Consider the following 67,443-nt stretch of genomic DNA (forward strand, 5'->3'; position numbering starts at 1 on the left):
GGTAGTGCTAAGTTCGTAGGACATTTTAGATGTTGTAGTTAATGTATTACACTTTAGTGTTACGTTTGGGTCTTTTTGGTGTGGAACTGTTTTACGTTTACAAATACTCTAAGAAGCGATGTTTGGCGACACTAAGATAAGGCTTAACCCGACTTTAGAATCAGTTTTTAAACAGGTATGCCCATATTACCAAGTCACGACAACCATAGTTACAGTGTGCCCAGATTACCAAGTCACGACAACAATAGTTACAGTACCCTGAAACACATCAGACTTGTGTCATGCAACTTTGTTGTCAGCAAAGATAGTTTTGTTAATGGAACACACTCAGGTATTTAAGAACGTCGCCTCATTTTATGTCTTGCTTATCAGACATACTTTATCCCCACAAATTACACGCACTATGCATTCTGCGGGACACTTTCATGAACAATATCACGATAACAGCCGCCGTTCCATTTCCACACGTCCAAGATTAATCTCTGCTGTGATTCTATAGAAACAGCTTTACAGTTTCCCTACATCAAAGAGCATTCGCAAAATCAGCATAATGGTCTGATTTCCTTGTCCTCGTATCAAAGAGATATGATTCCATTATAATTTTGTTTAAGTATATTGAAGTACGTAATGTTGAAAAGCATCCACAAACATGCCTCTGTGATAGGCAGGAGTATTAAAACAAAGCCATGTTACTGTGCATGACAATTGAAAGTGTCCTTGGAACTGCCGCTCTCAGAAACGTCTCCTGAACGAAATACAAATGCAGAATTTGAACAAGGTTTGGGAAGGACACCGATGCGGTTATCAGTTTAAGCCGGCAGAAATCGTTTCAGTTTATATTTATTCATTATGGAAATTTGACGTGGGTAATCAAACGAATAATCGTGATCTGATTAATGTGCAATTTAATTATACAGTTGAGGCATGTGCATAAAAAGCACTCATTGCAGGATTGATCATCGACCATTACGCTGCTTTTTCAATGTAAATCGACCAAAGCCCTGCTCTGTTTAAACAGAATGTTTTTTTATGCTGTGAAATAATAACACATTTAGAAATTACCTTTTGCCAGTTGAGCGTGAGGATTTTTTTTTTTGCAGAGACAACAATTTATTATTTTATAAACTCTCCAGGTCAATTTCTCTTAGAAAGGTCATCGCAAACACTGGAGCTGAAAAATTACCAACAGTTACAACATATTTTAATATCGTGTATGGGCAGAGCAATATTCTTCCTAACACAATGACATTGCATATGTTTTTGAGTCTCTTTGGCAGTGTAAGGACGTTGAAAGAAGTTATCATATAGGCTTTGCTTCGACTGAAGTCTTCCCTTTTTGATGTGCGATATGTGCATAACTTCATACATGGATGACATTACGTATTTCTCCTCTGTATTGTGTAACAGCAGTAGACGGGTAAAAGGGCACTGTCTGAGATGCTTTTGAACAAACTGCATATTAATGAACCAATGAATTGCTCCACTGACTACCACAGACACACATCATGGATCTTTCGGGCCGAATAACAGTCGTGGAAATGATCGATATGTTTGGAATGCAAAGGTCATAAAGAACCGCAAATACACCCCAACGCGGCTACTTTTCGTTTATTAGACTCAGACACTTTGTTCGTCTGACCATAATTTAAAGTTCTGATGCTTATTAAGTCATGTGTTACGATGTTAAGCCAACCCGGTTTCCTATGAAGGAACTTTATCATGAGGATTTACCACCTCACGTATGCAAAAGATATCGGCTATACATGATAAATCTTTTCTACCAAGTAGATCGACTGCGTTTAAGGTGTTTGATGCCGTGACTGTGGGATATTAAGAATAATCATTGACATCGATTGAGATATATCATAAGCCGTAGAGACCAACTTGTTAAAGAATGAAATGTTTAGAATAAACGAATTAAGTGATTGCTCATTATTTCCTCAGATCGACAGCTTTATCATCGGTATGTATGCTTTAACACCGTAGTGTGTAGAGAGATTTTTAATAACATTTAGAAGTACATCCATGTTAAAATATGACGTAAACATTTTACATGCGCATCTGTAAAAAGCGTAATTTTCGCAATTTGCCTGTGTCTCCGTGACAATCGCTTGGTGTGATGTGTATTCTATGCAATTTCACCTGATGATAAACTGTTAGTTTTGGCGTACAACGAAGGCAGGTTTGACGCAGTGATGAAGTTTCTTGTTTTGTATCTGTTGATGATATCCTACATACACGGGATTAGATAGTGACACTTCTATCTGCAGTGTTCACTTTGAATGTGACGCTTACGGTTACGGTCCTCAGCATATTCCTTTATTGTCTCCAGTATCTTATTGATGAGGTGTCCCTGACGCCGTTCCTCTAAGTGGCCACAGCGTTAAGGTGTCTGTAGCGCCAGTAACTGGCGACAGTCGTAACGGTGCGATGGTTTTAGGTGTCAGTAGCTTCAATAACTCGTAACGGTGCGATGGTTTTAGGTGTCAGTAGCTTAAAGAACTCGTAACGCTACGATGGTTTTAGGTGTCAGTAGCTTCAAGAACTCGTAACGCTGCGGTGGTTTTAGGTGTCAGTAGCTTCAATAACTCGTAACGCTGCGATGGTTTTATGGAACATGATACCTGACCTAAAAGGTTACCATACAATATGGTATGATATTCACACGTGCATATTGTATAAGAGGGCAATACAAAGATATTCTATATTAAATTGTAGAACAGGTTAAAAGTGGAATATAGCACTTGAGTAAGGAAGTTGGATCCTTCGATGTGAATGCTGATAACTCTGACATTACCATGTGATTCTTTCGCATGACAAGTTCTCCACAAAGTATTTTTACGCCTTAATCTCAGATCAGATTTTCTGTTGGATTATTTTCAAAGCATCTGGCATAATCGCCTTGCGTCCTCTCAAGAACGGGATTAGTTTTGACATTTCACACAGAAAGTTAAGTTGTGTCCCACAGCAAGTTATATCTGAAAGAATTCTTACTAGCGGTTGTTTTGCCTTGAATATTGCAGATGACATCCTGAGGTCGGAAACAATTGGACTTCTTCGTTTGAGAGGATATGGAGAGATCACCTTTGAATTGCTCAAGTCATGTTTTTGTAGGTATTCCGACGGGGTGAAACTAGCTGTAGCGTAGTCCGCTAGATGTAAATTTGAGCATCAAATTCTACTCTGAGAATGTACGTAAGTCCCAAAACATTTGATGTAAATTTAAGTTTTCCAGGTTTTTAATCGCAGTATATTTTTTATTCTAATGTATGGCTAATTCTCTGCATAAAAGCCAATGGCCGAGGGGATGGTGTATATCCAGCTAGGGTCCATGCATGTAGCAAAGATACTGTAAGTCCCCATGGTCCCTAGTATGGTGATCTACCTTCAGTTGTTGGCAATCTATAGCCTGATTTTATATTGTATTGTCCGAATAGTGATATAAGTTTTAACTTTCCACACTAGTTTTAATCATATTTGTGATATTCTAGTTGTTTTACTGTCCCTCGTTGACAGGTTTTTATAGTATCCATATATTTCACTTCAGTATTAAACGTTCTCGTCACGATATGGCTGAGATATTGCCGATGTGACGTTAAATATTAACTCACTCACTCCATGCATGTAGCAAAAGTAATATAAGTCCCCATGGTCACTAGTATGGTGATCTGCCTTCAGATGTTGGCAATCTATGGCCCATTTTCATATTGTATTGTCCTCTATAGTTAAACTGTTTTAGATGTAATCACTAGTTTTACATTCTTCTCTGTGATATTCTACTTAGTTTTACTGTCCTTCGCTCACATTTTTGTTTCAATGTGCCATTCATTAATATGTATATTTGTAATTAATCAATATTAATTGTCGCGATTTGGCTGAAACATTGCCGATGTGACGGCAAATTTTAACTCACTCAAATTCTACTCTTTCACCAGCAGTGGCTTAATCTTTTGTGGAGGAATATATACATAAGGTAAAATATTCATGAACTTGGCACTGGTATGAGCTGTGAAATGTTTAGTTAGCTGCAACGCTAATTCTGTGGATGTTAATGAATGATGTGACAAATGATCCCATGAAAAGTGCAGAAGCAATACAAAGAGTTCCACAGAGGGTTTACCCTCTTTCATTGTAAAGCATGTGCATGTTTTATCTGCTGTATTAATATAACATCATATTCTACAACGATGTTTTGCCTTGATGGAAGACTAACCCTGTTCATGGGTCATGTCTTGGGAAGCAAGCCTGTTGTACACGTTTTCTTGTCGTAGCACGATATAGTATTCCCAGAAATTATTGAGAATCATGTTGCGTCATGTAACTCATTACGTTTATTAACTTCTGGCGTTTTACTTACATAAACATGTTAAAAATCATCCTTTTACAGTCTCAGTCTTGTTTTAGTACTTTGTTAGACCTCCTCGCTCAGCAATGCATGCCTGAATACGCCTAGGCACACTACCCATCAAAGTTTGTAGGTAATCGTGTGACAGGGTATCCCAATATTGGACCACCTCGGCCTTCATATCTTCAATATTTCTCAGTCCCCTTTGGTTTATTCTGTCATTCATGACTCCCCACACATTCTCAATTAGGTTTAAGTCTGGGCTGTAACTGGGCCAGTCTAAAACTTGAACATTTTCGCCCGACAACCACTGTTTTGCGCAGCGCGCAGTGTGTTTTGGGTCATTATCATGCTGGAAAATCCAATCATCTTCATACAATGTTTGTGCTGTCGGAAGAAGGTGACCATCTAGAATGTCAACGTATCTTTCTTTTGTCAAGTTTCCCGTGAAAACACACAATGGCGTCACTCCGCGAGCCGATATGCCACCCCACATGTGAAACTTCGGGCTATGTTTTGGTCGCGATAGGTTTGACAGTATCTTTGGTCCAAATTTTCACACAATTAGGGAAAAGCCAAACAGAACTTTCATCCGAAAAGAAAACATTATCCCAATCTTGATTTTCATGAGCCCGACACCAGTTTAAACGTTTTTCCTTTTGTGCATCTTTCATCAACGGCGAGGGAATTCCACGTTTTTTCATCCAATTAAGTCTCTGTAATTCCTCTGCTAATCATTTCATTTCTGATGTTCTCAACACTTTTCAATTTGCCCCTACTCACAATCTGCCCAAGTCTTCGGCGATCCACAACACTGAATTTCCTAGGCCGACCTGCCCCTGCTTTGTGCTCTATCCCGGTTCCTGTTTGAATATTCTTCTAAGTTCTGTATACTGTAGACAGAGGAATACCACGTCTGCAAGCTAACACTTTAGCATCAGCCTCACCCCTTTCAAAATCATCTAGAATGAGCTTTCTTTTCTCTCTTGCTGTAAATTCTGCCATGTCAACACAGGAAGCCGTCTGCTCAGACAAGGGAGATAACTCTTGACGTAATGAGCTGCCTTCTAAGCCTTCAAGAGTTGTCTCCCTTATTTAGTATGCTTAGTGCATAGTGAAAGCCCTTTTTCCAATCTTAGCATCATTAGAGAAAAAACAAAGATTTTCTCAAAAAATTCTGGGAACACTGTACATTGGCATTTTCTAAATGACTCTAACCTACGTAATTCACGTATATTGCATAAAAAACAAGGCAAAGTGTCACTAGAACTGTACCTCAAAAGAACTAGATCCCCTGATGAACAAATCTGTGACTTCAGACAACAAACCGTGTTCGGGTGACACATGAACTATAAACTTACACTTTTATGTGTCCCTGTTTCCTTTGACGAAATTGGTTAGATTAGCAATATAAAAGACGTTTGAATTTGTTCAGTTTGTGACACAAGTAAACACGGCAATCATCATTATTGCCTAAATTTGCATGGATAAACATCATGTCTACAATTATTCTTTGGCCGAAACATATCACTACACGTTGATCTTCTTGTATGAAAACAATTGACTACATGGAAGCCTTTCACGTGTTCAAATATTGCTTTTGTGGAACATAATCTCAAAGTAAACACACGACCCGTCTCAGTGGCCCTTTGCCAACTATTATACTGCAAACTAATGACGAAAATTAGATTGTGATTCACGCATGTAAATTAGTGTTGACCCAGATAGTCGGAAAATGTTTTGATTTCGTAAATGCTCGTCAATATTGGATAGAGTTCTTTTTTATTATTGCGTTTATGAGAGTTAACGATTTTGTCGCATAATAGACGCACTGGCGAAATCGATATGCCTCAAGAAACGTTTTACAGTGTCACTTTTAACCAGAATTCAAAATTAGCGTTCAGAGCATTTTATGAATTATTCTTCCCCGAGGTTAAGCTTTCGCCATGTTTCCGAAAGAAGTGACATGAATCATTTAATTTTTTGAGTTATCGACGAATGTTTATGGCAATGTTTTATTTTGAAATGTTATCCATTTGGGAAATTACATATTTAAAGTACCTTAAAGTGTGGTTAGTGATTAACATGTTTTTATCTCTTCTGTCTAGGGGAGTTATTCATTAAGTTATTTCAGTTCAATGTCGGCCATTATTTTTTTCTGTTTTATGGCGTCGTTTTGACACTTTCACTCTGAGGTCGAAGTCGGAAACGGTTACCGCGTCGTCATAAAAGCAGAGAATGCTCGTCCTTGGAACAGACAGTAACTAGCACCCTCTGACCAATTGTCAGGGCTCAAGACAGTAATCTGCTAGTAGATTCTCGCTGTAATAGTATTCCAGTGATATCAGGCAAATATTTGGTCAGCTGGCACAAAGTACACGATTTTCTCAAAATGGTCAGAAACCATGAGTCTACATAAAGTCTTCATACTGAATAAGATGTCCAAAATGAAGAATTGCTCTAACGCCTCCGGACTGATCAAGAATCATATGCACAAACGGCATCTTAGGAGAAAAATACAGTTATGAGAAAATATACTCGTGAAAGCGCCAGTCGCCAGTTCTGCTACGTACATAGCTGGAACAGCAAAGCAAGAGACTAACATGAATGAAGAGTCAACACCCCACATGGCAATAACAAATATTGATAAACCATAAACGCTACTAAAATTGTTCAAGTTTCGCTTTACATCTAATACATAAAACTGTCCGGAGCATTAACAGCTGCGACAAACAGCACAATGTCTAGAAAACACAGTTGCAGTATGGGAAATCATATTGTCAGTTGTTGAATTGAAGAATTGTGCATGGCTGCGTTTGTAGTTTTCTGGTGCAACAACTTACGGTCGTGGGAGACTGTTGGCTTCCATTGCAGATACTCATGGGGAATCAGTGAAACTACTTTGTACATTAGTACTGTGTTTCGGGGAAGAATGCACATTAAGAGAACAAATTATTCCATTGTCATGATTTAAAGGTGTCTACAAGCAACGTTTCCTCGTTATGTGTCAGTTACATGCGTTGTCTTATTCACGGTATAGACAGAATTGTGAGAAAAAACACGATAGATGGAAAACATCTTGTAACTATAGAACGTAAGGCGTGTGTTGGTTGTTTAACGCCACACTCCAGCTATATTGTATCGGTAAATATCTAGCCCGGATCCTCATAGATTACAGACATTCAGAGATTTGGCAGCTAAACATACATTATACACCAGATAGTCACACTACACTAATGTACAGATGTCAACCTTTCGGTTTACTGGCATTTAAGTACAGAATAACAAAGATTAACCATTTTGTTATAACGGTGACATTTATACGGACAAAAAGCCAACACTGTCGTTTATTCAATCATTCCCGCGTTGTTAAAATCACTGACTAAACGAAACAACAGATACTTTGAAAATAAAGGTGACTGGGTGAAACAGAGGGAATTATGTGAATATTACATGGAGTGTTCAAACCTGGCATGTTAAGAACATAAACCGTAATTCTAAACACAGGTTATAAACATCCATTAGATGATCACAGTAGTACGAGACATAATCACATTTAAGAAAAACCAACGGAAAGAGCATAGCGACTTGAAGTTCATAAGCACACACTAGAGAGTTAAGGTTTTGTGAAAATGTTGAGAATATTCTCTGCAGAACGATTCCACTAATCCCTTAACAGTATTTCTTTCTTTCAAGAGCAGCTGATGGTTAAATTAAAGAAATTAACTTTCGTGTATTCTTAGGTAATGATTTTGAACGTTCAAAGCAAGAGTCTGGCTGTTTCTGAGTTGTAACAAGAGGCTGATTTTTACACACTGTCATTTGTTAAAGTGCCTTTTTGTGTCTTGAATTAAATTGGGCCCATAGCCCTGCTCTACTTTCGAAGAGCGTTCATCTCATGCTCCGGCTACATTCAACAATAGACAACATTCCTTGAAATTCCAAGAAATTTCCCAAGACATCAAGCTTTCAAAGGCAATGCAGTGTGAATGCTATTTGAATATTTCGTACACAAAATTATTGGCTAGAAGCAAAATGAGTAAATGTTTGGCACAGAAAACTAGTTTCAAGGTTAATTATTAGTTGATAATGTATTCAGAAAACGACCTGATGTAATGAAGTTGCTGCTGTCAATCATAGACTCTCCAGATGACACATGTTAAATATTTGCAGGTACTTTTTGCTTTTTGTAGTTTTTTCATACTTTATTACAAGAGGCACTATCGCGTCTTTATATCCTGCCTTAAAATGAAGTAAGAAAACACTTTCACTATATTCTCTTTTACTTACAAAGCACTCGACATCTGAAGCGTATAATTCTCTAGGACGCAACAAGCCAGTAGATCAGAATGCTATTTACATTGTAGATTCGAGGTTTGATTTACAATTTGTTTTCTACCAGTAACATTTGTGTAAAGTGCCTCCTAGTATAGTGGTATCCAGTAGAGTAATGTAGTCGTTCCATGTGTCTTACTGGGTTGTCGTGATTCCCAGGGTTTGTTTAAGATACTCAGTCGTTCAGTTCTCGTCCCGATTTGAGAAGGAAACTGTGTATGTTCCTGTTTTAGTCGATATGCTGACTTTCGCATGCTTAATGAGTGAGTGAGTTTAGTTTTACGCAGCTTTTTAGTAATATTCCACCAATGTCATGGCAGGGGACACCAGAAAATGGGCTTCAGACATTGTACCCGTGTGGGGAATCGAACCCGGGTCTTCGGCTTGACGATCGAACGCTTTAACCACTAGGCTACCCCACCGTCCTTCGCATGCTTAAGCAAAAGACAAAATACTGTACAATTGCAGTGGAATAAAAGATAGGAGACTGTCAAAATGCAGCTGCATAAATTATTATATTCAGTATCAACAGTTTCAATTTTCATTTTGTGTCATAAGCAAGTTGAGTGAACAGAACTGAAATCTGTCCACAAATGTCCAACATGTATGAGTGTTATAAGATGCAGCCTCAAGTTCAGTTTAAGCTGCCCTCTACCCACATGATCAATTTCCCTTCCAGCAGTAAACAGGAAAGAGCTCTAGTTCGTGAAAAGTGTTTGAGACAGTCGTAATTTGCCGGAAGCGATTAGATGTAATACCACCATTTTGTGGGTTGATCCCATAACCGGGATCTCTATGTTCATTTAACCTGAATCTTGTAACATGCATAACTGAAGGGAAGCATTTTAGAATGTTTACATTTGTCATGAGTGAGTGAGATAATATTTAAAGTCACAAAGGCAATGCTGCAGCAATATCGTGATATATTTGTTATGACTATTGGCTATGTTGGGGTTTTTTGCGTCAAAGTACACTGTGTAATTTATTATTTAATGTGGGTCATGTTTAGGTATACAAAGATTACAAATCACAACACAATATGTTGTTTTTGATAATACGAAGATGTTGTCACAGGTTTTAGCATAATTTAGCACAGGACCGTTTAAATCGTATCAATTTTGGCATTGATACGCAAAAGGCAACAAAATGAGATGTATGTCTTGACAGTGTTGAGTTGACATCCAATATATGCAGTCACTGGGAGATTTAAGCAAATACGTGTCACGTTTTGAGTAGTCTCTTAACAGACGTACGTAGACAGTTTCGTGTTTAGAATTTATATGTGTTGTCAGTGGGACATGTAATCAGGAAAACGTTACGTTTTGAATAGTTTTCTACAAACACAAGTCGACAGTTTTCAGTCGTGGAGCCATTTAGTGATGACGTCAGCAGTGTGTCAGTGTTTTGTTGTTTCAGGTTACCTGCGTTTGTCATGTGCTGGGCGTTCCCAACTTTAGAGGGTTATCTGGTGTTGTCACTACATCAGTTCAGATTTGTCAAGGCAAATCAGAGACCTAGTGCATCTGATCGCAAACGTACTCTTCCGTATGGCAACAGTGAGCATGCGTTTTGTACTTCAGTAGTACGATTCATAATAACCATCCTCCTGTGAGCAAGGACGTGAAAGAGCTTGGATGTATAGTATCACATCTCATTTATCAACAGTTAGCAACAGCTGCGGATACAGTGCACTCTGAAGGCAGATAAGACATGAACACAGTTTGTGCAACAGTTCCATACCTTTAATCAAACCACTCACAGCTTTTGTGTTTCCACACATTTCCACGCATATAGCATCACTAATCTTGGTTTGGCGCATGGTATCATGTCTTACTCATGGACCTATGAATGCAGCTACCTTGCACCCAGGGACAGATCGGATACGATCTGTGCAACAGTTCCATACCAAACAGTCATGAATGAGTATTGTGTTTCCTCACTGAGATTCCAACTCACGAACACCGTGACAGAGAAGATGTTGAAGAGCTTGGGTGTTAACGTGATTCGTTTTGGTAGTTCATACTTCTCATTTACCACCTACTAACATCTGTAGGTGCCCAGTGTATTACAACAGATATAAAAACGTTTTGTGCAACGCTTCCCTATCATTACATTAACACTTCGTCGCGTTACACAGATGAGATGGAAACGAAAAAATAACTTTCCGATTTATATTTGAAATGATCTTTATCACTGAGGACCAACCATGGCTAATGTTAAAGTACGCCATTCACATAATTCACCAATGTATGACATCTCTCTCTTACACGCCGCGATATACTGGAATATTGCTGAGTGTAGAGCAAAAAAATCAATTCACTGACTCTGAGAAGTTTTGAGTTTGTGACAAAGGCAGATACAAAGCCTCTGTCAGGCTCACCGCTTGGAAACGGAGCTTATTCTTGTGTTTGCTTCATATTGTCAGATTCCACCCTTTGTCTACATTTTAACAACTTTTGAAGTGACGAGTGCAGGACGACATGCCGTTTCTTCGTCCTTCAACTCGTATTTAACAGTTCTGCGCCAAGACCTATCCTAACTTAAGAAATGGATTTTTAAACAACTGTTCACAGGTCATCATATGATGCCTTTCTCGACAACCATAGTTTCGTTGTCCTACATCAGATGTTTGTCATAAAACGTTTTTAGCCCTAACTATTGTGAACACATGCAGATATTTAACAACGCCACCTCATCTTATGTTTTGGTTATAATGCATACTTAGTCAAAACATTACATGTATTCTGCACTCTGCTGGATTCTTCAATCAAAATATCACGATAACAGCTGTTCCATTTCCAGACATCTAACATTGATTCTCCTTTGTGATTCTTAAGAAAGAGATTTACAGTTGTCTCATATTAAGGAATGCTTGTAGAACTACTCTGACCTCCTTGTCTTCAGATCAAAAGATATAACTGTAATATATTTTTCCTAATTATAATGAAGTACATCATTTTAACAGGCATCTGTAGACATGCCTGTTAGATAGCCAGGAGTATAAGGTCAAAGGTACATGAATCCCAAAACATTGGAAGTAAATTTAAGTCTACCAGGTTTTTAACAGTAGTATTTCATTTTACTGTGTGGCTAAATCTCTGCATAATGACAGAAGGGATGGTGTAAATCTAGCTACGGTCTATGCAGGTGGCAAAAAGATTGTCCCCACTGACCCTAGTATGGTGGTCTACCTTCAGTTGATGGCAACAAATAACCCAGTTTTATAGTATTATCCAGATATTTGCTTGCTAGTTGTAAATCATTTTGTGATATTCTAGTATTTTTACAGTCCTTCGTTGTCAGGGTTTCATATATATTATGACTGTGTTATGCATTTATCACTTGTTTCAGTCACGATATGGCTGCCGAGTTTAAACCTGAACTCACTGACTATTGAATCAAAAGCCACATTACTGAGTGTCCTTCGAAGAGACACTTTCAGAATCATTTATACATAGAAATATAAATGTGTATTAGGACTTCGTTTGGAAAGGACACCACGCCATGGTGGGTATCAGATCGATAGCACATAGAAATAGTTTCAGTTTATACACTGAACTGAAAACAAAATACCCAAAACTAGAAATAACCGCCACCACCTTTTCAAATGTTTAACCATTTTAATCCAAACACATGTAAATAACGTAATAATTGTCGAAGAGATTTCAAAACTAAATTGTTTGATCGTCAGACAATTTCAAGTCAAACTGACGACGGGTGGCGCGGCAGTGCGATCGGAAAGTCAGTAACGTTTATGGCCCCCACGCGTGCTGACAACAGCGTTGCATCACCAACATGGAGTGGATGAGACCACGTGAAGGAGGTGAAGGCCAGAGGAACCCAGACTCGGTGACACGCCTGAGAGAGTTCAGCTGCAGTTGTCGGTCGTACATCATTGAGTCTCCTCTCAATCTCGTCACACAAGTGTTTTATCGGATTATGTCTGGGGCAGGCCATGAAAGAGTTTGTATGCCGTGTTGAAGGAGAAGGTCTCTGCTTACTCTGGTAGTATGAGCACCCGCGTTGTCCTTTTGGAAGAAGTGGTTTCCATGACGACCAAAATGTCGCACCACGAATGGTCTCAGCGCTTGATGAATGTATATGTTACAACATTTCCTCTATCAGGACCAATAGTCTGGAACACCACTGGGCCTAGAATGTGACTGACATCCCTACAAGTCTCTCTCAAGGACAGTCATCTGCAAAATGCTTCCCGCGTCGTCGCCATTTTCTCACTCTGCCATCAGCCGTCGGGACGCAACACCGGCTTTCGGAGAAGACTACATTTAGCCACTCCCAGTGACGCCAATTCCGATGGTGTGTGTCCCACTGGAAACGAGCACGACGATGTGGAACAGTGAGGATCGGAACCCGGTAAGGCCTGCGATATCGGACATTTCTCTTCCTCAAACGCCTCCTCACTGTGTCGGTGTTGATTGCCATTGGTTGTACATACAGTTTCCGTAGCCCAAGCGAAACGATTTTGTAGGTGATGACAGACGATCTGCCGATTTTGCTTCGACGTTGTCACAGGCGGTGTTTCACTGCAAGGACGTTCGGCTGGACTCGTTGCTGCAGGCGGTATATTGTTCAGACATAAACAGAACAGATTTGCAACATGTCTTGCAGTCTAGCCAGCATTCGGTCTCCCTTAAGTTTGGTCCCTCTGTTCCCTGTTCCCATCGTGACATGTGGCAACTGTCGAACAGTGAATGATTCGGTGCATGTGCACTTTGTTCAGTGGCTCTTCTCATAAAGATGACACCTCGGGATGCACGTACATTGTCATTTTCATGAAATACGCACAAAAACCTCGTACCATCATTTCTTTAGTAAGTGTGTTTTGACGACATGTTCAAATACAGCATCTGAAACCAAATTTCCTCAAACATTGGCCACGAACCAGGTCCAACTAAGATCTACAAAATGAAACAGTAATTAAAATTTAAATAAAACATACCTAGTAAAAACTTGATAGGGTGACGTTTCTTTCACGGTGTCAAAATTTCACGTGTGTAATCATACAAACAGTCGTAATCTGATTTATGTGCAATTTAATCATGCAGCTGAGGAATGAATATAAAAAAGGCACTCTTTATTCATTGCTCGATTGATCATCGACTGTTACGTTGCTATTTTTATGCCTTTACAAAGATTATTCTCTGAAACAAATACGCATCAGGGGGTAACCATTCGCTATTTCAGCCTGTGCGAATTGTGATGCTCAAGGAGTACTTCACTATTTCATAACCTGCTTGGGCTCCAGTTGCTTACTACTACTACTACTACTACTACTACTACTACTACTACTACTACTACTACTACTATTACTACTACTACTAGCCTATAGTGGCAAAGTGATATAGGCTCATATAACCATACTTCCACGCCACCACTACCAGCAGATATCTTTCCATTACACAAATTAAACATACCTCTCTAGAGTAATGCCAGTCTCCTTTCGTGGTTCTAAAATTGGTGCTATGACATTTTCAGTTTGTCAAAAATATTGAAATGAACTTGCTTTTATGTTAAATACGCTTTTAAAAAACTCAGTCCATTTAAGCGTTTTACTTAAAATGTCTATGTATGCAGACTTGGTCTCGTAGCAAAATGACTGAAATAATACCAAGTCGACGTAAAACTCATCTCAGCTCTTCCCAACACAATTGCACGCCTCAAATTCCACCACACGGACAGCAAGCCATCATGGATGCTAGTCTTTATCGAGATGAATCACAGTCGTGGAAATGACCGATGCGTTTGGAATGTAAAACTCAAGAATATTAATTATCCATGTGCATGTGCTAAGGTGTAATATATCATAAGCAAGAATAGCCTAGTAGTCATTGCATCAGACCGTCGGCTGCAGCTATACCACCATAATAAACTTTAACACCGTGGTGTGTAGACAGTTGTTATTGACATTTAGAAGCTTTTTCCTTGTTACAGAATGACGTACAAATTGTACATGCGCATTTTTCTTCTTCCGAGAAATGTGTAATTTTTTCAATGTGTGTAGCTACCCTTGGTGCAATCTGCAATTTTCTCGATTTTATCTGACAAGACATCGAACCATTGAATGAGACATTCAATCAGCAATACTTGATACGCATATATGGATGTGTGAGTACTCATATATAGATGTCAGTTTAAACCTAGCGTCAGTATTGGATCATATTATGTAACCTATTGACAATATATTATTGAATCTCATTATAACTGACTAGGAAATAACTAACACCGAAAGGAACATCAAACGTATTAACGAATCAAATCAGTGTGAATGAACCTCAGCAGTGCGGGTGATAAAAATACATTTTGTAATCTTTATACAGCAGCTATTTCTCAGAAACAGTTCCTGTGGTGTTACAACAAAAATCGAATGTGGAATATTCCTAAAATAGATCATACTTCGTCAGCATCACCCAACCTGTGGAATTCGTTGATACTGATTTACATGCAACAAATTCCTACTGTTAATTGACACTTTGTCCAACGTTCCAGTTCACCTTATAACCAGTTATGCTTTCGTTGCAGAAACAAGATAATCAGTCAGGACGTGACATATTATTTCCACTCCAAACAATCCCCAACCATCGCAAGAACCAATTTACATTGTAATTAGAAAAAAATGTTTACATATGGAAATGTCAAATTCTATCTTACATTGACTTGTCAAGGAGCATCTTAGGTAATCCTAGAATGTTTATTGTTTTAGACAATACACATGCTTTAACAATAACTCATTTTGCTCCTAACCAGGCTATCTGAGTTAACGCCGGTCTCCCTGAATGTTTTGTTGACTTTGTAAATCATATAAATGCATCGAATCTTTATTTGGCTGTTTGTTCAGAAACTTCTCCTGCCTTGAAATCTATCAAAAGCGTACATGTATATTTTGCCTTCACCTGCATTAGAGTGTATGTACATATCTAATCAACGCGTTGTTTCGCATAATTTGCAAACTATGTGTCTCAATCGATGTCCTGTTTAGATATTGAGTTATGTTGGGCAAATACCTATAAAGAGAAAACAACCAAATTGCGACTGTGGGTTTAGATATTGTAAATCAAATCTTCTAGATCATGCTTCCCAGGTTTTGTGGCTGTGGAAGATATCATACCGGGGAAAAGAGGGACATGTAGGACACTTTCCTCTGCAGTATCCATCTTGAAACTGAGCTATTCTTACCAACGATTAAACTTGCAAAGCACAGGATACCCATTTCAAATCTCTAGTATCTTGTTGATGAAGTTTCAGTCATTGTATATGACAATGTGGTCTTAAACCACGGCCATTCCTTGAAGCGATCATAGGGCTTAGGTAACAGTTCCTCCAGTTCTTTAACATAACTTTATAACATGAACGCATATAGAAAGGTATGCCTCAAGACACGTGCAACAATCTCATGTTTCAACCGGAAATTAAACGTGGCATTCAGAGCATGTTGTGAATTATTCTTGTCATGGGTTAACATTTTGTCATGTTTCCGAAGGAATTTTCGAACGAATGCTTATGTTGATATGCTATTTTCGAATAATATTATTTCGTGGAATTACATTTTATAGCAATGTGGTAATTAGCGTTCTCGCCGTCCTCTTCCCTCATCACCTGGCTGGAGGATCAGGGCAGTAGCATTCACGAAAATGTCCTGTCTAACAATATATGAAAGATGCCAAGCACAATTGGGTCAACTTACACAGAGCACGATTTTGTGTTACCTTCAGAAAGCCATACTCAGGAAACATCAGACTCGAGGGCTTGTTACCAAATAAGAAGTACAAACTGGAACAAAACTCTGATTGTTCTAAAGCACGCCGATATGATTCATAACACCATCGTCTTATGCATAGAAAAAACTGTTTCAAGAAATATACTCACCAGATGTTGGTAATCATGCATGAGTAAGGAACACTAAAGTGAGAGATCAACATGAGTGAATGGGCAACACTGCACATGCTCACGAATCAAGAAACTTTCACAACGCAGAAACATTACTAAAGTGTTAAAGAGTCGATATGACTATGCATCTAATATATAAAATCATGAAAATCGTGAATAGCGGAAATGCCGGAAACAGTACAATGTTCAGAAAACATGGTTGCGTTATAGGAAATCATGGTCAGCTGTTGATTTGAAGAATTGTGCATGGTTGCGTTTGCAGTTTTCTTGAGCAACAACTTGCAAGAGTGGGAAATTATTGGCCTCCATTGCAGTTACACAAGGGGAATCAGTGGAACTACCTTGCACATGTATTAGATCTGAGTTTCGGGGATGAATGCACATTCAGAAAACCAACTTTTCTATTGTCATGATTTAATGGAGTCAGCAAGTAAAGTTGTCTCCCAGTTTGTCTCTTACATTAGCTATGTCATCACGGTGCTGCGTCAACTGTTGGAAAAAGACAATTCTAAAGGTATCTAGGAAGCAACGTGTACCTTCTCTTCATTCCTTTGCGGATTGGCTGACTTTACAACAAATCCTTTGAAAGTAAAAGGGACTGGTTAAAAAGTGAGAATTTCTGTGATTATTACATTAACAGTTAATAGCTGGCACGTTCAGATGATAAACCATAATTCCATACAGGGGGTTTTAAACATGGACCATGTGATCACAATGGCACGAAACATAATCGCATTAAAGGCAAGAAGAGATGATTTCAATTCATAAAGCACACCACAGAGAGTAAAGTTTTCATGAAAATATTAAGAATATTCTCTGAAGGATGATTTTACTCATCCGCCCAATTCCCTTAACAGTATTTTCTTTCTGTCTTAACAGATCGGCAGGTGGTTAGGTGAAAATGTTTATGGTTTGGTGTGTTATTAACTAATAATTCTGGACGTTCACAACAAGACATATCTGTTTCTAAGTTATAATAACAAGCTGATTTATTACTGTCATTAGTTAAACTGCTTTTGATTTTCTGAAATCACATCAGAGCCGTCGTTGTGGTTATGATTCTCTGCTACAGAAGGGTGTATTACTTTTATCCTTGAGTACATTCAACAATAGACAGAATTCACTGAAATTCCATGAGGTTTTCTAAAGAGAAAACCATTATTGATTCTAAAAGCCTTGCAATATGAATGCTGTTTGTCTTTCTTGCACTAAACATATTAGTGCAATTTTATCCTTGAGTACATTCAACAATAGACAGAATTCACTGAAATTCCATGAGGTTTTCTAAAGAGAAAACCATTATTGATTCTAAAAGCCTTGCAATATGAATGCTGTTTGTCTTTCTTGCACTAAACATATTAGTGCAATTTTATCCTTGAGTACATTCAACAATAGACAGAATTCACTGAAATTCCATGAGGTTTTCTAAAGAGAAAACCATTATTGATTCTAAAAGCCTTGCAATATGAATGCTGTTTGTCTTTCTTGCACTAAACATATTGACAACATGAAGTATGAATAAATGTTTTGGACACAGGAACCGTTTACAGGGTTAAGAAGGAGTCAGAATGTTCAGAAACCGGCAAGATGCAGTCATCCACTTTACAGGTGACCTGGAAAATTTGATATTTAAGGTAGACATTTTTTTCTTTTGTATTTTCCAAGTTGCATGTGCCTTGATTTCAAGAGTCACTACCACTTGTTTACAGCTTGCCGTCACCAGGGAAATGAGCTGACAAAACATGGACACTTCATTCACTAACACACGCCTTGACATTTCAACTAGTTCCTTGACATTTAAGAAATATATTGCATTGTCTTTCCATGAGTCTCACTAGCGTGTCATGATTTCCCAAACCTTTTTCTAGTAACATACACAACCATCCCATTACCGTCCCGGTGTAGAATCCTTGTATATTCGTGACATAATCAATATGACTTCTTTGGCATGGTTAAGAACAAGACGGAAACTTGACAAATGCTGTTAAATAAATGTATTCAATGCCAATAAATTCCATTTGGTGTCGTAAGCGAGTTAAATCGCAGAATGGGAGACAGGACAACATATCTGAATAGTTATATGAGCATTTACTTGGTTTGACGACTACAGTCTTAATATGATGGTGGCCCTCTATTTCGGAGATGAACACCCCTTCTTGTGAAGCTGCTCTTATATTCACATGACCAGTTTCCTTTCCACCAGCAAACTCCAAAGAACTAGCACTACTTCGTTGAAAGTATTGGAGACTGTCATAATTTACCGGAAGCTATTAGATGTTAGAACCATTGAGTTCTGGAACAGACATAACTGGAAGGAAGTATTTTAGAACGTTTATATGTGTGGGGTGTTTGAGATGTTGATGTGTTGATATGTACAGCATCATTAATCTTGGTATCATTCATGGACAACTAGCAACCGCTACAGCTGCCTTCTACCCAGAGGGCAGATCACATGTCATCACTGTCTATGCAACAGTTCCATACCATTAATCTAAACACTCACGGGTTTTGTGTTTCCACACATAGTGTGTCATTAATCTTAGTTTCATGCATGGTATCATATCTCATTTATCGACAATTAGCAACATCTGCAACAGCTCCATGCCGTTAATCTAAACGGTCATTGGTTTTGTGTTTCCTCACTGAGATCCAAAGCCACGACCATCTGAGTAGATGTTAAATATCTTGGATGTTCACATGATTCGTTTTAGTAGTTCTCACTTCTAATTCAGCAGCTGTTAACAGTAGCAGTAACTGTTCTGAACCCGGTGTTTTACAGAAAGTATCAACACGGTTTGGGCAGCAGCCCCCTACAATTACTTTAAACACATGTTGTTCAAGCAAAACGTATGGGCAGATAGTGTAAATGGAAAACAGTTCCATGCCAGTGAATCAGTCTCGCTCACACTGACGGTGATTACAGCCTCGGCAGACTGCGGGAATTGAGAAAGAGTCATGAAATGTCGCATTTGTTAAGTCGAGAGTTTACTCCCAATTCAAAAACATAACCAGGGGCCTCTGTACATTAACTACCTGATGGGAGGACGTAAATCCAGCAAGGGTACATACAGAGATACTAAAGTAGTGTAAATCCCCATGATCCCTGCCATAGTGATCTCCCTTCAGTTGCTAGCAATATCCAGCCTGTTGTTTGCATTATACTGTCATCTATAGTTAAACGATCTAGTGTCACTTACTACTTTTAACTTGAAATCTGTGATCAACTAGTTGTGTTACTGTCCTCTGCTGACAGATGTTTTAGATAATTCACCTTTATTTATTGTAAAATCATACCTTGTTTATAGTCGCGATATGGCTGAAATATTGCCGATGTGACTTAAAATCTTAACTCACTCATTCACTGTCCATTACCTCTTTCTTATCTCACTCACTTCGCTCAGCGTTTGTGTGGCGGTATGGAATGGCTTAAAGTTTGCCTGGTCAGCTTTGAAGCATTTGCGACTCACAAAAATGAGTGAATCTGTGATAATACGTCGCTGTGTTGATAACATCCCTTCCTCGTGCCCATCTCAAGTAACTTTTGGGGACCAATCGCCCTAGCTCTTTCGGAGGTTCTTTAAGTATTTATTCTTCGAGAGAGTGAGTTTAGTTTTACGTTGCACTCAGCAATATTCCAGCATGGTTTTATGGTAGAAATGTGGAAACAGTGTCTACTAGACATTTCCACGCACCAATACAGGTTATCGCTTGGCTTGCCTTTGAATATCTATCTATCTATCTATCTATCTATCTATCTATCTATCTATCTATCTATCTATCTATCTGTCTGTCTGTCTGTCTGTCTGTCTGTCTGTCTGTCTGTCAATCTATCTATCTATCTAGACGTATTCATATTGCCATCACAAAAGCCAATCACATTGATTCTCAAATGCGATTGTTAAAAAATAGCTTCACGGTTTCCTTGTAGTAAGACTGTTAACAGAATCAGCAGAACACCCAGAACTCCTTGTATATAGATCAAAGAGATACCATTCCAATATTATTTTCATGAGTATATTGATGTTTGAAGAACACCAGCAGACACGCATCTTGGATAAGCAGGCGTATTGAAACAAAGCCACTGAAAGGTCGCATGAACAGATGCTCTCAGAAACACTCCACGACAGAAATACCAGTTCCAACAAAGCTTGGGAATAGGCACCGAGGTGGGTATTAGCTCCAGTCGACAGAAATAGCTTCAGAATGTATGTATTCATTATGGAAATTTGACACAAATAATCGTAATCTGTTTCATGTGCAATGTAATGATGCAGAGTGAAAATGTGTGATAAAGAACACACTGTATTCATTACTGGAATGATCATCGCCCATTACTCTGCCCTTTCAATGCGAAGCCCTGATCCATTTGAACGAAATACCCCTTAAATTTCTGTCTGGACATTCTTTCTGCTGTGACAAACAACTCCCATCAAGAAATTACCATGCACCACTTCAACGTGAGATGAATGTTTTGCAAACTTATATTTCCTAAATAACACTGTAGAGTGCGTCTGATGACGATATGACAATATGACAATTTATGGTTCAATGAATGGATGATGATCCATACCAATGTTTTCCCCAACACCCTGCATATGAATCAGACTCTTTCTGGCATTGAAATGTCGTGCACTTAGCATTCGTCAAATCAACAGAATCGTGACATCATATACATTTGGTTTCCTCTTCGATTTTCCCGTTTCGATGTGGGATATTCAATATTAGTTCATGCGTATAATCATCTCATCCCTCTGATTGCTGGCTCTTGTAGCACCACACCGGTAAAGGGTTTTGTTGGGGATGGTTTTGGTGATATCGCACATTTATGACCCAATAAAGTGTTCCATATCAACCATCTTGATATAGACACACAGCATGGAATAGGAGCCATCATGGCGACTAGTTCTCATTAAGGCGTAATTACAGTTGTGGAAACGGTCGATGTGTTTGGATATGAAGTTCTATAAAGAACCGTGAATATATTGCAAAGCGGTTGCACGGTACCTATGGTTTAATAGACTCAGAAACTTTGTTCGTCTGACGCCAGCGCATACAGTTCTGATGGTAAATACTTCAGCCAGAGATTGTAGGCGATAAATAATCTATGAAAGTGACACACGATTATTGCATATCACAACCTGTGGGCAGTAAGTCATGTGTCACGATGTTTAGCCAATCCGATTTCATATTTAATACCCAAATAATGTGTATTTATCCCGTCACGCCTTTGAACCATTTAGCCTATGTATAACAAATCTTCTCCAATAAGTGGGTCGAATGGGTTTAAGTTGTTTGAGGCCATGACTATGGGATACGAGGAATATTCATGTAAGTGAACTTGGGTTTAATTTACCGTTATTAGTACGGCAGGAGTAGTCATATGACTACATTAATAGAAAAACGAATTACATAAATATTTTCCATTACGTCACAGCAACTGGGGCAACAATATAATCTTTATTGCAGAACGCATGTATTAAGAAAGTTCTACGAAACTATATCAGCATACAGCTTTAACAGATTGACGTGTGGAAGATTGCTTCTGAATGAACCATGCAGTCATTTTACATGCGCATCTTTCTACCTCAGTGAAATTTGTATTTTTTAAATATCTGTGTCCGTATGAATCCTTGGTGCAATGTATATTTCTCTCAGTTGGATCTCACATGACGCCCTAATATAATGTGTGGACCGAATGAAAGCGGAAGCCCCCGTATGAGACGAATAGATGTGAGACATATTTACATGCCAGTGTAAAATCGATCATATCACAACCCCGATGGAACTTCTATTAATGTCACAAGCAACTAATAAATTTGCAATTACCATTGAAAAGTACACTGAACGCATTAAGGAATCAATGTAAATGACCCTCAACAGTGTGCGGTATAAAGATATAATCGTTTTACGAGAGTTTTTCTCGGGAAACTACATTTTAATTAATATTTTCCATTTTGATGTTCCAAAAAATTGAATGTGTAATAATCTAAAATTAAATAACAGTTCATCAATATCAGCGCACTAGTGTCACTTGACAATATTGATTAACATGCCCTAGGGGTAAGTGTTAAGTGTTAATTCCCATTGTTAAGTGAAACTTTTCCACGCTCCTTTTCACGTCATTAAATGTTAAGCTTCCATTGCTGAGACAGTGTTGTTTCTCAGGATGTGACGTGTTATTTCCACTCTAACTGCAACTAATGTAAGTTCTGCTGAAAAATGAAAGTGCATAAATGTATAAGTGCAATTCTATTTCTTATGAAATGGAACTTAAGATGCTCACGTTTGAAAGTCGGACATGTGATGCATATGGTCATGAATAAGCCCGAAAGTTTCTTTTTGTTATCCAGTAACCGTGTTATAAACAGTCAGAGGCATTTATATTTAACACCAGTGTCTATTATTTAAATGGTGATGTGATGTGTTGGGCACATTGGTGAGAGTCAGAACCTATAATTCATCTGCTGATGAAATGAACTGTTGAAAAATCCTATAATCCAGGGAGGGTGGGGTAGTCCATTGTTTAAAGCGTTCGCTCGTGACACCGAATACCCGGGTTCGATTCCCCGCATGGATACAAAGTATTAAGGCCATTTTCTGGTATCACCCCACCCCTTGATGTTGCTGGGATATTGCTAAAAGCTGCTAAACTGCTAAAAACGAAACTCCCTACCTACATATAATCCAGTTATCATTTATACAAGCTCATTATCTATGATAACTTTAAAAAGTGATTCTGCAACTGTAACAATGCAGGTTATAACCTGAATCTCTAAGTGATCACTAAACAAGCGTGGAAAGATTCTGATTACATGATGCCATTTAGAAAGTGGTCAAATGCAACATATGTCATATTTGGGATTTCACTTTCTTAGTAAAGTACAAATTCTAGTACTTTCTTTTTTTCGGTTGAGACGACTGTCGCGGTGGCTGAGCGGGCTGGGCGGCTGACTTTGTGTGCTGGCGATTAGGTGCCTGACTCTGAGGGTGCGGGTTCGAATCCCGGATGGGACTCAACCGAAAAAAGTACCAGAATTTGTACTTTACTAAGAAAGTGAAATCCCAAATATGACATATGTTGGAAAGATTATGTTTGTTAAATCCATTTCCGTTCCATTACCGCTCCTTCACCATCGCGGTATGCAAAACAGGTTCATTACATTACTTCTCAATGTCACGATGACATTCATCAACATCCGTTGTGCAGGTCATACACGTATGTTGATACTTGTAAGAAATAATTTCTAAAGGCATGCATGACGAATGTTGACGTATAAGGCTGGGTTAATCAAGACCTAATTACATATTCAACGCTAATCAAAAGGAACAATTGATTTACTGTTCCAAACTTAATAATGAAATAGAATAACAAGATATATTCGTCTTCGAAATAATTGAAGTTGAAACACTATTTTACTTCGCCAAAATACCATAGCTGCGTTAATTATTCAACACTTAGGAGGATCAGCTGTAGGTAGCTGTTTGCTCATCTGCAGATGAATAAGACCTGGAAAAGAAAGGCACACATGTTGTGTGTAAAAGTTCAAACCTAAGGATCAATGGCATACCTTAAAGAGCATGCAAATGAATAATCATTGGTCACCATTGACAGAACTGTTGATGTTTTCATATAACAAACAATTTTTGTTTCTAGCAATTACATTTTTGACTGGTACTCAGTCCAATATGGATTCCGAAACTTGCAATGGAAGGTTAAATGTTGACGTTTAAATCTTAGTTATATATGTTTAAACGACCATCGTACTACTATGAAGGAGGAAAAACAGTTGAAAATATGGTCATAGGTAAAATAACGGGTGAAGTTACCATTATATGAAGCAGCCGTTGTTTACACATGATTTTTGCTGAATAGGACAAACCCTCCATACTGTCTCAGTTTTTATAAAGCTTGTCAACCCATCCAGCTTACACGAAAAAAATTGGCTTGCTACCCGCATGATCTGAGATGTCATATTGACAATATGGTATTGTTGTGAATCCATACCCGCTAAGGCTGTCTGGAAGCCGGAGTTGTAGTCACATGCAACCTCGTTCTTGACGTAGTCCTTCCTGTCGTCAACGTACACGTCGGTGTTGTCAGGGCCGCCCACAAGAGCACCCTTCAAAAGGTGGGGGTTTGGACCAGGGTTGTCAAAGGCTTCCCAGCCACAGGGTTTGGGGATGTCGGGACAAGAGCTGCGATATTTGTGGTATTTTTACATCAAACCGCGTGAACAATGAACTGACTGCATAGTGAATATATTATGATTACACAAAACCTTTAAACCACTTTGCAGCCATAACGACAACCAATGCATTTCACGTACATAAGGCGGTTATGGCCTGTACTGAGCATCACGTAAAATAATAAGTACTTTACATGAAAAAAGCAAATTAAAAAAATATGCAGACAAAATCCCCCTAAAAAGTTCCCAGCAATATATACTACCAAAGAGAAGTAAAGTGATTTTAGATTATTTCATATAGGTCAACTGTTGTAGTTAAATATAATAGAACCATTTGTTCTCTAACTCCTGTCGAGTTGTATATATATTTGCTCATCAAGATAAACGCGGACTATGCAGATTCTCAGTGCTGCTTGTATAAAGTGCATTTACAAGAAAACCTGACAGCTACCTGGTTCTATGGTGAGGCCTGACGGGGTACTTGTTTCCGTAGCCGATGACGTAGCTCATGTGGTACTTGTTGTCGCCAAGGATGTAGTTGATCTGGTCTATAGCCCACTTCCTATACTTCTCCGTCTGGAGGCCATCTTCAGCCGCCATGAGGGCAACCATGGCCGTGTTGGCTGTAAAGGTAAGAGCAAACCATAAGTTCTACAATTAACAAACACAGATATATACACCTGGAAATTAATCAAGCAACACCCCAATTTTTTCTATTGGAGCAACTTTGAAGTGTTCTGACAATCAAAATATGCCGGGTTGATATAGTTTGACACTTTTTTATTCAACAGACGATCTCTGACAAACAACTTAAAGGGAAAAAGTATCAAGACTTTGCTTTATTGCAACGAAATCCAAATTCTTAAAACTGTCTTAAATTCATGAAAAAATGGACACAATTTACTATTCATCCACAGACGTTGTTGTCAGGTGTATTAACACAAATGTCACATGGAAAGAAAGAACAGTCATCTGAGAGTCTGCACACCGACTTTCATCAATATCTAGTGTGTCCTCCCTGCGCACGCACCACCGATTCCAGACGCCTCCTCATTCCTTGGATGAGTCTCCGGATCTGATTCTGGGGGATCCTGTTCCACTCCTCATGCAGGGCAGCCGTCAATTCGTTGAGATTATGGACTGGTGGGTCTCTCTGCCTCACACGACGGCCAATAAAGTCCCACAAATGTTCAATGGGGTTGAGGTCAGGGCTCATGGCAGGCCATGGAATTCTGTCAATTGCATTTTGCCGCAAAAAATCATTTACAGCATGCGCCCTGTGAGGTCTAGCATTGTCGTCCATAAATATGGGTCTCGTTGCCAGAGGATGGTTCTCAAAATGAGGTACCACAGCCCTGTCAAGAACCTCCTGTTGGTAACGAACACCGTTAAGGTTGCCACGGATGGTAATGATATCCAACTTGCAGTTCATGGAAATGCACCCCCATACCATAACGGAACCTCCCCCAAAGGCCGCAGTCTCCTGGATGTTCCGTGGAGCCATTGCTGTGTTCCTCTGCCTCCAGACCCGAGTACGACCGTCCACCATGTGCAGCAAGAACCGGCTCTCATCTGAGAAATGGACCTTCCTCCAAGAGGCAATGTTCCAGTGCAAACGGTCATTACACCAGGCCAGTCGGGCTGCCTTATGGGCTGGAGACAGTCTGGGTCGCTTGATTGGCCTCCTTGCCCGGTATCCTGCAGCTTTCAGACGATTCCGAACAGTCCTGTTCGAGATGGGTCTCCCTGGAAGCCACTCCTGTCTCAACCGAGAGCTCGAGTCGAAGGACCTGCGCCGTACAAGTCTCAGTAAAGCTCTGTCCTCCCGGACTGTGGTCTTCCTGGGTCTTCCTGGTCTAGGCAGGTCTTTAACTTCATTAGTGGCCCGGTATTTTTTCAAAAGTTTTGAAATTATGGAATGATGTCGTCCGATTTGAGTCCCGATTTGTCTTAGAGACATACCAGCATTCCTCATGCCGATTATTTGCCAACGAGTGGCCTCTGATAATTTCCTACGTGCCATGACATTGAAATGAATGAAAAACCGAATGCAATCGACAACCTGCGCTTGTAAACACCCCAGGGAAAAAGTGCATTTTTCGAAAGTTGAGGTTAAAGCAATGCACGTGCGCTGTGCAAGCTTCACGCGCGTCATATCAACCCATGAAAAGCTCATGCTGTATGTCAATACATCAAAATTGAATAATCAATCATCAAAATTACTTCGTTAAACTTTGTTAAGTTTTTATGTGTCTTTGAATTTGGTGTTGCTTAATTAATTTCCATATGTATATATGAATGCTATGAGCTCCGAATAAAAAATCTAAATCAGTAACAAGTCTTCAATCATGCATGGTCATTTAGAAATGAACTGGTTAAAGAGGTCAGTGTTCAGACTGTGAGTACTGTACTTGCGTCATCCAAGACTGTACTTATACCACTGAGACTTATTCGGTGATCAGTACGCACAATACTGACAATGCCAACTTGGTCATCACTGTCACGATGGTGGGATTATGAAAGTAAAGGTAATGTTCGTCTCCATCAGCAACATTCAAGAAATGTAGTGAAGTGCTATAAATGTACAGTCTGTGCATTACAAACCAGCGACCAACGCTTAATGAATGAGCAATACCGCATGTTGGCTTGAAATCTGCCACGCTAAACGTTGCCATCTGTCTTGATGAACGGGTCAAAGCAAATCATAATTTTGTATCAAATCTTTCCAAGAACCTCCCTGGGTCACCTTAAATGAGCGCTTCGTGTTCAAAGACATGTAGTTAGACGACATGTTGCATGATACTTTTAAGTTCACTCTTTATTCAGGGTTTCTTTGACAATAGAATGTACTGTATTCAGAGTTGTAAGCTGACCGTCCACAATAACGGCCATCAAGACATCGTGGTTTTCTCATAACACTTTTTGCCACTGTTGTCTAGCGCTCTCTAAACGGACTTGTCCTACCCAACTCGCATCTGTTAATTAGATGTAGGGTGGCAAATCCTGCTCTTACGTTGCATGTTTCGGATGTTAAGCCCTTTTACTGCAAGTTCCTCACACCTGAACATTTTCGAGAGCTTACAATTCGACAGTTTGCTCAGTTGTCTCAATTTGTACATCTGCTCCATGTAATGATTTCTGTGTGAGGTTAAGAACTTATCAGTCATCCCCTTTGTAATATTCGTATCTTATCTGCGTGTCCCGTCCACTCATTTGGCCCTTCCTATTGACTTTCTGCTTGTAAATCCAAAACCATGAGTTTGAAATTAATGTGCCAGTTATTGATTCTTTAAGGTTATTCACAGATTTCACGGTTTAGTGCAGCGTGGACCTATTTCGGGGTTAATTTTTCAATTTCAAAATCATTTCGTAATAGAAATTGGGAACTCGTCCGAGATATGAAATAAATTTGATGAACTTCTTCACTTGAGACCAGAATCTGCTGGTGCAGCTGTGTCAGTTTTAATTCAACCTCAGATGCATTACACCCTATCAGCATTATTGTGAGATCAGCGTCTGTTATATAGGGGTTAGGCCTACAGTATGAAAAAGTGAAATTGAAATTGTGGAATATTTGTTTGAGGGGAACACGTTGAATGATTTAGCTTTGATTTTGCTGACAACCTTTAAGTAAAAAGCAGAAAATGGAATTTTGAAGAAAAGTGACTTTAACACAATTTGAAATTCAAAAGAGAAAGATAACAAAAAGGCGAGAAGAGAGAATTTCAAAGGATAAGAAAGGAAATGTTTGCAAAGCAAAAATGATTCCTCTCTAATTTTTCAAATTTTGTTCGTAACTAAAAATGTCACATCTTAACGGTTTTGACGTTTTCTTCCTGTTTTGAAAAGGTTACAACAAATTTAATAATCTGACAGCAAAGTGCAGATCACCAGGCTTCACAATTGGCAGATGATAACAAAGTTAGTAATAGGACTAATACCAGCTGATTTTAAGAATTTTGATGCTGTTTTCAGATCAGGTCAGTTGGATTTCTGAGGTCACGTAAAGTCACCTCCGATCAGACAGGTTCGAGTCCTGGAAATTCAAATGATTAATTTCCTTTGAAAAATCAGATTCACGGCTGGTGAGGGAACAGATTTCACATTTGTTGTTGAGTATAAAATGTTGATATTATCTCATATGTCTCAAGGAGCATCGAATCGCTTTCTAAAGTCACCCAGATCTCTACACAGACAACCGTTTAGAATCTGCCCTATCCCGAAACGGTTGAAGAGATTAAGTCTGACATGGTCGTCTATACAAGAGAGATAACTCTAAGTTACACAAGCTGTCACCCACACAAACGCTCGATGTTTTACAAGCACCTCAATTATTTGCTGCCCCAAATAATTACGACAAATATATGAAAATAGTGCATCAGCTGCCACACATCAAAGGTAACTAACATGGACCATATAGTTAACTTTATTCGTCATGTATGACATAGCGGTATAAGTGGATGCCCCTGGTTACAGTGCCGTCCTACATACCAGCGTATCTGAGTGCTCCCCATTTGTCTCTGTAGGCCAGGCCACACGTGGAATACTGCATACCACGGGATGGTGTCCACCCAATCATATACCCGTCTACCATTGTAGAATACTTGGAATCTCCAGTAATTTCGAACAACAATAGCTGCAAGGTAAACATGTCTTAAAAGTATTTTCTGACTAAAAAAAGCAACGTTTATGTAAATATGTGGTAAATATGTCTTTGAAGCACACGTCATATTGTTCCTAGGCAAGGGACGTAGTGTTACATGGTGCTAAGATGCGACTCAATACCTCATAAGTGCCAGTTGGCACCATTCATAATTTATGACCAGGGGGAAGTTGGTTACTCTCCCTACCTCCCCAGAACAAAATGGGTGGTCCCCCTCCACACCCCACACCCCCTCTTAAAATCATCATCATTCCTCCCTAAACCCAACCCCTACCCCCAAAGCCTAGCTTTATGAAACACCAGCTTCTGTCAGTTTCGCGTTGTGTGACGTTTACCTGACAAGCCACAAGTTTACTATCCCATGACAGAGCCCAGGCCCAGGCGGATGTAACGTAATGCTTGGCGTCGTCCAGGTACTGACTGTCATTGGTCGCCTTGTACAGCCAGCAAGCAGCCACACACATCTCGTCCTCGAAGTGACCAGAGCTACGACATAAACAACACAAACGTATAGGTCTTATTGGATGCCGTCTACAGTCTTTCCGAAACCACACACATCTCGTCCAGAGTGACCAGAGCTACATCATAAAAAAATAACAGCATGGTATTGCCTTTATTGGAGGCGTAGTACAACCAGCCGAACGACTGTCACACACTGGCTAGAACTGCCCACTATACCACCAGCACCAGAAACACTTTGTCATCATTTGACAGACACGATTACAGAAGTCGCCAATTATGAAACTGTATGGATAGGACGACTTGGCAAAGTATCAACGCACGAAAATGCAGAAATGTCATTTGTGCATGGCGACGTTCACAAATCAACTGCCATTTGTAGGCTTGTTCATTCACACATGTTGTTGGCCATGTTTTGTCAGAATTTGCGTAACCCAGTTTCCCAGAGGTATTAATAAAGCATTCAACATTGCCTTCCGCATTTAAGGAGGTGAATGGCATAGCTGGAATGAACAGCCATTAGGGAGAATGAGTATTATTAATCAGTCTTGCGTAATATTCGCTCTCGAATTAAAGTTCTGCAAATGCGAGCACATATATTTACAGTTTCCGCAGACAACTAAACCAGTAAAATCTAATCTTCAACCATGTTCCTGCTACGCCATTGATATATACAACACGATTCAACAAGAATACAACCGAATGGGCAGATTCACCAATAGAGCTACCTGAATCCATATCCTTGTTCTATAATTTTCTCTCTGAACTAAAAGCCACATAAAATTAATTGGATGGAGTAGTCTATCCCAGTTTATCTCCCAAGTAGGAACTATAGAACAGGTCCAACCACAGGAAGAGTAAAAACGTCTTATTTATAGGACACATTAAACCAGGAAAGGTGTCTCACTATCGATGTATCGATGTTTCCGGAACATTCATGACACTTTTAAGTATCAACTTCTGTGGCGCCGTCAAATGTTTTTAAATAACTATCTTTTTAAGAGGATGAACTGATGTATATAAGAAAATCCAAATCAATACCCTCATGCAAGTCCATATTTCTGAAGATTATTAATGTAAAACTTTCAGTGATCGCTTGACATCTACATCCTGCAGCATCTTTTTGTGGTTGAAAATGTATAAAAGAACAAAAAATGATGAAGTAGGAAAACACTCACGCATAGTAGTATGTGACTTCCGGCAAACTCTGGGAGTAGATTGAAGGATATTTTTTGCCGAAAGCAAACAGACTCTTGGCTGCCTTAAGGAGTGTCGCCGAGTAGGCCGGATCTGTAGAGAACGATAAGTCGCAGTGCTCAAAAACCTCAGTGAATCTTGGGGCATACTGACCCAGTTTGTGACTCGCTGCTTATTCTGTAGTTCCTGTATCGCTATATGTATGTTTCTTTGGGCACGTGCATGTTTGGGTATTTTCCACTGAACAAAATATTCATTTTTAGGGCAAACAAACTATTCCAGGTACTGAATGTAAACATACATCACATCTAACATGGACCGCCTGCACTATCCAGAGCATTACGGCTCAATTCCATTACGATAAATATATAATGACAGTGCTCTTTCAAAACATTGGAATATCCACAAACATGACACTGAACGTAATGAATGCCACATTGCCTAAAGACAGACCATTTGCCAAGGAGGACATACTGAGTAGTCTCCCCTGTTCTGTTTGCGATTCAAGTAAGCATCTCTTGATTTAAACACACAAGGTCATCATTTGCTTTGGTAATTAGGAAGATTTCTTGTAGCAAACTGAAACTGTTTTCAAAACACTGGATTCACGCCACTTGCACAACGTAATTTGATGAGGGTTACAACCGTCATGGGGTAAACAAAGCATACATTTCTTAAATAATAGACATGTTGGGGGCATTTCTGGATCTGAAGCAGTTTCTTACAGAAGTGATATCTCATACAGTTTACTTTTATGGTGTTTTGGTTTAAGGAGAGTACTTTATAATTACTCGCCTTTGCTTGTACCACCTTTAGAAAACATTTGGTATCATCACTATCTGTGAGTGAGTCATAAACACATTTTATGACATAGTCGGTATCGTAAATAACAGTCATTCTCGAGGAAAATTATTTTGTTTTCTCTGCACTTTCACTTTAAAAGGGGGTAAACCTTTGACGAATTGCAAGGTGAAGTTGTATTGAGGACTGAGGGTCACGTTAGAATATTTTCAAATATATTCTTGCAAGCACAATCCTGGAAAATGATTTATCCACTAATTCTATCCCACAGCACTCAATTTAGTATTGGCTAAAAGAGGTGGACTTAAACAAAATCACAGTACTGACGTCCTCCTGTTTATACATGCCTGTACCGATAACATTATTAAGTGTCAAGAAACAGTCAAACAGAATCACAAAATACCTTTCGTTTTGAAGGCAATCGATCCGGCAGCCAGTGATGCGGCTGTTTCCCCTGCGACGTCACTTCCGCCATCCGCAGCCGTGACCTTGAGAGCTGGACGTGCCATTTTCATGTCTTCACAACGGCCCCAATAAGAGTGGTCAGCCTTGCCATCACCAACCTTAGCAAGGTAGAATTTGGAAGTTCATATTCAATGAAACAAGACAATTATCGAGAAACATTATCACCACAACATACCATTGGTTAGTAAAATTCAGCATTTCAAAGTGCCGAATACGTCATTACCTGAACGTAATACCATTCTTTGTCAGGTCGCCAGCACTTCAGGAAGTAATCTAATGGCCACTTGATCATGTCGTACATTGCGTCCAGCTGGCCGGCGTGTTCGTAGGCGTCCTTCCATCTGTTGAGACCCCACAGCAACAGCGTCGACGAAGACGCCATTGGGAAATTGAATTTGACGTGATCACCGGCTGCCGTGAAGAGGAGCAGAGGAGTCATCCAAAAGGTGAAATAGAGGCTCAACATATCCGAATACCAAGATAATACAAGTATACAACAGAATGCGTGGGGGAATCGGACATTCCTCGAAATAAACAATAAGGAAATTATCAGTGAAATGGCTATATGACTTGCTACAAGCAGTTAACCTGCAGACTGCTGGTGCATAAAGGGTAGTAAAATTAAATGAGATAAACAGCTCTTACTGTTTTGAATAAATGTACACAGCATTAATATACTTAATACAGTATAGCCAAAGTAGAGTAAATACATCACTATAGTGATGATGTACTGCTTATACTTGGTTTATCACAATGATAGCTAGTTTTATGCCCTTTACGTCATAAGACCCGTGAAGATTTGGGTTAGAATTGATCTTGTTCTACGATGTGACTTGCGGGATCGGGTGGTCAGGCTCGCTGACGTGGTTGACACAAAGTATCCCAATTGCGTAGATCGGTGCTCTGGATTACCTGGTCCAGATTCGATTTACAGACCGCCGCCATACTCACTCACCCACTGATTTGTTAGTGACTCTTGTCTACTACTCACCATCATACCACCCCCCTGTGAGATCTTCTCCCTCGTCGCCCGTGTCGTTAAGGGCGGAGTCACCTCGCCATGGTATCGGGTTGTTGCTGGGGAGGGGGCCAGATCTCTGGGCGTCGTAGAACAGGATTGACATACCAAGCACCTCAGTGTAGTTGTAGCGGGCAGGACCAGACACTGGTACAGGAAACAGTCAACTGAATTACAGATCGCTATTTTGTGGTGTCACGTGCAGAGTTAACTTAAATATGTATGCAGCGATTATCAGCGGCAGTAAAATAATGAAATATTTGTGAAATAGATCAAATGGTCTGACCGGATTCGAACCTGTCGATGTTTGGGTTAATCTTTGAGTTTCAGGGTTGAAATCACTTTATTGGAATAATCACGCTTTAGTACGACATTCTGTAATCATCGAATCCTGTTCAGGGAAACCAGTGTTAGCCGCCGTCATATGACGTGATCCATGACAACCTGACGTAATAGATATATACTAGTCTGTTACAAAGACCTTGAAACAAATATAGCCCAGGCTAGAATACCGCCGCAAAGTAAAGAAAATCTCTGGGCTCATTTTCATTGCATATTATGATCATAATTTAGGAACTGGTTTAGTGTAAAATAGGTCCATTTCAAATATTATAGCGTAGCTTTTGTCTAACACTACCTATAGAGGCCTTAGCTCTTGGCTCATCTATGTACAAGCATGGGTTCAAGAAACCTTGGATTCACTCCTGGTTGATTGGGTATTAAGTATGTTTACAGCATATCTACTGTAATGCATATAAGATGATCCCACGGACGACATGGGCATTGACTAGTCCGTATCACGGTCTCTGAATCATGAATTTCCACCACCATCCTATATTTTGTCATACGAAAGGTCCAAGTGAAGTCTAAATTTACTTCAACATCAGGGTCGAATTACTCATCTCACACCGGCTCCTTTTCAACATGAAGGGACTTGGGGGTTTCTTTTGTTATATCAGATTTTCTATTGATTGCGGAGGTGATGATAAATGTACAAGCCACTTAAAGGACTTTGATTTTATGCTGGTGTTGACAACTTGCTGGATTAGACAGGTGCCGGACAGCTTCCATTGTATTGGCTTATTGTCCTGGGCTTCCTTTCACATAGCACGAAGGTTTCACTGAGGTAACCTTAGTGCAGTGTTATAGAATGGGAGTTAAGGCTGACCTCAGTAAAGGTAGGTTCGTGAAAGGACCTCCAGGTGTTCACTTACACACATATGATGGCAGGGTGCCTGTAGGCGACGCTCCTGTAGTCCCGGGGTCTGTGTGGGGAGGTATCGTTGCATTACCATTGTCAGTCATGCCTTCGATGAACACGGTCGCTCGTGGTATGACGTCACCTTCAGCAGTGCCTTGGAAGGTCATGCAGAGGTTGTCTCCTGGATGTTCTGCGCCGTTCCAGGGTTTGTTCTGGATAATGAACTCCTTGCCTCCTGGTTTTGCCGACACATCGCCTCTCCAGGCCTGTACAATATCTGTATCAGTCAGTTTTATAACGAAAAGGCACGACTAGTCACCTCGTCCCAAACCGAGTACGTTTAACGACCGACTTCCATTTCCATGCTTGTAATTTTGTCTAGTTTCATGAGAAACATGAGTGCATTTCGATCGCCAGTTTGAAAGGTTTGATTGCAAGATAATGAGTCCGACATAAATTGTTTTAAATGTGCAGATTTCGATTCCCAAACCCTATTGTCTTAACCCTAATCCATACAAATGGCAAAACAACACAAAACATTTCCATTTTGGACAGATTCCAATGTATGTGGGTCACATGCGCAATGGTGTAAATATAAATTGTAAAATACTATTGTTAATATGAAAACGCAACGTTTTACTAAAGCAGCGTTTTACTATTTGATTCACATGCACGATTTAAATTTTATTAGAATCACTTTTTATCTGGGACACCTCTGAATGAAACAGAGCTTTACCAAGCATCGCATGCATCGATTGTGTATTAAGGGGACGTACCTAGTATACATATCATCAAGGCATGTGTCTTATCTCACTGAAGCATATCATCAGAATACTACACGGGTACAGTGTACAGAAATATTCACCATAGCCAGGTCGCACCTGCAAATCATTTATTTTTCTGTCGAAGACCATGTGCGCCTTCCATGTCGTGAGTTCCGCTGTGATGCCCACACAAAACTTGCCCTGGAAGCCTCCAGCCCAGTGGGACGTGATCTCCACGTTGTAGGCCGCTAGGGCCAGGGGAATGAACAGCACGCTGAAAACCCTGGAGGAAGATCACGGACATTTAGCTCCTCATAATACTTTTCTCGTGTATGTGTGTGTGTGTGTGTGTGTGTGTGTGTGTGTGTGTGTGTGTGTGTGTGTGTGTGTGTGTGTGTGTGTGTGTGCCTGTGTCTGTGTGTCTCTGTGTGTCTCTGTGTGTTTGTTCCCCAGAAAGTAAATATAATCCAAAGCCGAGAATCTCTCTCTCTCTCTCTCTCTCTCTCTGTGTCTCTCTGTCTCTCTCTCTCTCTCACACACACACATTCAGAAACACACAACGTTGTTGTACACGTTGGTCCTGACACGAATTAAGGACATTCCAAACAGCCTGCAAGACATGTGACATAACAGTCACGCGTGGCCTTGGGAACACATCTAGTTTTTCTTATCTAAATGTCTCAGTTCAAGATCACAAAACAGGTGGAACTTATAATATTGTGGCTATTTCAGTAAACTATTTAATGTCAACACGAGTTTGGTTCTAGCGCTAAGATCGCTTTATACAAGTAGACCCAGGATGTGGTTGTACAAAGTGATTTTAGCTCTAAGGTGACCGTAACCCCCATACCAAAACGTAGAACTAAGATACTCTTAGAGCTAAAGTGTTTTTACAACGGCACCCAGGACCCACTTGCACAAAGTGATCTTAGCGTTAACTCTCATTCTCCAACATCAGCTTATAAGGTAGTCTTAGCGTTAAGATCGCTTTGTGCAAGTGGGCCCAGGTCTGTGGTTATGATATCTGAGTACTGTATATATGCAATATGGTGTTCAAATAAGTCATCACTTGAAGGTCCCGGGGATTACTAGGAAATCACCGACATGGATAAGTCATACATGGGAAGAAAGTGAAATGATTATTTTTCCGAGGGACCCGTTTCATGAAAAGATCGCAGCCTTATGACTGCCGTAGGTCTATGTTTATGTATAGTATCACCTTAGCGTTACGGCTGTTGTAAGACTCTGTTAAAGTATGGGACATTACGATCATCTTAGCGCTACGACAGTTGTAAGTCTATGTTAAAGTATGGGACATTACGATCATCTTAGCGCTACGACAGTTGTAAGACTATGTTAATGCATGGGACATCAGTATCACCTTAGCGCTGCGACTGTCGTAAGTCTCTGTTAAAGTAGGGGACATTACGATCATCTTAGCGCTACGACAGTTGTAAGACTATGTTAATGCATGGGACATCAGTATCACCTTAGCGCTGCGACTGTCGTAAGTCTATGTTAAAGTATGGGACATAAGATCACCGATCACTCTGTTGAACAGGGCCCAGATACCTAAAGTAAAACATTATATGTAACCAAGAATATGAACCTAGCAGATTTAAACCTCATTGATCTTCTTCTTTAGGTTAACTTCATCATCTCTTACGTTAAATGACGTACTACACTGATCAAGGGAAAGGAATCTGGAATATGGGTTTACTTCATCTCTCACAATGGTAGTTGGACAACATACGGATTGACACTTATGAGATACCACTCAAAAGTATTTACTAGGAGATAAACATCCTGGTTTTTAAAGCTGAGGTAGATTTAATCCCGATAAATCGATAAACCCAACACGCTACATTGATATCATGAACGGTGGGAGGGAGCACACAACACAACACAACATGACATCATGAACGGTGGGAGGGAGCACACAACACAATACAACACAACACAACACCGGACGTCACGTTTGTGATGTCATGTCGTCGTCCACAGTGAGGCAGAAGACGCATATCAAGCTCGATGTTGTCCCCACAAATGAACTATATTATCTCTGCAGAGTTATACCATGCTATTTTCGCGAACAGCATTGTGAATACGTCAGCTTTGCATTTAGCTCAGCTTCAAATTATTTTTTCATTTTTGAAAATGCATTCCGATAATGAAACGACTACTGTACTGTAAGCATCTCCGCCGTGATGTGACACTAAATTAAGCTGTTTTCATCAGAAGGGGTATATTGTGATTTGAAATTCCCCGTCTGACCAATCCGAATCGACTTACTTTCTTAACTGTATACCGTGTCGGGCATGTGACAAAGCCAAGGGGTACATCAGTTTTTCAGCACCAACTAGTGACGAACTTATATAGTGGGCATTCTTGACCACTGAAGTGACACATGCTTGTATCTTTGAGGTATATTTATGACGTAATTAAATTACACTTATCAGATATGTTTAAAGTAGACTTTAACTTCACAACAAACTCACTGCAACGATACCGATAGGAGCGATGACGTAATGTTGTTCATAGGAGCCATATCAGTTTACCGTATCAAGATAAAAGACATTACTACAAATACATATTATGAACAATGAAAGGTAAAATAATCTAACAATAAATAAGATTTACTGTGGAATACACAGATCAAGAAAAACAGCCTTACCGCATTGTTAGTTGCTATAAATGATCGGCGCGGACTTATCATCCCGCATGTGTTCACAGTCCCACCTTATCGTCAATGTAATGTTGACTGCATTCTTACATGCTCAAAGCCGGTAAGGAACACGGTTGTCGGAGGGCACGGAATGCCTGGGGTCAACTCCAACAGGGATGGAATCTTACGACCATTTCGTGGGTCCTCAATCCAATAATGCTCGAACATTGCGCCCTAACACTATACTCACTTACGCAAACGCGTTTTGGCATGAAGGTATTACCTCTGACATTATCTGTGAATCTAGGCGTTGGTTCAAATGTGCAGCTTATGGGAGTGTTAGATCTATAGTCTGGATATCGGTTGACCCATATCATGGTTTTAAGTGTGTCAAATGGTACTGTATGACAGCGGTTCATGGCTTCTTAGAGTGAAACGAAAATAAAAATGGTATTCGTCCGCTATATATTTTTGTATCATACGTGTGTTTTGGATCACGGTGTGCCGGGTTACGCCGTTTGTTTCAGATTTTGCTAAAATGGATCAATCATAAACAAGTTTTAAACAAGTTCTTCAAACAGTTACTATCCCTGAACAAATCACCCCCGATCACAGGTGTATGTGTAAGTGGAGAGGGTGGAGAACTTGTAGTCGATATGACGACAAAGTGAGTGGGCCATTTTCGATGTTTTGGTCTCCACTTACAATGGCCTAATTATTTCCGTGAAAAAAATGGAAGTCTTTGCGAGGTTGGTTGCATTAGTCACACTAATTACAAGTTATACAAGAAAAATACACAGAGTATTTTGAAGAAATATGTTGGCCCAGATTTGAAGTCTTCTATATCCTGTTGAATGTAATATCATAGTTTGATCACATGGTTCCGAGAGACATCCTACAACGTAGTCAGCCTGGAAATATTTTCATACCACACTCTCCAACTCCATCAACAGATTGATTTTATTTCTTGAACATGTTTTAGTGCATACTTTACCAATGAAATGTGTGATATTTATTGCCTTTTCTGAAATTAGGCTATATGGTGAATGTTCCTATTACTTTTCATTCTTAGTTGTTCCGTGTAGGAACTAACTGACGCGTTTGAGAAGTATGAATTTTACAAATTCTTAAATTAAATCGATGTGTTATTCTATAATCTACGAAAATCATTTATGGACATTTGACGAGTTCAGTGGAAATTTAATGGAGCGCAGTCATGTGCCTAATATTTCATACGTTTGAGTTGGAGCAGGATTGATATACTGGTATTACCTGGTCATACAGTGGACACCGTGAAGATCCGAGGTAGAATATTGGTCTTACGTATCCCATGCTTGTCGTAAGAGGCGACTAACGGGATCGGGAGGTAGGGACTCGCAGACTTGGATGACAAAATGTTCCCAGTTCCCAATTGCGCAGATCGATGCTCATGATGTTGATCACGGAACTGCCCGGTAACTCGATTATTTACAGACCATCGCCACACAGCTGGAATATTGCTGAGTGCGGCGTCAAATTAATCTCACTCACTCACACAATGGACATAGGTCCAGGCGGAAGTGTTCCTCATATTAATATTGTTACGTGAACCTGATCCGCTTACGAAGCTGTAAGCAATTACTATAAACTACGTAGGTGACGAACTCGTTTACACGAACTGACAGATATAACGAAGTGTCTGGCATTTTTGTAGACCACTTGTATATCTTTCCTGATAATACTGTTATGTTTTTCCTGATATTGCTAATACGAACTTCGACTATTACGGACTATAATTAGTGTCACCTTTGAGTTCGTTATAACCATAGTCTAGTGAACATGTTGTCATAGTTACGAGTGAGTGAGTGTGCGTTTAAGCCGCCTTTAGCAATATTCCAGTAATATCACTTTAACCACTAGGCTACCGCCTCCCCTGCCAAAGCTATGAGCTATTATGGACCTGTGAATTATTTTTAACAGTGTTGTTGAAATAACGATACTGGACCTCAAATGCATTTGTTATTTTCTTTGAAGCTCTGGTATTGTATAAAAAAGTGCCGGTTGCAATAGCTTCCGTTCTCCACATGCTTCAACATCATCATAAACAACGACTGACTTGCTCAGCGTGTCAAGGAGATATTTCACTCCCATTTCAGATGCCGTTATATTGGTCGAGTGCTGCTAAAAGCGACCTAAGACTATATCTATTTATTCATATTGTCCTTTTGTTGAGCTAAATATTTATTACCGTTTGCATTTGTTCACAATTTCGTTCCGCATCCGTCTACATGCTAAACAACCCAGTGATAACGATCGTAGCATCGCTGACGTAAGGGGCAACATTGCCTTTGAGTACCAAGCTCCAAAGTGTCCGCGGAAGCTTCCAAGCAAAGGAGATTGTGACGGAGAGGTGGCCTGTACGTCTTTACTTGCGTCTTCACACAGGTGACGTACATGCAATAATGAAGTGTTTGAATGAGTGGAGGGAAGGGTGATTTAAGGATTACCCCACGGGGACCAAACACTACTGAACAAGTGATGGATAAGGAGGCTAGCGTCCGTGGAAGCCATACATAGGAAGGCCTGCAGCTGGAACCCTGGAACTACGCTCTAGTCAGCTGTATACCAGGGGCATGTCAACGTACAGATCAATGACAAACCGAAAGGGGATTTCAGATACTCGGCGAGGTGGAAGCTGACGCCTTTGGGCACGTTACAGTAAGAAGTTCAGTTGATGGGACAGGTTCGATGGAAAATAGTGTGTATCCAGTTCTACAGTGTAACACTCTAAAACAAGTATCTTCTAGATGTTAGCAATTTCTGTATGAATTCTTGTAATGACTGGATGGAACTGTGTGTGTTGATTTCGTTCAGTTGACGGGGCCGGAATCAGCTCATGACAAACAAATACAACATTACACCTTGTGGAACATTTGGGTCTAAAAGCCACATGTTCCTTGCTTAGGAGTTCACTGTTCAGACAGACTACAGAGGAGATTCGGTGAAAGACATGACTTCAAACTCGGTAACAGACACGACTACAGACGCGGGATAAGACACGAGTACAGACGCTGTAAAAGACACGATCATAGACTTCGCTGCAGACACGGTGTCATTCACGGCTACTGACACGGGTGATGATAAAGCGACACGACGCCACACTGCAAACACGGTAATATACATAGTGACACAGACGATCCTGTTATGATGTGGAGAGAGGGGTTTAAAGTGAATTGAATTGAAGAGTCGCATCTCTCTTCAATCACAGTCCCGCAATCTCAATACAAAGGTATGAAGCGGCGTTGGATGTTCCAGTCAACATATTTTATACCGTGACATTTTCTGTAACGAGATAAAAACATTATTCGTGGGGAACACAGTATTTGGCACCAGTGCGCTCTACTATTTGTTGACGCAACGGGCATCTTGCACCTTCGACGAACGATATAATAACCTTTTCGTAGTTCCTCCAAGAAGGAGGACATTCGTAGAGGCCGCCGTTATCAACCACGAAGACTTACGGAAGATGTCGCCTGACAACATGCGTAATGATGATGTTTAATTTTGAACTCACCATTTGAAGAAGCCTTGTACAGCTCCTGAGAGTCGACCGTTTCCCGTCCTGGGTGGATCTGTATGAGCGTAACAAAATGAATTAAACGAAGCGCAGCTAAAATCGCTCCAATGCCTACTGGCTTTTAAACCGACCAAAGCCAAAAGAAGAGCGTGGCTGCAACACATTTACTTTATAGTCCGTCTGGCTCAAAAGCGGACCGATGAATTGAAATGTAACTCGAAAACTAATAAACATAACATACTCAATGAAACGCTGATCATAATCAAAACATCATATATCTCTGTGACGTTTTTGCAGCATTTTTATCCTAATGATAGAAAAGTTAACAAAATATCATTAACATACTGACACAGTTCACCGTTTATTACGAGGGAGGAATGCAAAGAAAGGCACAGCCAGGTGTTCGAGAAGCACGTGCACAAGTGCCGAGAAAGTTATTTATTCATTAACCTGTGCTGTGCTGTCTCCATGCTTGCCTGACTGAGCATAAGAGCCCCTTCTGAACCATCAAAACACAACACAGACAAGTCTAAAACATTCATTAATATATTGAGCAAACAATGAGCACGTTACAATGAATCACAATACAGTTTTCTAGTACAGTGCAATTTGAGTAAAAAATCTAAGGTAATGGGTGACAAATATCAAATATTAACGCTTGGCATTTTACAGTGAGAGCAGAAATACTAAATGGAGATTGTTTGCAATGAGAGTGGTTAGGTACGAAGTGTCAATGAAGAAAATGTTTTAACAGACAGACGACGATAAGCATAGGCACACGACTTCAGAATAATTCCGAGTGTGTCTGTGTGTGTCATCCTCAACATACCAACCAGCCTTTATATATACTGACACAGTGTCGGGAACTTTTTAGCAAAGCGTGGCTGTATCGCCATTTACTTGGAGCTTTCTTGATAGCCCGAAGTCAGCAAGATAAATAACCAGTCAGTTGAGGCAACTCTGAAGGGCTATCGAAAAAGGTGTGCCGCTAAAAACACTATTGCCATTGAATATATATGATACGAAATGTGACCCACAATATCTATCACAAAATCAGTGATTATACAGATTACAAAACACACATACCTGTTACAATACTGATCGTGTATTTCGTGAGACACATGTTTCTGACATTAGGAGAAGTAAATCGTCAAAAATCCGGCTTCCAACAGACACTATTTTTTCATTGAGACAATCTGCGTCAATGTCATAATCAAGCACGTTCAGTGTGGTGTCATACACGTCAACATCCACGACTTGGGGTCCGACTACGTATACGGCAACTATATTGGCGCGACTATATTGACGGTCACAGACGCTTTCCCTGTTGCATCTCACAGACAGTCAACATAACAAATAATTATTATACTCTTCAGAAAAAGTAGGGGAACTGTGCTTTCGATGTACGATTATCGAAAATAGGAGATATATGGGATTGAATTAATGTTGATACAATAATTATGGAATTTTTGAGAATACATCACCACATGGATTTCATTCCAAGCAAAACAGTTCGTTCAGTCATCCCCCTTGTTAGATGACTGGAGTATGACATGAAAAGTTCAGGTTTTCAATTTTCAGTCAGTAGTGTGTGATTTGACTCTGAAAACCATGACCATGCACAGATACAAGAAAATTATCGGAAAAATGGTCTACAGTGATTTATCGACCTGCTTGAAAAACGTCAAGAGTCATAATGACACCCCATGCACATGTAAGAGGTTCCCACGTTGTGCACGTGATTTCCATGCATTGTGTTTGTGTGTGGTGATAACGTAAAATGATACTGCATACACAAGATGAATGTCATTGTAACGTTCCTCAATGGGTTTCCTTTCTACCAGACCTGCCGAATATTTGAAGCGGACTGTGAATCACTGTAGATGTGACTACTTCATACAAACCGATCGATAAGGGTGAGTGTTTGACTTACCATTGATCATGACCCTTTCGCAATGAACTGACAGCGAACTATTTGCCCTGAAAGGGAAAAGAACCCGGTTCTCGTAGGCGAGAAATCGAACCCTTTATCATCCAATGATTGCAAAGCTACGGAAAGGCTGAAGGGACATGAGTATGAGAATTTTTTTAATATATATTTCGTGCGCACGATATAATATAGCGTGCGCACGATATAATATAGCGTGCGCACGATATACGAAAACGTGCGCACGATATAATATAGCGTGCGCACGATATACCAAAGCGTGCGCACGATATGATAAAGCGTGCGCACGATATAATAAAGCGTGCGCACTATATAACATAGCGTGCGCACAAAATGAAAGGAGACACGTATTTTTAAATGTTAAATCGTGCGCACGAGATACTATAGCGTGCGCACGGTATAGTATAGTGTGCGCACGATTTAACAAAGCGTGCGCACGATTTTACATAGCGTGCGCACGATATGATATAGTGTGCGCACGTTTTGTTAAATCGTGCGCACACTATACTATACCGTGCGCACGCTATAGTATCTCGTGCGCACGATTTAACATTTAAAAATACGTGTCTCCTTTCATTTTGTGCGCACGCTATGTTATATAGTGCGCACGCTTTATTATATCGTGCGCACGCTTTGGTATATCGTGCGCACGTTTTCGTATATCGTGCGCACGCTATATTATATCGTGCGCACGCTATATTATATCGTGCGCACATTTTAGTATCTCGTGCGCACGAAATATATATTAAAAAAATTCTCATACTCATGTCCCTTCAGCGCTTCCGTACAAAGCTCCATCTTGGACTGTTTTTGTTTTGTTTGTGGTTTATACGCGCCAGTGTTACAACTAATTGACGGACTGTAACTAGTCCATTTTCTGTCAAACAATCTACTGACTGACGTAATGATCATCGATCTACTCAGCGGCATACATCAACCATGCCAGCGAGTCTGACCAACGGATCCCGTTAGTCACTTCTTTCAAGGGGCATTATCATGGTTGTTTTTACTGCAATATACTCGATCAAGGGGGAAATATTTATGTGTTTATGTATGTTCAAATTGGCAATGTGTTGCCTATATATTTCAAAAAGCGAAGTTTGTTTCTATCTTCCACTGGGATGTTTCAAACCTAACATTTGTGTTTATGAATTACGTGTTTTCGTATATGTTACTCATTTCTACTAAAAGTGTGAGCAGAACAAAGTAGCAGTAAATGCGGTGTTCAGTCACTCCTCACATAATCAATGAACACAACCTTAAGGGAATCCAATAATTTCGACACAGTTGGGATTTCCAACGTTCCGGAAGCTATCCCGTTCACAACTGACAGACTATTTCTGACCCTTAACGTCACATGTATTTGCCCAAACTCCTCATTTCCTGGTGACTGGCTACGTGTCGTGGGTATTAGAGTCAGAAGTGACAACAATTACCGGCTTCATTGAGGAACTGCAAAATTCTGGAGAGCATCCGACTTCCGGTTACGTCATCACAATACATTTCGATCACATTAATCCTTTCATTGTAACACAGAGTCCTCCGGTAGCCCACAGTATAGTTCAGTACTCCACGGTACCTTCAGTATTCCAAGGTATCCCCAGTACTTCACCATATCACCCAGTATTTCACTGTCTCATCCAGTACGTCACAGTCTTATCCAGCACTCAACTGTCTCATCGCGTACTTCACCGTGTCCTCCAGTACTTCACTTTATCCTCCAGTACTTCACTGTCTCATCGCGTACTTCACTGTATCCTCCAGTACTTCACTGTCTCATCGCGTACTTCACTTTATCCTCCAGCACTCAACTGTCTCATCGCGTACTTCACCGTATCCTCCAGTACTTCACTGTCTCATCGCGTACTTCACCGTATCCTCCAGTACTTCACTGTCTCATCGCGTACTTCACCGTATCCTCCAGTACTTCACTTTATCCTCCAGTACTTCACTGCATCCTACAGTACTTCACTGCATCCTACAGTACTTCACAGTATCCTCACGTTCCACGCAGTATCTTTCAGTACTTAACTGTATCGTCAAGTATTGTACCCATGAGAAGAATCGAGACAGAACCTTTGGTGTGGTGAGCGAACCACATGCACAAGCCTTACACTGTCCTCCAAAAGTGGACTCCGACGTCAAACAATAAAAATCATAGAGATGGTATGAACGTATAAACTAATAAACAAACATTCTAAAGTGAAAACATGATTACTGTTGAACAAGTAATCACAAGTGACATATAAGTAGTTTTATGTAAAATAGGCAATATCGATGCCATACATCTGAAGTTGGACTTCACACATTGAACCCATGTTGGGGACCGGACGTCAACGAGACGAGCGAACAGTTAACCGCTTGACTTTTCGAATGGTTCGAATAGTTCATCCACTCCAACATTTAGAGACTGAGATTTTATTGTGACAATTAATTTTTCAAAATGTTGTTGTTGTTTTTTAAACAAAGATAAAAAATGTTAAAACTATTGTGAAAATACCCATCACAATAGAATTAGACCTATGATTACTACTAAACTATGTAATTAAGCAGCTGTGGCTAAAAGCAATAAATAAATCAAGCTCGTAGACAATTTCCAAATACAAATTATATCATGAAATGTTAAATATCAGTTTATATCTATTTCATTTCTTTTCCACTTCAACTTTTCTTATCCACCTTGTGTCTGTGCAAACATAGAATGGCCTTTGTTCGACTAGCAGGTAATGCCTCCCAAGCTCACCCCAATGCTTTTAGAATTCTACTCCGCGGGAACTCTCTACCCACTCTGGTATATGCACACTTGCATCCATGTATATGTTCTACATGTTACAACTCTATGCATCACTTGCTTGATAACGGTGTTAGTACCTACATCGAAACGTTGCATCCATTGCAATAAAGAAGCTGACTATCCATAGAACTTGGTTTTCCTTCATCTATAAAACTTTTAAAGAAGAATATGCGATGACGTTCCTCGTGACTAAGTTCCTGTCACACAATAATATTACGATTGTTAATATGATCTATATGTCCTCTTTATGTTGGGATGCATTCATGAGTAATATGATCACGACACGGAACACCAGAGTTGGGCTTCACACATTGTACCCATGTGTGGAATTGAACCCGGGTTTACCACTGTTAACCGAATGGTCCGAATAGTTCTTCGATTCTAACATTTAGCGATTGATACGCACCGCGTGCCGACCCACTGCTGAGATTTTATTGTGACAATTAACCTTTTGAAATGATTATTTGTTTATCTATATATTGTCTAAAAACACCTGTCACAAAAATAATCATTTTTGTAAGACGTTATAATTTAGAATTAGACTTACAGTTCTTGTTAATAAAGCTATGTAATGAAGCAACTATGGCTAAATACAAAAAATGAATGTAATTGTAAACGAAACTCGGGGACAATTTCTTTGACTGGCATTTCAGAAGTTAGGTAGCTGAAGAAGGAGGAACTATTTTCATGGATAAACTTCTTTTTTTCTGTATATGCGACGTTTCGACATAGATTCTAATGTCGTTGTCAAGTAAGCATCTTCCTCGGTCTCAGTAAACTTAGTCTCAGTACTTTTCGTTACACTCCACTACTGAGTCTAACAAAACCTAGTAGAGGGTCGCGTCAGGTAACCGTGGAGATTGATCAGAGCTCAGCTTACCAAATCGCAAAAGTAGACATTCGCACATACCTTTTTAAGTTTTACCTCGGAAAGGTTTGTACCCGAACGACTCTGAGTGCTATTTTACATACGACTACTACCGGGTAATGCATCATTCGTAACTAGGGCATGGAGATGAAAACATTCTAGTACTATCATCAAGGAAAGATAACTCTGAATTTCCAAACATGGCTTTAAACACATCCAACATAACGTGGGCAAAACAGCAATACGGTCATTCCCTTTGACAGTATGTTTATGTGTTGAAAGTTGCTCATCCTGTAGGTCAGAGTTTATGTTTAAATTGTGTTTGGTACAGTTTAGCGAAGTTAAACGGTTCCGCCATTTTCACGTTTTGAAATGCATTTTACTGCGTGCGATTTGCTTGGTTTGCCATGATTCTTGGCAATACTGGTGTACGAGAGGGTTACGAGTATTCTAGTAGGTCACGGAAAGAGACGAGTAATTACGAATGGGTAATGCACATGGAGCACGCATCCTGGTTCCCGGGCCTCTCATTAATATTGAGCTCAATGTTAATGAGAGGCCAGGGAACCAGGATGATGGCGCACACTACAATACTGTCAACAGTGAGTCGCTAGATCTAAATCCATCTAAATCCATCGCGTGATGGATTTAGATCCATCATATTCTAGGATGTCAGCTTGGGGAAATATTGGCTAATGGTAACCATGTCATCAAAAAACACTAAGCATATATACTGCAGGACAAATACCTGTGTTTTATGCGGATGTTCGTTTACTGATGGATCAGTGTCAGTGACTTGCAAACTGTTTAAGTCCCGCCAAACCCAAAGCAGTAGCCGTTGTCTGATTGGTTAAATGAGTTCAGCCTTCTCGCGTTTGATTGGTCATAGGTCACCTGACGCGACCTCCTACTAGGTTTTGTTAAGTTTACTTAGACTGGCATCTTCCTCATTCATTCTCCCAAACAATTACCAATAAGTTTGTACACGGAAGTCAAGAATTATCACATTTCAAACCAACACAAATCTACTCTGTCTGCAGTAACTGGGCAGTAAATTTGTTCCGTCGACAGCTTTCAGGTCAGCTGTTCACAATGGCTGAAGCCCATTCATTTGCCGACTCAATGGGCCTTCGGGCACATGCCCATCTTCATCAATATGCAAATGCAGTTTCTGGTGACTAAGTACCTGTCGTACAATAATATTATGATTGTTATCCTGACCTAATGTCCTCGTCATGTTGGCAAACATTGATGAGTAATGCCATCGAGAAATATGTCAGTCAATCGACACATAAAATTTCAAACGGGCATTGTCCACTTCCGCTTGACCATTGGCACAGAAATATGACCCGTTGTAACTGTATACTGAAACGATGCAGGAAATGGAGTGATGACGAGCTGTGAAAGTAGCAGTGACTTAACCAGGCTTTTTTATCTACGCGTTAGGCTACGTACTGCGTAATGCATATGGCTCTGTGCCTACTACCCATCGCCCACTACCTAGTTCCTATGGCCTACTGCCTACTGCCTGTGAACAACTGCCTATGGTCAGCTGTCTGCTACCCATGGGATATTGTATACTGCTTACCTACCTATGCCCCACTGCCTACTACCTATGCCCCACTGCCTACTACTTATGGCCCACTGCCTACTACTTATGGCCCACTGCTTATGAATTAAATCCCATTGCCTACTTACCTATGGTCCACGGCCTACTACTTTCGGCCCACTGCCAACTACCTATGGCATATATGGTTTACTGCATGTGGCCCAAGGCCTTCTACCTACGGCATACAGATTTGCCTGTCAGTTTGGTGTGAAGGTGAGGCCAATTTAATCAGTACTTGATCTAAATACATGTTTTTCTTCTACAGAGGCTGCATCTTTAATGCAGTAATGGTGATGATCACTAAAAACGGGTCTATCACTGAGAAAGACCAAAATTGTTAACTCGCGACGACTCTACCTTTCTACATCACACAAATACGACCAACTGCAAAATACTTTTACTATAGTACTTTTGTATAAGGCAAAACCATCCCTGGTCCACCCCGCATCCCCACCTCTCTCGTTTCACTCCTCGTCTCCACCCTTCCGGCCTCACCCCTTAGGCCTGTCCAGGCAACCAGTCAATGCAAGTGAACAGAACCTTTTCCTATTTCGCACAAATTGCGCCCAATTCAATAACGGTGCTCTCACAATTTCGTTTAATACCCTTAACGGATATACTCAGTCATACTTGACCGTGATATACAAACCCAGATTGGTCCAGCTGACAAGCGTTAGCACTGTGCTATCGCGGGGCTGAGCGTACCACCCCATGCGTCAAGGAGCTTTCCGTCCAGTAACCCATGCACGGGCTCATTGTGTGATGCATCCAACATATCGTCCCTACATGACGCGCAGTTCTACAACAAAATTGCCTGTGGATAAAATATTAATTATTGAGTCTATCATGATCAGTTGTTTGTGTGGCATATTAAACACACACATATGTTGCAATTAATCTCTCCCAAGACCACTCAGACTTGTATACATGTCTGATTAAGTCAATTGAAGGACAGATGATATTATTTGTGAGTCTCGCCGCCACCCCTGAAAGGAGAACGCCTTAAAATGACAGCCATTCCATATGATGCGGAAGCCTTTCGGTGCCATTTGCTTCTATTCTTGAAAATTGCAGGACGCTATGTTGAAATTTCATGAAAGACTCCATGTTTACTAACATACTATAACTGGAAATATCAATTCAGCATGATGAAATGTCAACATATCATCTTGAAATTTCAAGATGCTAACTTGAACGAGATAGGGTGGTAACTTGATTAACACATGTCACGGTTATCCGAAGTAGACTGATGCCCATGGTATTGATCACTGGATTGTCTGGTCCAGATTTCATTATTTACATATTCACATAGAAATGGTATTTCACGGAAGCTGTTTAATACTCGCCAACGTAAATGGACAGAAACTGCCACGAAATTGCCTACAGTATGAGGAGTCTCAGCTTTCCTCGAGTCAAGCAAGGTCTAGTAAAATTGCGACAGCGACAATAGCATTGTCACGTCACAACTTTGAACCATTTTGACGTCATACGTCAAGCGGCATTACACTAGTGTAATATTACACTTAAGAGATAAACATCATGTGTTGGCCAATTTCCGGGTGTTATTGAGTATTTGAAGCACGGGAATGCATTTGGAACCGACGGCGTCAGCCGGAGGTTTCAAATGAAATATTCCCATGCTTCAAATACTCAATAACACCCGGAAATTGGCCAACACATGATGTGTATCGACATTGTAAACAAAAAAGTAAACCAAAGGGTTTTAGTGTCTGCACTCGTTTACATCGAGTACGGGTACAGCGGTAAAGTGTCATCAGCTCGCCGTTTCAGCTGGTTCCCATGGTAGCATCTGGAGTTGCTCATTTGTGACGTCATTCTAATTTTACGTCACAATGTGATTTGAATGACGTCACCACTGTTGATGACACAACAAAACAATTGTTTACGTGTCAATACGCAGTGAATAGTCTTTCAGTTTCCGGGAATCTAAAACCATTTAATCATGTTTTTCAACCAATCAGATTACAGAACACAGTAACGTTTGGTTTACAATATAATTTCAATGAGGTCACGACGGTTGATGACACAACAAAGCAATTGTTTGCGTTGTTTCTACGTGTCAATATACAGTGAACACACTTGCAGTTTCCGGGAATCCAATCCCATTTGATCATGTTTTTTCAACCAATCAGATTACAGACCACAGTGACTTTTGATTTATAAATTAAATGCAGTATCCTCAACGGGCGAGTAATAATGAGAGATTACGCAACCTTAAAATCCATCACTATTGTACATATTTACATTTCTTGGATATCTGAAAGTACAAAGAACAACTTTACATTTCAGGACTTGGTGAACTATATCGTATCAGTCTGTGAACAACGGAACAAAGGACAAAAAAGCCCAAACACACAACTAATCCAATCGCGACTACTTCCGTCATTGTCACACTGTGGTTAATATGCATAGAACACGTCACAATTTAATTCTGGACTCACAATAGTCCAGAAACTCTCAGCACTGTGGCCACTCTCGCACAAGGGATTTCGCAAAATTAAACAGGCAGCTGTTATGTATGTGTGCAAAGGATGAAAAAATGAAAAAAAAATTTTTCGAAAACTCAAAATTTAAACTCGCTCGCCCATGGGCACGCCCATGGGCGAACAGTGGCCAATGGGTAGGCCCATGGGCAGGCCCATGGGCGAAAGTGTTTCATTTCATCTAGAATGAATGTTTTGGAGGTTGTAAATGAATGAAAAAATGTTAACAAGTATCATGACACAAATTTCAGCTTGTTGTGACTTGACTCTGCTAACTGCTAACTGATTTTGAAAAATCTCGCCCATGGGTGAAAAACATATTAGCCCATGGACGAGAATAATTAATTTCATTGAAACTACATGGTTTTTTTCCAGGCTGTGCAGTATTTCAATACATGAACGTGTATTTATTATTGTCTTGACACGAAATTAAGCTTATTTTGACTTAATTCGGCTAATTAAGAGTGATTTTTCAAAAAGACTCGCCCATGGGCGAAAACCATTTGGCCCATGGGTGAGAATATTTACTTTTACTCAAAATACACCTTTTCCCATGTTTTGGAGGTTGTGAATGGATGAAAGTATGTTCATAAGTATCATGTCACAAAATTCAACTAATTTTGAATTAATTCCGTTAATTTAGAGCTATTTAAGAAAATCTCAACCATTGGCGAAAAACATTTTAGCCCATGGGCGAGAATATTTCCTTTTACCCCAAACACATCTTTTCCAGTATTTGGAGGTTGTAAATGAATGAAAGTACATTTATGAGTATCATGACAGAAATTTCAACTCATTTTGACTTAATTCCTCTAAATGAGAGCAATTTTGAAAACTCTCGCCCATGGGAGAAAGACATTTTAGCCTATGGGCGAGAATATTTGCCTTCACTCAAAATACATCTTTTCCTGTGGTTTGGAGGTTGTAAATGAATGAGGATATATATATGAGTATCATGGCACAAAATCCAACTCATTATGACTTAATTCTGCTAATTGAGACCGATTTTCAAAAACATCTCGCCCATGGGCGAAAAACACTGGGCCCATGAGCGAGAATATTTCCTTTTCACTCCAAATACATCTTTTCTAATGTTTTGGAGGATGTAAATGAATGAAAGTGCCATTATGAGTATCACGACACAAACTTCAACTGATTTTGACTTAATTTTGCGAATTCAGGAAGATTTTTTAAAATATGCCAGAATAATCACTTTTACTCAAAATACATCTTTTCCTGTGTTTTGGATTTTGTAAATGAATGAGGATATATTTATATGTATCATGGCACAAAATCCAACTCATTTTAACTTAATTCTGCTAATTTGTAACAAGTACAAGAATCTGGACTTCCACTTAAATTTTCATAGCTTTTCTTATTGTCTTGGAGGTTGTAAATATATGAATGAAAGTGTGTTTATAATTATCACGACCAAAAAAAATGAAATCATTCCGGTCTTAATTCGACTAATCTCTCTCGTGGACGAAAATATATTCGTTTGCTCGTTTTCTTTATTTTGCAAACATATAGATTAAAAATAGATGAAATTCTAATGACAATTCAGTTTAATTTCGTGAGTTTAGTTTTATGTTGCACTCAGTAATATCCCAGCAATATGGCGGCGGTTTGTAGATAATCGAGTTTGGATCAGACAATCCAGTGATTAACAGTATGAGCATCGACCTGCACAATTGGGAACTGATGACATGTGTCAACCAAGTCAGCGAGCCTGACCACCCGATCCCGTTAGTCGCCTCTTACGACAAGCATAGTCGCCTTTTATGGCAAGCATGGGTTGTTTAAGCCCTTTACTTCCAGCAACATATACAATACACTTAGAATACTAAGCCTTGAGATTCTTTTGAATTTAGGTATTCTATAAATATACCAAAATTCAACCTATATCTATGAAGTTGAAGTTATTTGTGAAAGCCCTAATCAAGAGTGACCAAACTCCAGTGACTATACTGGGACACAATAGTAAACGGTGTTGTGAGATCTTTAAAGTGTATTGAAATATGTCTTGCCAATTCCGCTGACATTCACCAAATGTACCTACCTAGTAGTTTTAAGTGTACCTACCCAGTTTAGCATGTTTCGTTTGAATAGTGTGGTCTCCATTTTTAGTAATTCCCGTTTGCCCGTCCCGGCTTTTCCTCGTCCGAGGTTTTATGGGGTATTCTCCTATTTGTCAGACCAGAAATTATCTACAACAGGGGTAGGTCACTCGCTTGTTTTCTTTACCATTTGTACTAATTAGTATGCGCCTCCTCCTGCTCCAATGCACACAGTGACCTGATTCGTCTCCATCGCAACTTAGGCTGCGTTTAACAGTACTTCAGCCAGTTTACTGTATCAGTCGAAATCTTACAATGAATGAATGAATGAATGAAGAGCAAGAAGTATATGTGAATGAATGAAAGAAATAATCAAAGAAAGAAGTACATATGTGAATGAATGAAAGAATAAATGATACATCACGGCCATCATTTCCAAAACATGCTAAAGGACGCAAAACTATCGTTAGATCACATGTGTTAACGTCAGCTTGTTATTGTCTCCCTGGTCAGGCGTAACAATTGTCAGACAGGTTAAAACAACAAACTATCTGATTGACTGCACAGCTACCTGTTGACGTAGTATACCCACATCACCTACTTTTCCTGCGTAACCTTCATCTACATCACCACCCTTAATATATTGAGCAGAGAGCAAGGAAGGCCCTATAGCTGTAACCACTGAACCGTGGCGTCTCTCTGCTCCCAAGTTCCCAAGTGGGGGTGTCCTTCTCTACCTCTTCCATTAATCTTAAAACATCTAACAAGCTCAACGCATGCATCTTTTTATTAAAATGTGATGTTATACATAATCATAAAAGTATTTTTATGTATTATTCAGTCGATTATTATTCTAGAATGTATGACACGCTGGACAGGTCTAGGGCATTTTGTGTTAATTTACCATTCCCATTTTCATAATGCTTGAAAAAGACACTCATTAATCTATCGCAGAGTTTTGTCATTCCTTCACTCCAACATGGTTGCTAAATCCCCTATGATCATAGTATATCGACTCTGCCATACCCAATTCACCTAATCCTGAGATATCAACCAGTCATGACATACCCACACCGCCTAATTAATTTTCCGTACCTATCGAGTAAAAAATACATAAAATGGGAGGACGCCTTGTTAACTAATGGGAGTGAGCCTTGCAGGGAGTACCCTCACTCTCACAAACCCACGTATTGAGGAGACGCGGCCGTGTTTGTCGGGGATTTTTCTGGCTTTGCTAAATAAATCGTACATAAACATGTAAAATATTTTGCTTTGATTCTGTAACTACCCACATTATGACATTGAGACCATTTTGGTTTATCGAGTAAAATACGATTGAATAGTTTTGAGTTTGAATCTTGCCACTTTAGCGCTCTATCTTTTTAAATGGGGCGTGCATACTAATATTTAGGTGTTTTTTAGTATTCCGTCTATTTGTTTAAATTAACTGATTTACCTGTTTTTGCTTTGTTTGGGTTTTTTATTGCAAGTGGCCCAGCGAGTGAGTCTGCTTTGATACCTGTAAATTTATTCTGACGTTTGACGAGCGGGACGTAAACAAGAACATATATGGAGCCCCTGCATCAATACGTATTAAAGTGTTTGAAACATTATTCGAGACCATTATTTGTACACAACTGATGAAATGTACCTGAAAGATCAAGATTCATAAGAACGTACAGGGCACATTTCTCCTACCCCATTTAAGAATGTTCATTTCTGATTGGTTCACGTGGCCTTGCGAGGGAGAATAGATCATTAAGTTTTACCCCGCCACGTGGGAAAAGCCTGCATCCAGTCAGTGAACTGTAAAGCAGTGGTTCGAATCGACTATAGTTAGTACCATGTTAATATAATACATGGTTTCAGCTTGTTTTGATGCTCTTTGATGATCTTTTTACATAAAGTGATATTTAAACATTCGTTATGGTAAATACGGTGTAGCAATGTGATGAAGAGTATGCGGGTTTTCTTCATCCACCGATGAGAATGGTGGTATCCTCTTTTGGTTCACACCCGGATTGTCGATTGTTTTATCAAATACACAACAGGACTGTCGAAAAGCAGTGGAGTGTGACAGTGGTCAACACTGTTCTAATGACACCCGGAGCGTCGACTACCTTGGAGAACTTGTGCCCGAGAATAGCAGAAGACTCGTCTCTACGCTAATTAACGAGCTAAAACACATACACAAAGACTTCGGTGAAAGAATGAGCTGCGGAACCAATTCCTGAATGATAGTCGTCGCACGAACAGTAGTCGAGAAAGTTGGCGTCATCGGGAATCGAGGGTCTGTGAGCAATGTAAACTGCATATTGTGAGACAGTGGCCACAATAAAGAATATAGAAGAACTTGACAGAAGGCTTCAGCGTCTCAACGAGCAGCTCCAAAGACAAGAGATTTCCGTAATGAGCTGTGCTCATCAGACTGTCTGCCTCGCTCATAGTGACCACATTACTGTACTTCATAACGTATTTGGTTTTCCTTCATGTCCGGAGCGTCGAACGCCATAGTGTTGACACCTGATTACCTCCTTACGTAATACCCGAAACATCGAATTTACAAACATTTCAATTCAATTTTAGACAGCCCAGGCAAGTCGTTTGTTTAAGGAGTAAGAGGATTAGGAGGCATGGTCGACTAGATTTCTTTGTTTAACTAATCCCACACGGCCTTCACCAATAGAGGGAATGATTTCTGTTCAGTTATGACATTGCTGTTCTCCATAGGTCTCTATTTTCTCCACACATCTCCATGTTGTTGTATTTTTGTGTGTTTTGTAACTCTGATAGGGACTGGTGAACAAGCTTTACAGTACCTCACCCATACAGCATATAATACAAAATATAAATGAAGCATGTGTCGTCATCCATATGAACTATCATATAATAACATATGCATACATATCATTACATCAAATACATCTATCATATAAGTAAACATGAAAAATAGAATTATGGTTTGTTGTGTCTGACTAGCTCTTTGTAGAAACACTGAACATTTGTGAGAAGGTTTTTGACAAGTTAATTAGTTTCCTCTTAAAAATTAAAAAATCAAGCTTTGTGTTTTATGATAAAATCGTGGACGGATCAACTGGTTTTCACAGTGAATAAGTTCTTTTCCGTTCACCGAAGTCATCATAGACCACAGTGAGAAAAGGTCGATCTTCAAGCAGTAAGGAAGACCATGATAGCGTATGGAGTACGTGTGTCTTGGTCATCTCCTCCGTTATCCCCTCCCCGAATCCACACCCCACCAGGGCGTGTAGGACTTGTTTCGGTGAATGAAAAGGGACTCCTAAAACCCCATATACCCCTAATCACAATGCTATAATTTGTCGTTTTTGTGTATCCGGTTTTGTGTATTCTGTACTATTGTATAGTACTGGTGAAGCGTTAATCAAAGCAATATTTTGTTTGCTAAACGAACCACATTTTTTTGAGAATCAAAATATGTTTTAAGCACATTTCCAAAATTGAAATGCAGCATGCACACAATAACTAAATTGGAAGGAATATCGTGCCGGACAAGGTTTTCCAGAGCACCTGAACATAAATGTCAATGTCTTTCAAAGACTAATATGTGCAGGTCTTGCAAAAGGACAAAGCAGGTATGCTTGACAAAGTTCTTGCAAAGGAGGTTTATACACAACACCAAAACCAACCGGTCAGCTCGACGCCTTATAGAATAATCAATTCGAGATGTCCTTTGAATGTGAGATATTTGGCTGCGCGTCTTACGCAATCAGTCTTTTTCATCCATATACACTTACGAACACCTGTTCATTTCAAAGTTGGTGTCTCCTAATGACCTAATGTGATCCATGGATGAATTTTGTATATGACAAGTAAAATACACATGAAAGCGGCAGCTGTTATACTCTAATAAACAAGACCAGCGGACGAGACATGACTTTTTCTGTGAAAATTGTCGTAGGCGCTTTGCGGAAATTACGTAAGTGAACGCGGAAGAAACAGAAAGCGTCATCGTTCCGCTCAGTTTCCATTGTCTTTGCGAGTTATGCTGAGATACTCAACAAACTGAGATAAAAGTCAAAATGATGAAAAAGTGGAAATCAGTGTGTGGATTAGAACTTGAAAATCACTCATGAAGTCTCTGACAAAGTAATATCTGTTCAGGTCATGATCATTTGGAAAAAAATACGAAAGTTCTATGGATATACAACTTCTTATAAGGTAAGCAGCATTTCGGCGTAGCTGTTAAACTCGTTCAAGAAAGGAATATCTTACAGGTAGTCCTGTAAGTTAAACCTTTGTTTTGGGTTGAGGTCAAAATCGTTTGATGTAGTGACAACGGTGTTGTTTTATGGGATTAGACACGGCTTTTCTATAAAAAAAAGTAAAATGTGTGTCCTCAGGAAACGAAATAAGACACGTGTACCAGAATGTAAGTGAATCGATGTTAGCGAGTTCAATCAGTGATTTCAGTTAATAAAATGGGCTTTCAGTTCACTCCTTCCAGTAGTAATGAGTTATTTAGTTTCTTGGTAGAATTGCTTGCAAGGTGAATGTTGAAAATGACAGTTTTCAGGATCATTTTAACAACTTTAGTTATGGCTTCAGTAAAGCTGCTATGCTTCACGTTTCGTCCTACTTATTTTACGGGAAGATACCTTTGTGTAAACAGCTATATGTTCATTCTGAGAACTGGTAAAAAGGGAGAATATATCTCGTGAAAATGAATTTTGGAAGACTGCAGATCAACAGTTCCAGATGTCTCAACAACATAATTTCTAAAATACTTAGAGACCACAATCACGGAAGCCAAAGTAAATCTGTTCGAGTGTAGCAAAAATAGGGAAAATTTATTTCAAAAATAGAAAAGTAAACGCAAAGTCAATCTTGATTACATTACGTATTCCTCATAGCCCGATATAATGATTATACATTAATAGTATGGATACGTTAATGTATAGTTTAAACTAATCTCCTCAAGTAATCGGGACTGGATTGTCAAGCATAAACATACATATCAATGCCGCTCCATACCAATAATATAATTACATAACATACATGATAACACCACTTCATGTTCCGCTCGTCAAACGTCAGAATAAATTTACAGTTATCAAAGCAGACTAACAGGCCCACTAGCAGTAAAAAACAAAACAAAAACAAATAAATTAATATATCCAAATGAATAGATGGAATACTAAACACCACCAAAATATGCACACCCCCTTTAAAAAGGTAGAGTCCAAAAGTGGCAAACCAGTAAAATATGCCAAGATTCAAACTCAAAACTATACAATCGTATTTTACTCGATAAATCAGAATGGTCTCAATGTCATAATGTGGGTAGTTACAGAATCGAAGCAAAATATTGTACATATATGTATCATGAAATAATAATTTATCAACTGAATAACACATAAAAATACTCTTATGATATGTATAACATCACATTTGAGTAAAGAAATGCATGCGTTGAGCTTGTTAGATGTTTTGAAGATCAATGGAATAGGTAGAGAAGGACACCCCCACTTGGGAACTTGGGAGCAGAGAGACGCCACGGTTCAGTGGTTACAGCTATAGGGCCTTCTGTGCTCTCTGCTCAATATATTAAGGGTGGTGATTAAGGTTACGCAGGAAAAGTAGGTGATGTGGGTATACTACGTCAACAGGTAGCTGTGCAGTCAACCAGATAGTTTGTTGTTTTAACCTGTCTGACAATTGTTACGCCTGACCAGGGAGACAATAAGAAGCTGATGTTAACACATGTGATCTAACGATAGTTTTGCGTCCTTTAGCATGTTTTGGAAATGATGGCCGTGATGTATCATTTATTCTTTCATTCATTCACATATGTACTTCTTTCTTTGATTATTTCTTTCATTCATTCACATATACTTCTTGCTCTTCATTCATTCATTCATTCATTGTAAGATTTCGACTGATACAGTAAACTGGCTGAAGTACTGTTAAACGCAGCCTAAGTTGCGATGGAGACGAATCAGGTCACTGTGTGCATTGGAGCAGGAGGAGGCGCATACTAATTAGTACAAATGGTAAAGAAAACAAGCGAGTGACCTACCCCTGTTGTAGATAATTTCTGGTCTGACAAATAGGAGAATACCCCATAAAACCTCGGACGAGGAAAAGCCGGGACGGGCAAACGGGAATTACTAAAAATGGAGACCACACTATTCAAACGAAACATGCTAAACTGGGTAGGTACACTTAAAACTACTAGGTAGGTACATTTGGTGAATGTCAGCGGAATTGGCAAGACATATTTCAATACACTTTAAAGATCTCACAACACCGTTTACTATTGTGTCCCAGTATAGTCACTGGAGTTTGGTCACTCTTGATTAGGGCTTTCACAAATAACTTCAACTTCATAGATATAGGTTGAATTTTGGTATATTTATAGAATACCTAAATTCAAAAGAATCTCAAGGCTTAGTATTCTAAGTGTATTGTATATGTTGCTGGAAGTAAAGGGCTTAAACAACCCATGCTTGCCATAAAAGGCGACTATGCTTGTCGTAAGAGGCGACTAACGGGATCGGGTGGTCAGGCTCGCTGACTTGGTTGACACATGTCATCAGTTCCCAATTGTGCAGGTCGATGCTCATACTGTTGATCACTGGATTGTCTGATCCAAACTCGATTATCTACAAACCGCATACTAATTAGTACAAATGGTAAAGAAAACAAGCGAGTGACCTACCCCTGTTGTAGATAATTTCTGGTCTGACAAATAGGAGATACCCCATAAAACCTCGGACGAGGAAAAGCCGGGACGGGCAAACGGGAATTACTAAAAATGGAGACCACACTATTCAAACGAAACATGCTAAACTGGGTAGGTACACTTAAAACTACTAGGTAGATACATTTGGCGAATGTCAGTGGAATTGACAAGACATATTTCAATACACTTTAAAGATCTCACAACACCGTTTATTAATGTGTCCCAGTATAGTCACTGGAGTTTGGTCACTCTTGATTAGGGCTTTCACAAACAACTTCAACTTCATGGATATAGGTTGAATTTTGGTATATTTATAGAATACCTAAATTCAAAAGAATCTCAAGGCTTAGTATTCTAAGTGCATTGTATATGTTGCTGGAAGTAAAGCTCTGTGTTCGGGACCCGTGAAGATCTGGAGTAGAAGAGGGCCTCAACAACCCATGCTTGCCATAAAAGGCGACTATGCTTGTCGTAAGAGGCGACTAACGGGATCGGGTGGTCAGGCTCGATGACTTTTGCTGGCACATGTCATCAGTTCCCAGTTGTGCAGGTAGATGCTCATACTGTTGATCACTGGATTGCCGTCGCCATATTTCTCGGATATTGCTGAGTGCGACATAAAACTACACTCACGAAATTAAACTGAATTTTCATTAGAATTTCATCTATTTTTAAACCATATGTTTGCAAAATAAAGAAAACGAGCAAACGAAAATATTTTCGTCCACGAGAGAGATTAGTCGAATTAAGACCGGAATGATTTCATTTTTTTTGGTCGTGATACTTATAAACAAATTTAAGTGGACATCCAGATCCCATACTTGTTACAAATTAACAGAATTAAGTCAAAATGAGTTGAATTTTGTGTCATGATACTTACAAATATATCCTCATTCATTTACAAAATCCAAAACACAGGAAAAGATATTCTCGCTCATGGGCCCAATGTTTTTCGCCCATGGGCGAGATGTTTTTGAAAATCGGTCTCAATTAGCAGAATTAAGTCATAATGAGTTGGATTTTGTGCCATGATACTCATATATATATCATCATTCATTTACACCTCCAAACCACAGGAAAAGATGTATTTTGAGTGAAGGCAAATATTCTCGCTCATGGGCCAAAATGTCTTTCTCCCATGGGCGAGAGTTTTCAAAATTGCTCTCATTTAGAGGAATTAAGTCAAAATGAGTTGAAATTTCTGTCATGATGCTCATAAATGTACTTTCATTCATTTACATCCTCCAAATACTGGAAAAGATGTGTTTGGGGTAAAAGGAAATATTCTCGCCCATGGGCTAAAATGTTTTTCGCCAATGGTTGAGATTTTCTTAAATAGCTCTAAATTAACGGAATTAATTCAAAATTAGTTGAATTTTGTGACATGATACTTATGAACATACTTTCATCCATTCACAACCTCCAAAACATGGGAAAAGGTGTATTTTGAGTAAAAGTAAATATTCTCACCCATGGGCCAAATGGTTTTCGCCCATGGGCGAGTCTTTTTGAAAAATCACTCTTAATTAGCCGAATTAAGTCAAAATAAGCTTAATTTCGTGTCAAGACAATAATAAATACACGTTCATTTATTGAAAGACTGCACAGCCTGGAAAAAAACATGTAGTTTCAATGAAATTAATTATTCTCGTCCATGGGCTAATATGTTTTTCACCCATGGGCGAGATTTTTCAAAATCAGTTAGCAGTTAGTCAGTTGTCAGTTAGCAGAGTCAAGTCACAACAAGCTGAAATTTGTGTCATGATACTTGTTAACATTTTTTCATTCATTTACAACCTCCAAAACATTCATTCTAGATGAAATGAAACACTTTCGCCCATGGGCCTGCCCATGGGCCTACCCATTGGCCACTGTTCGCCCATGGGCGTGCCCATGGGCGAGCGAGTTTAAATTTTGAGTTTTCGAAAAAATTTTTTTTCATTTTTTCATCCTTTGCACACATACATAACAGCTGCCTGTTTAATTTTGCGAAATCCCTTGTGCGAGAGTGGCCACAGTGCTGAGAGTTTCTGGACTATTGTGAGTCCAGAATTAAATTGTGACGTGTTATAGAATCTGCTTGTCTTTTCAGGGCGACAGTGCGACACCACGACAATGTCCCTTGTGGGATTCAATGTGACACAACAACAGGCACGTGACACCTGGTTTTTGCAGAAACTGACGTGTTCGAGGTTGTGATCGGAGAGCGAGTGCTAAGTCTGTAATTGGACTTTCTTTTCTTAGTAATATAATTATCGCTCCAAATATATATCCTTCTCGCTAACTGATCAAGGTATTGATTATATAAATGCCTATAAAACGTGATGCACTCCCCTTTTGTACAACACTAGGGACCAATCACTGCGGCATAACAATGAACCAGGTCACTATCACTATCATGGTTATACGGGTACACGGGTACAGCGTTTATTTTGAGATGTCAGGGCCGAATACAGTTATTTTAGAAAGGGGTGCACACTGGGAGTGAGGGAGTGAGTTTAGTTTTACGGCGCACTCAGCAATATTCCACCTACATGGCGGCGGTCTGTAAATAATCGAGTCTGGACCAGACAATCCAGTGATCAACAACATGAGCACCGATCTGCGCAATTGGGAACCGACGACATGTGTCAGCCAAGTCAGCGAGCCTGACCACCCGATCCCGTTAGCCGCCTCGTACGACAAGCTGAGTCCCCTTTTACTACAAGCATGGGTTGCTGAAGGCCTATTCTACCTCGGGACCTTCACGGGTCGGGTGCGCACTATTGCGAAAAGGGATGTGAAACTTCCCCCCTCTGGATCCGCCGATGAGTTGCTATTATATTGTTCATATGAGTTGTTCTTATTATTTACCTAGGGTCGGTGGTGGTCAGTCTTTCAAACGCTCGCTCGTCACGACAAAGACCTGGGTTCGATTCCCCACATGGGAGCAAAGCCCATTTCTGCTGTTCCCCGTCGTGATAATGCTGGAATATTGCTAAAGGCTCACTTATTTTTATGAGTCGCATGCCCCCATCTATAAACAATGATGCGATTCTTTATACAGCGAGCGAAGATATTCGTCATTATACAACAGGGTAGCCCAGCGTGGTTCAATAGTGCAATAAACTCTCGGTTATGACTCCTCCTTAAACGTCCGTATACAGTCATATCGAAACGGGAGTTAGACTATTATAACCCGTGAACGTGCCTGCATACGTGACATGTTCAACGTGGATGGACATGACCCTGTTGTCTCGTCTCGTCTCGTCATTTCACCTCAGTCGTACAAAAGTTGTGAGAAATTATCCTGGACGATGTCGTGTTTGACACGCCATTCAAAAACTGTCACCAAAGATGGTGAGTTGTGTTCCCCTATGAGTTGTGATGCCACCCCACACTATCAGACTACAACCTCCTTAATTTAGTAACACATGAGTTCCTACAACCTTTGCTGTGACTCCTGTGGACATCTACCAGTCATCAAACCTGGAGGTCGGACGTCATGCAAGCACTAACCGAATATGGTTGTCTGATTGCCGTAACGTCACACGATAACGACCGGCTTTTGGCAAGTCATATTGTGATGAGATGTTATTCCTGATGAGGAACATGAAGATGTATGGCAAGTTCCTTTTGCGCCATTCCTTCATGTAGACTACGCATGAAGACGTTGACTTCCAGCACGCTAAACCATTACGTAAACGTTTTGACGGTAAAACATAAGCGTTCCGTCATAAGATCTGAGAGCTAAATGATCACAGACAAGCATTAGTGCTCATTACATAAAAAAACACATGTGGGGGTATTCCAATAATCACGCAAACACGCATACTAGGTTCTGCTCATTAACGCCCATGCGAAAAATGTGACAGCCTTTAAATCGAGAAAATTACTTCATTAACGTTTTGAAAGATGCATGTCGTATCTTAGATTTTTGACTGAAACCTTCATGATGTACAGCCACGTTTTCCGACGATATATGACCTATGCATGGATAAAAAGAATACATTAATACATACAAACATATCTGGCATATCTATTCGGATGGTCTTTACAGATGGTACAATCCGAATATCATCTGTATTGACAGTTGTCGGGTAAATACCAGTAAAGTACTTTATGCGCACTTAAGCGTTGTGCTGTGTTGTCAGGTTAGTAGGCTCCCCATGATTTCCCATGTAGCGTCGCTGGTATAACGGAGATAAGCATCGCCTGACTGATGACCTTGCAATTGGTTTGTCTGTTCAGTTGGAATTTAAGGGAATGCATCTTGTTTCCGAGAATCGTGTTAATGATATGAGGCCACTGTGTCATATGTGACTTCCTAGAGTGATTCTATATCGGGCTCACACCGCCAGTGTGTGAGAATCGTTGTCTGCATCACAATCATGTACAACCGCAGCACACGGCTTCATTAAACACAGGGCTAGCTACACCCGCTTCGACACTGGTGCTTAAAAGCGTCATATTTCACAACCAAGATCTGGATTCGATTCCCGACAAGGGTACAATGTGTGACGCCCATGTCTGGTGTCCCGCGCCGTGATGTTGCTTGAATATGTCTATAGGCGGTGTACAACCACACTCACTCACTCTAGGCTCATTTCAGAAAGGTTACCTGATAATGTAATCGCTAGTGACCAGATAATCCAGTGATCAACATCATGAGCATCGATCTACACAACTGGCATACGATGCCGTGGGTTAATCAAGTCAGCAGGTATGACTAGCCGATCCCTTAAGTCGCTTCTTACTACAAGTAAGGGCTGCTGAAAGTCGATTCTATCCTGGATCGTCAAGCGTTCCTGTGAATGCATTCATTATTGAGCAAAGTGGTTTCGGCTTCCTACGATGTGTACTTGATTTTGTTAAGGGGTTTTGGGTAGTATCGTGGTTAACATTCGCTCATCACACATAAAGACCTGACTATCCCAAACAGAGAATGCGGCAATCCGGTTAGAAACGGTGAAAGCACATTCTTGCACTGAGCTACTCATTTTGACAATATACCATCTCCAAATAACTGTTTAAATACACCTTGGTCAAGAGGTTACTTCATCCTACTTTCAAACAGTGACTTATTTCAAAGTACACCAAAAGTACACAAACGAATATTCGATTCAGGTAGATTTCAGGGGGGGGGGGGGTCATAGAAATTATCAAAACGTTACCATGGGGAAAACCTTTTCCAAATCGATCTAAAGTTCAGGGTCTCCTTTCAAGGACCAACGTTTACTAAGACTAATCTTAACACCAATTCTTTAACATTGCACTGCCTTAGTGACATGCGGTCACCTTCGTGCTTTGTGAAAGGAGAACCTGGCCCAAAACCTAACTCTGCCGCTCCTCAACGACATCCTTATTAAACGACCATTTTCTTACCAAAGAATTAGGATGTCTATTTATTTTGCTCGGAAGTGTACAATACTGACAGGAATCATCGTCCGTGGTACAATGTCGGCATGTTTTAATATTCATTTCCTCTATCTGTGTGTTGACGCAAGAAATACAAACGAGCAAAAACTCGCATCCACAGGGTTTAATGGTGCGTTGTGCGTTGGCAGACGTTGACACTATCGTTAGCCAGTGGATGAGGTATGGAAAACTGTAAATAAACAACCGGGCTATTACTATAATCCATTAACGAACTTTCACCTTATACCACGTTTAGAAATATTGAAAACATTTGACGAGATATCTGTACAAGAAATAAAGTTGCAAGACTCACATTTGTCTTCGTTAATGCCATGGTACGTTTTTTTACAGTCAGAGGGGACGTCTTCGCAACGTGATGGCTGCTCACACACAAAGCATATGATCCCAGCACCGCACGTGCTTTTCATGGTCACTTGACCGGAAAGTGGTGCTGGGATATATTACAAATTAACGACAACTGCAAAAGTTTCAGTGAAAAGCGGGTTTTGAACTCTACAGGGTTAGGTTACAACCAAGGGAAATAATACCACACAATAAGCTGAAGTGATAGGGGCACTGTGCTACGGAGACAGTACAAATTAGAAAGGCATTTATAATGCATAAAATTATGTGAGATGTGTATGTGGAAATAATACACAAACTATACTGTATGAAGCTTGCATTAACTCTGTGTTCCTTCCTATCATGTAACTTCTAGAGACCCGAGTTTGCGACTTTATCTAAAGCAAATCCGTCTCTCTACTCTTATAATCATACTATTTGGAGCTGGTTCAGGTGGTTACGCTGGTTTGGCGTGCGTCTGGCAATGGGGCCATGTTCGAGCCAGTGGTACCACGGGTCAAGAGTGTCGGGCTTGATGGATGACGCCGTGACCGCACTCAGGAAGTCATTGAAGATTTATCCTTGACAACAGGAACATACAATTCTCACTGTCAAAATATCAGCGGATGTGTTGAAGTGATTCTAGGTAACGTTCGCTGAACTGAAAACGTCCTAAATAGGCTAGTGTTTTACGTAACGTTCATAAAAATATGGTTTGAGACGAAGATGAATGTTTTCAAATTAATTTAAAGTGCTGTGTTTGCCACAATATGTAAGTGTCTTTAGCTTTGACACCATCGTCAAGGTATATGCAGGAAAATCGTTGTGTAATTTTTCTCGCCTTGAAACGACAATTATCTGCTGAAAATGGGGTTGACTTGATTGGACTGTCTGCACCAAACCCCTGCATGCTGTTATGAAGTCTAGCAAACCTGTTGTAATCATCACCTACATCACAGTGGACAGCATCACCTGCACCATAATGGACAGCATCATTAACGTCAATGTGGACAGCATTACCTGCGTCTGACTGGACAGGATCACCTGCACCACCGCGGACATCACCACCTACATCACTGTGGATAGCGTTACCTACATTACAGTGGACAGCATCACCTGCGTGACTGTGGACAGGATGACCTCCGTCACAGTGGACAGCATCCTCTGCATCACAGTGGACAGCATCACCTCCATCACAGTGGGTTGTGTCGCCTTCATCACAGTGGACAGCATCACCTCCATCACAGTGGACAGCATCACCTGCCGCATAGTGGACAGCATCACCTGCCGCATAGTGGACAGCAACACCTGGATCACAGTGGACAGCATCACCTACATCACAGTGGACAGCATCACAGATGACAGTATCGTCCGCATCGCAGTGGACAAACCCTTGCATGCTGTTATGAAGTCCATATCTAGCAAGCCTGTTGTAACCATCAACTACATCACCTCAATCACAGTGCGCAGCATCACCTGCATCACAGTGGGCAGCATCACCTGCATCACAGTGGACAGGATCACCCCCATCACAGTGGACAGCGTCACCTGCATCAATGTGGACAGCATCACCTCCATCACAGTGGACAGCATCACCTCCATCACAGTGGACAGCATCACCTGCATCACAGTGGACAGCATCA

At 40.0% G+C, this 67,443-nt stretch overlaps 1 protein-coding gene across 2 annotated transcripts; it reads right to left on the reverse strand.

Annotated features, from left to right (window-relative positions):
* Positions 1–23,904: 23,904 nt before the first annotated feature.
* LOC137267534 (endoglucanase E-4-like) lies at positions 23,905–43,566 on the reverse strand. 2 transcript variants are annotated; one of them, XM_067802013.1, is made up of 13 exons: positions 43,494–43,566; positions 41,558–41,615; positions 35,457–35,622; positions 34,589–34,841; positions 33,348–33,521; positions 32,580–32,767; positions 32,295–32,454; positions 31,072–31,183; positions 29,770–29,920; positions 29,263–29,407; positions 25,223–25,394; positions 24,591–24,781; positions 23,905–24,092 (listed from the first exon to the last, which is right to left on the reverse strand). In XM_067802013.1, the coding sequence occupies exons 1-13, from the start codon at positions 43,501–43,503 to the stop codon at positions 24,034–24,036; spliced, it is 1,839 nt and encodes a 612-aa protein (XP_067658114.1). In that variant the 5' UTR covers positions 43,504–43,566; the 3' UTR covers positions 23,905–24,033. The 2 variants fall into 2 exon arrangements, with proteins under 2 accessions (XP_067658114.1, XP_067658115.1); XM_067802014.1 differs by lacking the exons at positions 41,558–41,615; positions 43,494–43,566 and adding an exon at positions 38,014–38,095.
* Positions 43,567–67,443: the final 23,877 nt, after the last annotated feature.

This window comes from Haliotis asinina, chromosome 16 (assembly GCF_037392515.1).
Source record: "Haliotis asinina isolate JCU_RB_2024 chromosome 16, JCU_Hal_asi_v2, whole genome shotgun sequence".
NCBI classification, from domain to species: Eukaryota; Metazoa; Mollusca; class Gastropoda; order Lepetellida; family Haliotidae; genus Haliotis; species Haliotis asinina.

Coding starts and splice junctions, on each gene's coding strand:
- LOC137267534 (XM_067802013.1), bottom strand. Junction 32,455..32,579: donor AAGAATGGTATTACGTTCAG/GTAATGACGTAT, acceptor TACCTTGCTAAG/GTTGGTGATGGCAAGGCTGA. Junction 29,921..31,071: donor GAAGTCACATACTACTATGC/GTGAGTGTTTTC, acceptor TTTATGTCGTAG/CTCTGGTCACTTCGAGGACG.